This window comes from Magallana gigas, chromosome 5, assembly GCF_963853765.1.
Source record: "Magallana gigas chromosome 5, xbMagGiga1.1, whole genome shotgun sequence".
In the NCBI taxonomy this organism is placed as follows: domain Eukaryota; kingdom Metazoa; phylum Mollusca; class Bivalvia; order Ostreida; family Ostreidae; genus Magallana; species Magallana gigas.
Genome location: NC_088857.1, coordinates 12,512,364 through 12,584,452, shown reverse-complemented (window position 1 = coordinate 12,584,452; position 72,089 = coordinate 12,512,364). Strand labels below are relative to the sequence as shown.

At 32.7% G+C, this 72,089-nt stretch overlaps 5 protein-coding genes and 1 long non-coding RNA gene across 6 annotated transcripts; 4 read left to right on the top strand and 2 right to left on the bottom strand.

The window, feature by feature from the left end:
* Window positions 1-6,318: 6,318 nt before the first annotated feature.
* On the top strand, window positions 6,319-11,425 carry LOC105343438 (D-beta-hydroxybutyrate dehydrogenase, mitochondrial-like). The gene is made up of 6 exons (XM_011450818.4): window positions 6,319-6,565; window positions 8,438-8,644; window positions 8,973-9,125; window positions 9,580-9,773; window positions 9,869-10,105; window positions 11,209-11,425. The coding sequence occupies exons 1-6, from the start codon at window positions 6,436-6,438 to the stop codon at window positions 11,305-11,307; spliced, it is 1,020 nt and encodes a 339-aa protein (XP_011449120.3). The 5' UTR covers window positions 6,319-6,435; the 3' UTR covers window positions 11,308-11,425.
* Window positions 11,426-15,748: 4,323 nt separating this feature from the next.
* LOC105343445 (D-beta-hydroxybutyrate dehydrogenase, mitochondrial) lies at window positions 15,749-24,007 on the top strand. The gene is made up of 6 exons (XM_034453887.2): window positions 15,749-16,025; window positions 21,336-21,542; window positions 21,871-22,023; window positions 22,376-22,569; window positions 22,665-22,901; window positions 23,805-24,007. The coding sequence occupies exons 1-6, from the start codon at window positions 15,896-15,898 to the stop codon at window positions 23,901-23,903; spliced, it is 1,020 nt and encodes a 339-aa protein (XP_034309778.2). The 5' UTR covers window positions 15,749-15,895; the 3' UTR covers window positions 23,904-24,007.
* On the bottom strand, window positions 17,332-18,956 carry LOC109620611 (uncharacterized). Its single transcript, XR_004598029.2, has 4 exons — window positions 18,523-18,956; window positions 18,243-18,382; window positions 17,864-17,929; window positions 17,332-17,656 (listed from the first exon to the last, which is right to left on the bottom strand). It is a non-coding gene; the product is annotated as an uncharacterized lncRNA (long non-coding RNA).
* A 4,997-nt stretch (window positions 24,008-29,004) lies between the features above and the next one.
* LOC105343440 (uncharacterized) lies at window positions 29,005-40,691 on the top strand. Its single transcript, XM_011450820.4, has 10 exons — window positions 29,005-29,271; window positions 30,451-30,777; window positions 30,909-31,015; window positions 31,190-31,373; window positions 31,456-31,555; window positions 38,797-38,966; window positions 39,462-39,788; window positions 39,907-40,013; window positions 40,192-40,387; window positions 40,495-40,691. The coding sequence occupies exons 1-10, from the start codon at window positions 29,103-29,105 to the stop codon at window positions 40,602-40,604; spliced, it is 1,797 nt and encodes a 598-aa protein (XP_011449122.3). The 5' UTR covers window positions 29,005-29,102; the 3' UTR covers window positions 40,605-40,691.
* Window positions 40,692-44,667: 3,976 nt separating this feature from the next.
* LOC105343446 (sulfotransferase 1C2) lies at window positions 44,668-46,803 on the top strand. Its single transcript, XM_034451147.2, has 5 exons — window positions 44,668-44,915; window positions 45,595-45,921; window positions 46,079-46,185; window positions 46,347-46,542; window positions 46,666-46,803. The coding sequence occupies exons 1-5, from the start codon at window positions 44,789-44,791 to the stop codon at window positions 46,773-46,775; spliced, it is 867 nt and encodes a 288-aa protein (XP_034307038.2). The 5' UTR covers window positions 44,668-44,788; the 3' UTR covers window positions 46,776-46,803.
* A 678-nt stretch (window positions 46,804-47,481) lies between these two features.
* Window positions 47,482-54,950, bottom strand: LOC105343441 (uncharacterized). The gene is made up of 5 exons (XM_011450821.4): window positions 54,364-54,950; window positions 53,860-54,015; window positions 53,216-53,357; window positions 51,642-51,824; window positions 47,482-47,847 (listed from the first exon to the last, which is right to left on the bottom strand). Exons 1-5 carry the CDS (start codon window positions 54,837-54,839, stop codon window positions 47,644-47,646), a joined length of 1,161 nt encoding a protein of 386 aa, XP_011449123.4. The 5' UTR covers window positions 54,840-54,950; the 3' UTR covers window positions 47,482-47,643.
* Window positions 54,951-72,089: the final 17,139 nt, after the last annotated feature.

Below are 72,089 nucleotides of genomic sequence, written 5' to 3'. Positions count from 1 at the left end.
TGTAGAGTTTTCCCGTTGAATCAAGCACTGCTAAATAAATACATTGTCACCATGACCGAGCCTCTGATCAGTAACAACAACAATACAATGTACAATAAGATATTTATATACAAAAATTACAAATATACAAAAAAGTCGGCAATATACGACGCGAGACGGTCCTTAGGCTCTCATCTTTCTGTCTTCGCCCATCACCATAGTACCCTGAATTATTGTCCATTGTGTCCACCAGTTCACCACTTCACCTGCTCCAGGTAATCAACTTCCGGAAACTCTTCCGGTCGTCCACCATAGGCCGTCAGTCACCATCACCTAAAAAAATTGGCCAAAAGGCTGATGATTCCCATAGCGCAACTACTAATGTTCCATATCCTTTGCATTCATTCAAATTCTCCAAAACTCTTGGAATAAGATAAAATGGCGAATTTTGTACGACCCATGCATTCTAACCCGTCCAATTAAAAGTAAATGCATCAAATGCATACGTAAAATGATTCCAATACCTGGAACAAAATTTATCTACTTTTGCATTGAAATCACAAGCAAAGAAATCAATATTATACGGACCCCATTCCCGTGATAGGTCATCAAAAACAGTTTTCACGATACCCAAATTATCAAAGTCGACAATTATGCTCAAATAATTTGCTTGCTCATTGAGTTCTCTTGGTATCCATTCAATTTCAATGCCTATCTTATATTCTAAACAAATTTAAAAAATGTTCATTGCAAGATCTTGTAAGATATTTTTCATACTCCCTTTTTAAACAATGGAAACAACATTTGCGTTATCTGTAAACCCTTTTATACAGATATACCTTTGAGAAATTGTACAAATGACCGATGAAGTCTATCAACCGCGGCCAATTCTCTCCATGTGGAACTCATAATTCTCTCAGGTTCTTCCCATAAACCATGAGAAACAGTTTTACCTGTTCGTACGCAATATCCCCAATAACCAGTATCACTTGCATCTGTGTACACTACCTAGAACTTGGTTTAACTTTCTTATCCCTTCTATTCAACATATCTAAAGACGATTTCCAGAAGCTTATCTGTTTTTTGCTTTCCTCAGAAATTAAAATCATGCTGTTACACGTTGGAGCAGATACAATGTCAATACTATGACATTTAGTAATAAACTGAGCTAGACTTCCGATAACAACAGGCATAGATATAATTTGTCCAACTAAACTTGCTCGGCGTCTTACCTTAACTCCGCGATTCTGGTTCATATAATGCTCAATTTTGAAAATTATTTTTTGAATCCTAAATACACGCTTTTCAGGAATGGCAATTTTCCCCATGTTACAATTCAAAACAACACCAGGATAACCGATAACTTGACAAGGGATCCACATGGACAATTCTACTTTAGGCACAAACCCTGAACAAACTAAATCATACTGTACTTCTTTCGATATTTTGCATGCTTCGTCATACTTACTATGACAGGCAAACCCATCATCTAAATACATAAGTACAGTTTTACATTCTCTACGCTATTTTTTAACTAAGGGCCGTGTGAGTTTAGTAAAAATATATGGCGCAGATGTGAGCCCAAATGGCAAAAGATTAAAACAGAAACATCGATCTTGAACTACAAATTTCCATGAAAATCTTAGACATTTTCTAAGGTCAGGACAAATATCTGTATGGTAATGTGAAATTGTGATGTCAATTTTAAAACACCAACTATTTTATTTGTATACATCGTCATATTACACAGACTGTTTCCAAGCATGCTTATTAACTTCCCTTAAATCTAATATGTCTTCTTTCCCACTGGAGTTCACTGAAACAGCGAGAGGACTATTAACCAAAAACTATGTGTTTTGTTCGGAAATCAAACCATTTTCTAATAGCTCCATTATTGCTCCCTGTACGAAAACATCTTTTTATCAAGCAAATTTTCCATACAAAAAATACATAAGCATTTCCAAGAGAAACACTTAATTAATTTTGCCCAACTTTGAGCTTTGTTGCTACAAGTAATTTACCAAATACAAGTAACTGAATCAAAAACCTTCCAAGGAGTCAAAGTTCATTTGCAATGAATTAGAACAACAGATTGTGTTAAAGGTCGTTCATTCAATGAACCAAATTTGAATTGTTTAAATTGAAAACAATAAATTAAACAAAAAAACTCATTGAATAAAATTAATGACAGATTAATTTGCAAAGGTGGTGTTAAAAAACGTCAACTCACAATACTTCAAATACTCGAATGAAAGTTAGAACAAAATTTCACTATGATATAATGTGCGTGCATATGTAAAGGGTGTAGGTGGGTGGGTAAAACAAAGTTCATGGAAAAATTAACGTCCAGCAGCAAAATCATAGAAAATACAAAATACATGTAAGAATGAGAGAATTACATCTGCCAGGTTCTGATAAGACATTAATTTATTACCAAAAATGATTGGATGCTGGAACTGTGAATTAACCTATTATGTTTAACAATCTTGAAACCTACCCCCCCCCCCCCCCCCCCCAAAGGTGCACAAATGCAAATTACAATCTGTAACATGACAAAGTATTTTGACCATGGTCGTTAATGAGTATCCCCTTTACATGCACACAAACATTATTTTACAAGCTTGACTTACAAAGCGATACTAATAAAACACACACAAGTATATTATTACAAAATTTGTTGCCAAAAATGATTTTATTTACAATAAAAATAGTTTTTATCAACCAATTTTTTCCATATATATAATATATAGGCATTTCCAATTACAATCGTTGGTCTGGTTAGTATAGTTTAAGTTTCGATGATACAGTTATTCGGGTTCAATTTGCGGCCTTTGGTGGGGAAACACTACGCCCGGGTCCAAAATCCATCATAGTTCAAATTTCCCTGACCCACGTCTACATACTGGGCTGGACGGTGCCCCTCTTCTTCTATATATGGAATACTGAGAGGCGTGTATAGCAACGAAAGGTGTCTTTGATAATACATTCAGTTCTTTAGCGATATTATTGCAATGACTTCATGCGCAGCTTATGGTCTAAAATGCTTTCTACCTTTGTACCGCATTAACAACCAAAGAAAGCATTTCATTGTTTACACAGTACCTCTGTGATTGATATGTTACATGTATATTATCTATAAGTACTCTTGTATTTTATAAAAGTAAAATGTACAAAGGTACTGCAAAGCGGACCATCTCTTTGCGTCATAAAATATTGTGGAAAATAGAAACATACAGGTAAATAAATTCTGTTCTAAATTTTGCAGTAGTTCCACTAGTATATATGAATTTCCATGTCATCGATTTGAACTGTACTTCTTTCACAGGTATGTGTATTTTTATTAAAATCATCAATAAGTGATGGAAGCAATAACTTGGTACAGACTATACACATATTTCGATTTTCTTCGGACTTGAAAATGTTAATGTGGTGCAGCTCGTGGGCTGATTTGATTGACAGACGTTAACTCTTAAGTCTTATAAAGACAAAGTCAAAAAACTTTAAGGTAGTCCTATACTCGGCACTAAATGGGCTCAATCATTTAAAACTTAGCTTTAAATTAAAGATGTATGTTCTAGCTATACATATACAGAAGAAAATATGTCTGTTTACATGCTGATTTTTTTGTTATCACTTCTCAGACGAGTGCACCCCCACTGCAAAAATTAATGACAATGAAAAATTTGCTAGACGTCCGTTTTTCCTAAATATAATTACCAATTTTTTGGGGAATTAGAACTGGGCATACAAAAGAGAATATAAACATTTATTTAAACTATATCTCATAAAAATTTTGCGCGAATTGTCGTAAGTAAGTACGCTTTATGGACTTGATATATCAAACAAGAATACAAAATATACGAGACTTGTACCGTGTTTGGTCATTATTTAAAAATTTGTTTATGGACTCAAACTTAAATTCATGGTGTTTATTTTATAAAATGACATCTTAGAAAAAAGATTTGGTAAAATAAATCACATGTTGATGAATTACTTTTCACGCTATTAGCTATAAACCAAGTAGACCCTGATGAAAAATGCCGTAAAAATAATATTTCTTTACAGTGTTTTGTTTAGATCTGTCAACAATGTCGGATATCATTTAAACATTAATTAATGGACGATTAAATACATTCAACGGAACTTCTGTCTCTAAATTCTAACCGGATTTAGTAAAAGAAAAAGAAAAATTCTGGTGGGGGATGTCAATGCAAAGAAGATGTATTAAGAATACCCAAGATCCTGGTTAATTTGGTTTTTCATTTTAATTTAACAGAATCGAGTTTCGCAACATTAAAAATTTCTTTCTCTTATAGAATACATATATTACCGTTCTAATTGTTTGTTCTAGCCATTAATATATTGTTTACAACAGCGACGTAGAGCAAAATCAACACCAGGTAAAAGTCGAACCAATATTGTAAAATCGATATGATGACGTTGTGCGATACTCGGACTACTTTAAGACAAGATCAAGAGAGAAACTTAATCTACCGATCCACTGATTCTACGCGTATAAAAATGAATATACTCAGTACTACATGCACAGTGTAGGAACGGATGTGTACGGTTTTGGGTAGCGCTGTTTTCGAGGCGAAAAAACATATAGAAAATGTAGCTCTGCGACCAGTCAAAGATTTTAATCAAATGAATTGAAAAATGAATGTAGAGTTAACAAAACTTCCTTAACAATTCAATATGTTATGGTAATAAACTGGCACATGCATAAAAAGTTGTATTCCTTTTTTCATTTGCAACATGATTTTCAATGAACGTTTTGACAATCTATATCAAAAGTCACATTCCAAAATTGAAATGATTATTATGAACGCAATACTTTGTCATTTCCAAATTTAATCCATGTTTTGATTTAAATTTTACCAAAACGAAAAAAAAAATGAATGATGATAACTAAAAACATTTATAGCGTTCAGCTGCGTACATTGACACTTAAATGGTTTATATGGTTAGTTTGTGAATTATCAAGAATAAATATTGATACCTATGGCATGTCAAACGTAGCAATATTCAATATCTTCCATTTGTATTAAATAAATATTCATTTGTATTGTATAATTTTCTATTTGTATTGTATAATTTTCCATTTGTATTCTATAATTTTCCATTTGAATTGTATAATTTTCCATTTGTTTTGTATAATTTTCTATTTGTATTGCATAATTTTCCCTTTGTATTGTATAAATTTCATTTGTATTGCATAATTTTCTATTTGTATTGTATAATTTTCTATTTGTATTGTATAATTTTCCATTTGTATTGTATAAATTTCATTTGTATTGTATAATTTTCCATTTGTATTGTATAATTTTCCATTTGTATTCTATAATTTTCCATTTGTATTCTATAATTTTCAATTTGTATTGTATCCGAGGGATTGTTTATTTGCTTTGTTACGGAGGTTATCATTGGTTAAAGTTTTATACTGTATTGTGGGGAAACCAGTGAGATGTTCCGGATGCTGAACGCAAACTGGTCCCCTTAACATGTCTAGTTTAAACACGTGGTGATCTAATTTAGCGACAGCGACGCTAGTGTGAGGCTCGCCGTATTGAAAAACATGGGACTGTTCTGGTTTTTTAAGGTAAACAGATAGGGCCATTGTGATAAAAGAAATATCAAGGCATTATACACATGAAGCTGGTTAACCAAACCAGAATTTTCAAATCTGGTATAGACCAGTAGAGACATACAATCATGTATATACATGTACGTCTCAAGACCTATTGTCAATTAAAGGACAGGGGCCTCGTTCATCAGGTTGGGACCAATCGCCCAAATGGGATACAATAGCCCGTTTGGGTTATAATAGCCCAAATGGGATAAAATTTTAAGTGCAAAAAAAAATTTGATTTAGAATTTTTTTTATATAAATCCACATTAGAATAGATTAATGCAACAACTTTTGATAAATAACTTTTTCTGGAACCGTATTGTTACGGAGATTGATCCCTCAGTATATCCAAAACTTCTTGGGGATCAACCTTACAACCCATAGATAAATAGAAAAACCTCTTAACCAAAAATTGTTGCATTTGGTACATATTAATGCGGATTTATATCAAAAATTTTAAAATCAATTTTATTTATTTTTTGCACTTAAAGTTTATATCCCATTTAGGCTATTATAACCCAAACGGGCTATTATATCCCATTAGATGATGAAGGGGAGGGTGTGGGGATCATGCATGCAAATACTTCATTGCTAGGAGATAAAACCTTAGTGACTGTGTTGCCATGGTAAAATCTGACATAAAAGACCCATTCATTTGACACAAAACTTAAACTGATAAGCTGATAAATTGATAAGTCAAACGACAATCACGCATTGAGTGCATCATGCATGGATAACATGTACAGGTTTATGAAGAAATCTGATGGATCCGATATGATTGTGTTATAAGACATTCTTGTAACATTCAGGTATTCTCTCTAAGTATGTGGATGATAGTTGTGATATTGAGCGTTCTGCTTGGAGTTTGTTTCTATGTTTACAAATCCAGGAGATCCAATCTACGAAGAATTCACGGTGAAGGGCAAGGGATTTTTATAACAGGATGCGACACTGGTAAATAATTCACCGTCAACAGAGAGAGAGAGAGAGAGAGAGAGAGAGAGAGAGAGAGAGAGAGAGAGAGAGAGAGAGAAATGTATTTAAAAAATGGACCGACGGAGAAATATTAATGCCGATGGACTTGATCGTAATTATACATTTTTGAATTACTGACATTGATTTGAATAACTTTTTGCAAGGTCATTAAAGCATGCAATAGTCCGGTTTCCATCTATAAGAAATGAGAAAAGTGAAAAGTAATGAGCATTTGTTGATACTAAACGCTTTAACCACTTAGTGTTTTTAAAAACACATTTTTGTATTCAAATGCTTCACTAATGACACAACGATTATTATGTCAAAAACTATAGTTGGTCTCTGTTGGTCGCATCAAGTATCCGTATTTTCCTAACGTATTTAAAAACATCTTTATATCAATATCGTGAGAAAAACATCTCATAGAAAAGTCGATGTAATTACTTTATTTGAAGAATTGGATGACTGTGCACAATTTAGTTGCATAACTAATGGAATGCTAGTTCATAGATATTGTATGGTCAAAACAAAGCCCCGTTTTTGAGATTCGATATTATGATAAACATACAATGTCAAGCTAGTGATTTTATTATTAGACATGTTATCATTTTTAACGTTATATTCTACCTTCTTTGGGTAAATCTAAAAGGGCTGTAATTTTTTTAAATGCTACCACAAATATTTAAGATCCTCTGCCATCTGTCACATACGATGTAGGCCACCGTGGCCTATAATCACCATTGTACCTTAAAGTTTGCCAGCACGAAGAGGGCACCAGTCTGACAGGAAATCATAAAAGATGCATTTTGTTTTTGTACCAAAGTTAAAATTGACGGTCAAAAGCTCAATTCATATGAATGGCACCAGCTCATCGCAGGTTAACCACCAGCATGGGTCGGCACCTATTAAAGATGGATTGATTGAGACAATGTAAATAAAATGCCATATTGAAGTGCACAACACACGACATCAAATGCGGTTTAAACCAGCGACCCTTCGCTTAACGTTCAAACGTCTATGACCACAAAGCCATGTGCTTCATCAATGGAATTGAATGTTGTTTCTTTTTTCCTCCACACATTTACGACATTTAAAGCAACATAATTCTAAAAACATTGATCAGATTTGTAAATGAATTGATCATGGTAGCAAAAAATGTACTAGGTCGTTACCACACATTTTCAGCATAGTTTTTCTTTACATATGATTTGAAAAAAAAAAGTTTCTTCAATTGAGTTAATTGTAACTTAAAAGCAGTGCCCTTAGATTAAGTTCCTCTTGTGATAAAACACATGAACCTTTTGCATATTTTACAAGTACATTGCAGTTTAAAATCGTGATTTTATCAATTTTTATTTTCATTGCTTGTAATGAATCAGTAATGCATTTCTACTGATCAATTAAAATTTGAATGTCAGTCAGAGAGTGATAAGCAAGATACATGGACAGAACTCACAATTCTTTGTTATGAACATACGGCTCGTGCCATATTCTTGTTTACATTGGCTCAATATATCGGTATACCTAAAATTTTCTGTTCAACTACAAAACATGACCTGATCGGAGCAAAGAATTGTTAGATCTGTATCTTGCTTATAAACCAACGACTGACACTTAATTTTGGTCGACTATTGGTGATGTCTTACTGAATTGTTGTAAAGATAAAAAAACGAAAATTAATTTTTTTTTACGAAAATCTTCACTATGCCCCTTTAATCTTTTTGAAAAGAAAAACTCTCTAATCACCCTCTGCCTCTCTTTTATAAAAAAAAAAGACTCTTTAAGATTGTGGAAAATTCATCAATTCATTTGTTTATTGAAACTTAACGAATATTTTGATTGTCTGAACAGGATTTGGCTATGATCTTGCGAAGCGACTTGATGGTTTAGGGTTTCGCGTGTTTGCTGGGTGTTTGAATAGTAATGGCAAAGAGGCTGGAGAACTTGCGAGATCTTGCTCGAAACTTCTTTCTGTAGTCCAACTAGATGTCACCAAAGAGGACCAAATAACATCCGCAAAAGCCTACGTAGAAACCGTTCATAGGAATACCGGATGTGGTATATTTTTCGAAACACATGACTGTATTTATATCAAATGGCGCGAAATTTAAATGAAAGCATATCAAAATTGGTATCAGGTTATTTACAAAATATTGATTACTTTACAAAATGTTTTATTCAACTTCAACATCATGCAATAATTTGAACCAATAAACTTCCTGTTAAAAACCAAAATTAAAATTTCATCTTAAATCAGAATTTTTGTATACTTTACAAAAAAAATTACTATAAATTTAACTCAAATTTGTTATCAAAACGCAATTATTTATAACAAAAGCTATAGGAAACGCTTTGTGCTTTACATATGTAACTTGCACAATTGCAGGTCTTTGGGCCCTTGTTAACAATGCTGGGATCGACTGTTATGGCGACATCGAGTTTTCTCCTATGGAGTTTTACAGACGTGTGGCCGATGTCAACCTCTTTGGGATGGTGCACGTGACGAAAACCTTTCTCCCAATGATTCGAAAATCAAAGGGTAAACGGTCAATTTGATTAGTTTGTCTGTAATCTGCATATTCTTTATAGAATTGATACTCTGAGCACAGGCTCATGTAAGATCTAGATCTGAGGCTTTCTCTTAATGACCCGAAATCAAAGGATATATTTTTCGTTGTATCTAATTCAATTGAAATTAATATTCAGATATCCACATAGGTATGATACGTTTTTGATATACAATAAATTGTGCATTTGTATTCGTAAAATTGTGTATGGTGTTATTTTTACAAATTATATGATTTAACAAAAATATGAAGAAAATAATTAATAATATTACATAACATTTCTTTGCTTTTTGACAGGCTGCATTATAACTAACGTGGGATAATTGATCAACATGTACAACCATGACAAAAAACGGGATGTATACATGCACACACTTCGAATTCACACATAATGTTATTGTTTTTTATTGATCTTCATTTATTAAGGTCGAGTAATAAACAATACCAGTGTCAAAGGTCGCCTGTCTCTCCCAAGGATATCTGTATACGAAATAACGAAGTACGGGGGTGAAAATTTCTCAGACTGTCTCAGACTGGAAATGAGGAAATTCGGAGTGAAGGTGGTCATAGTCGAACCGGGAAATTTCGGGGGAGTGACCGGCATTTTGAGCGGCAGTAATGTATATCTTATAAAGTTATTTCAGAGAGACATAAACTCGCTTAAAATGTATAAAACCTGTATCCATATGTACACATAATTATGTTTAATTCACAGTTAAATAGATTAAAAGATGACAAAGAAACCATGTGGAACAGAGCTGACCCGGAAGTGAAACAGGTGTACGGCCGGAAATACTTAGAATCTCAGTTTTCCGAACTAGAGAGAGCAGCAGACACTTCGTGCCGTACGACGACTCCTGTAATCGACGCGTTTGAAGACGCTGTGACTCTAAAAAATCCCAGAACCCGATACCTGGTCCACGGCGGCAGGGGGCTGTTTGATAAGTGTTGTGTAGGGTTTCTTTTTTCTTTCTTTCCTGTACAGATAAAAGTGATGCACAGTTTATATTAAAATTTCAAATTGTTGTTAATTTTCTATCTATTAGAAATATTAATATCTATACTTCTGTCTATTAACTCATTCAAACTACAAACTAATGACTACGGAGGTCCTTGAACAAAATATGTAGAATGTTTCGCTCTTTGTCGTGATTATCAACTTTAAAGAAATTCTAAATCAAGATATTATACGGTTATTTTATCGATAACAGTGCTAAGTTTTGTTTAATGTTCGTGTATTCCGATTATAAATCAAGTATCTGTAATGTCAAAACACACCGTCGAGGCGGCGCATTGCAAAGGTTTCTATGTCTAAATAATTCCTTTTATTTCGATATGTAAATACAATGAAACAAGGCTTAACCAATCAACTACATCTCCCCTCCCCTTCCAAGTTAACGTCTGAACTCTAATGGGATTTTCAATGGTATCGCTAGTTTTTCAATGCGTAAGTCAACTTTTACAATTAAAACTTTGGGAAAAATTCTTCCGACTCGGGGTTTACTTTATATAATCGTTTCCGAACAGTTTGTCGTGAAAGAGAAACGCAAATGTAACTTAAAATTTCTTTCTATTTTAAATTAACGCCAGCTGATAGAGAGTGTATAAAACCAAGTTTCGACATGCGCTGCAACACTATTTTCACAGTTTTTAAAATCAATTTTTCTTTTTTAAGATTGAATTATGTTTCATTTCATTTTTTGTTATTAATTCATAATGTCTTCCAGATTTTGATATGAGGTTAATTAAGAAAAGCTATGGCAGTAATGGTGTTTTCCATATATAACTCTTCATGTATTTGACGACCCCCATTCACACAATCTGATTAAAATCAGACCCTCGATCCGCTCCTTTTTTATTACAATAAAAAAGGAGCGGATTAAGGATTTAATTTTAATCAGATTGCTCATTCACACACATTGCATGCTACCTATTTGTAAAAAGGAGGACCAGTCTATGTTTGCATCGTTTTTCGAATATTCAGCTTAATTTTTATTTCAGAAAAATATAACATGTATGTACACGTACTTTGATATATTTCTCCCTTTTTTTTAGGTTAATGCCACGCTGAATAGCTACTTACCAACTGCATGGATGGATCTCTTAGTAGATCGATGGTTCAACTCTTCTGGAGTAGCAGAAATAGGAATATGAATTATGTTCAAATTTAAGAGCTGTGTACATTAAACTTTTTAGCAAGTGTAACTGATCAGTTTGGATTATTGATTTTTAATTGACACAAAAATGAATAAATAAATATTCAATATCATGATTGTGCAAGTGAACTTTCTCCAAAAGTTGCTCAACAACCATTTACAATTACATATTCTATCTTTTATACATGTATATAAAGCACAAAAAAATGGCTAACGAAACGAACCATTCAAATTGTCAACTTTTCAGTAGTCAGCCATTCCCTTCTTCAGATATAAAGGAAAAAGTTTTATAATTATCATGAAAAAAAATAAAAGGAGAAGTGTTAAGGAAACTAAAAGTTAAAACAAGCGGAGTTGAGGTATTTTTTCTTTTTCCCGACGTTTTCTTAATAACGTTTCAGTCGATTTTGATAAAACTTTGAGATCTTACTCTGGCCGTCGCTTCCAATCCCGAGATATATCAGAGTATACGTTTTTGCTTGTCGGCGATTTTTCTTTCAGGTATCAAATGTAGAACTTTCAAATTTTTAGCTATCATATAGGGTTTATAGCCACAGTGGCCTTTGCATACATAAACGTTCGCCGTAACGTCACCAGAAAGAAACAATTCCTATTGTTTTTTCAACTTTGTTTTTGTTTTCAAATATTTTTCTAGTTATAGTTAGAGAGGTGAATTAGTTCCCAGGCGACCCATGTTCAATCCCTGAATGCCAATTTTTTTGTATAAAACGGATTTTACTATTTTTCATTTTTAATTTTGAATAAAAAAGCCACAATAAAAGTGCCCTTTAGTAGTATAAATATATGTCTGTTTATAAAAGAACCTGTATCCCGATATCGTATAACAACAAAGGTTAATTCAAACGGAAGACCTCCCGTTGCTCGCATTGATATCGAGTCTTGTTTTTGTAATTTTCATTAGTTGTTAAAACGTGCTAAAATTCAAATTTTAATAGAGGCAAAATAACGCTTGACCCTTTTTTGGTTAACAAACTTTGTGTATCATTTTCTAATTGGAACACCGTTGTTTCATCAATATTCGTTTAATACTAATTTTCGTGGATTTTTTTTGGTAAGTTGATCCATGAAATTGAATGTTCATTGAAGTGCAATTTCTACAAACAATTTGTATTGATAGGGTCATTAGCCATGAATTTAGGTATATTTTAAACAGTGATATTCACTTTATCCACGAAAATGATACCCTTGAATATTAATGAAATTTATGCACTTTTTTACACGTACTAAATAAAACCGGCGTAATAAAAAGCACATACAATTTAATTTAAAATTGAACAAAACAGTTTTATGAATGGAAATAAATCCACTGATGATAATGAAAATCCTAGTTATATATAAGGAATAAGGAATCATTAGTTGAGTATTATGAGGTGATAATTTCAGTCGGGGCGTGATCAAATCCAAAAAAGCCCGAAGGGCTTTATGATAGATTTGATCACGCCCCGATCGAAAATATCACCTCATAATATTCAAAGAATGATTCCTTATTACTTATATTTATATAATTTTAAGCCATCGTACGATTAAATTTAAATATGGCGTCATTTGTATTATGGGTTTTATTGTACAAAATCGATACGCAGTGTTATCACAGGCAAAGACACTGGAAAATGAAAATATAAACTCTTTATTGCAGTGATTTTTCCGCTTACAAAAAACTAGGTAAATAGCCTTCTTTTTTAGTTCATGGTCTTTGAATATTTTTTGAATAGTTATATAATCCCCGAAAATTTTACCATAGGAATAAAATTTACGAAAATATTAAAAGTGAATGTATAAACTCTTTGAAAAAAAAATACATCTTAAGAATGACAATGTAGCTAAATGTAATTTAAAGTAAAAAAAAAAAAAAAACCCAAAAAACCCAACTTATCAAAATTAATGTTTCAGTCCAGATTTCCTATTATATCATTTCTAAATTCTTTCCATGCTTTGATTAAAATTTTACCCAAAAAAAAAATAATAATGATAACACAACATTTATAGCGTTTAAATGCGTACAATGACACTTTTATGGTTAATTTGTGAATTATTAAGAAAAAAAATTGATACCACGACAGGGTTTATATTTCTTATTTTTATAAATGTTTTATGAATACAGTACAGTTACATCAGTTTTTACTCTGTTGATTTCTCGTACTTTCAGAATTTTAAAAAGGAGGTAAAATCTAAAGCAACAAAATCATTGTGAAAAAACTCTCAAACACTGGATTAAAATGAGTGTCCATATCAGTAATCATTTCATAAGTCATAGTCCAACAAGTATATTATAGCACTCCTTACTTATGTAGCAATATACCTTCATCACCTGCATATGGTGTTTTTGTCTTTCAGTTGATTCGATACGCAAGGGCATGCTCTGTTAGAACGCACTTTGAAAAATAACGCACTTTGAAAGAATGTTTCGAAGTGCGTTAATTTTTGGACCAAGTCAACGCACTTTGAATTTTTTTTTTTCATCAAAGTGCGTTGATATCGACGATATTAACGCACTTGAAAAAAAATCAGGGTTTAGTCAAAATAATTAATACTTTTATATACAACAAATGATTGTTTAACCCTTGTGTAGCTTAATTAAAAAAAACCCCATTGCATTCTCAGGTAACTTGATATACAGTATCTAGATGAGAATTTTTTTTTCAATATCGACAATATCGTCAATTTACACACAAAGAACAATTTGGGAGATTTGACTTATCCAAATATGGCATAAACTTCATCGCTTAACAACTGCATTTTCCTATTTTGAGTATGCAGCAAATTTTCTTCTTATCAGGTATATCAGGTATATTGAGCTATGCAAGAACGAATAAGATTTGTATATATTGATAATGGAGATCGATGTATATGTGTAACATATTTCAACTGGCTTATTGCATGTGCTTGTAAACAAACATAATGTGATACATGTAAAAGGATACGTTAGTTATTTTTATCAAAAACAATATGATCTTTTAGAAGATCAGTGCGAGAAAAAAAAACAACCACATCCCAATGCTCATTTTAAGTTTACAATAATTTAATGTTTGTTAATGTAATTTCTTTTCATTTTGAAGTGATTTATTTGATTAGAAAATAAAAACAGAATGTTATATATAGATTCTTTAACATACCAATGGAGAAATTGTTTGGCAAGCTCGTTTTTTCAATATCACTCCATGTACGTAATTTACAACAGAGCATATTTCTTTTTCCGCTCTTAAGCGATTAAGATTTGTGATTTATACATATTTTTTTATAGTGCGTTAAGAGTGTCCATACTAAAAAATGTTGATGTACCATCTTAACGCATTTTGAAAAAATTTGTCAAAGTGGGTTAACTTGGTCTCAAATTTAACGCACTTTGAAAAAAATTTTCAAAGTGCGTTGATTTTGTCCTAAATTTAACGCACTTTGAAAACATTTTTCAAAGTGCGTAATTTTTTCAAAGTGCGTTGCCACAATGCTCTTCGTATGAACAGTTTCTAAGATGAAGCAAGCTACTGACAAACAAGTTGATAAAACAGGACTATCAACAGTCGTCTTTTCGTAAGTGCTATGGTCGATACAACGACCTTGTCAGCAAATACAATCTTCCACTAGGTCGCTTGCTGACTGACGTTTTTCATACAAATTGTTAAACCATAATTAATCACCTAATTGTCAACGGACTTTGCCGATTATTTTTCCCGATTACGACAAAGAGCACACGGCGGGTGTGACCGGTCAGCAGAGGATGCTCACTCCTCCTAGGCACCTGATCCTACCTCAGTCTATTTGGAAGTCCGTGTTGCTCTGCTTTGAATTTGTATTTCGTTTAATTTATTTTTGAGATGGTTCACGGTTTGTTATTGCCCTTTTTTTCATACATATTTTCTGTACGCCAAGTCTGCTTAAAGAAATATGAGCTGCAATTTTCATGAATTTTTTTTTACAAAATGTAATTTCTACTAGAATGACAAAAATATAATGGTTTTTAAATTTCTATTAGCCAAATTTTTGTGGAAAAAACCCCGTTAAGAAGCCTTAATTGGTGCAAAATTGAGTTATTGTCGTCCTGTGCAAAAATTGATTTGCTTTGTTTTCCTTAAAAGAGAAATCTTTCCTCTGCCAAAAATTAATGATTATTTCAAACCTTATTTATCATAAAAGTTTTATTTGTATGCAGACTCATCATACTAGCAGGTTTTTGCAGCAAAAAAAATAAAAATTAAAAATACAGCTCATATTGCTTTAAATAAAAAAAAGTGTATATGTGACGTACTAGTAAATTGGTTCTTTTTATGAAAATTTATCAATATTCCTTGACTTCATGCGGGGATCTAGATGATAAAGGGGAGGAACGGGGGATCATGTACACAAGTACTTCATTGCTAGGAGATAACACTAGAGTGACTATGTTGCCATGGTACAATCTGACATAGAAGATCCATTTATTTGACACAAAGCTTAAATTGATAAGGGTCAAACGACAATTATATCGAGTTGTTAGTGGATAACGTGTACAGGTTTATTAAGAAGTCTGATGGACCTGATATGATTGTGTTTTAAGACATTCTTGTAACATTAAGGTTTTTTATCTAAGTATGTGGATGATATTTGTGATTTTGAGCGTTCCTCTTGGAGTTTATTTCTATGTTTACAAATCCAGGAGATCCAATCTACGAAGAATTCACGGCAAAGGACAAGGAGTTTTTATAACAGGATGCGACACTGGTAAATAATTCAGCGGAGAGAGAGAGAGAGAGAGAGAGAGAGAGAGAGAGAGAGAGAGAGAGAGAGAGAGAGAGAGAGAGAGGTGTCCGAGGGAACGATATTAATGCCCATTGTTTTTATCGTAATCATACATTTTTGAATTATTGATATTGATTTGAATTACTTTTTGCAGGGTCATTAAAAGTTGCAACAGACTAGATTTTTCTATAGAAAATAATTAGCATTTGCTAATACCAAACGCTTTAACCACTTATTTTATTTTTACTCACATCATTGTTTTAAATGATTCACAAATGACACAACTTATATTATTGTCTAAAACTTAAAGAGAATCTTGTATCGCATCAAGCATCCATATTTTTCCAAGCTTACCCCAAATACATGTACACCCTTATATTAATATCGTATGCAAGCCAACTCAGAGACAAGTTAACACTCTTACTTTATTTGATGATTTGGATGTGCATAATCTAGTTGTGTTTCTGTACGAAATGCCAGTGTCATATACACGACTGGTCAAAACAAAACGTTTTTGTTTTTGAAAAAAATTCAATATTAGGATAAATATACAATGTTGAAGGACCGATCTCGATAGTAATTAGACATGTTACCATTTAATTTGTATTGTTATATTCTACCTTTTTTGGGAAGTTCAAAATAGTTAAAATTCTTTTTACGCTATCACAAAACTTGACACACTTTAAGATCATCTGCCATCTGTCTCATACGATGTAGGTTACCCTTGCTGATAATCAGCACTGAGACTTATCTAAATACAAACAGGGCACCAGTCTGACAGGCAATCATGAAACTCGCATTTCGTTGATATAATTTGTTTAGAAGAATAATAATACATATAATTTTCATTAAAACATGGCATTTGTGATTGAAATAAGTAAAGTTAAAGCTGCATGGTCTGATTTTTTTTTCGCTATCACTTTCCATATAGACAAATTACTTTTGAAAGGTATAGACTTTCGCCAAGTTACATCAGCAGAATCGATCTCCTTTTAAAGTTGAAAATATATATGGGCCAAAAAAAACCCCAAAACAACAACAAAACAACCCCCCTCCCAAAAAAAAATAACCCCAAAAAACTAAACAAAAAAACCAAAACAAACTGCATCATGGGAATTTTTAGAAAAGGGAACCGTTTGGTTTCCCCAAAATGATTAGGTTTATTCAACCCGCATAAGGAAAATGTCAATCGGGTGGCTACAACCCACAACCACACCCCCCCCCCCCCGCCCAAAACACCCCCCCCCTAAAAAAAAAACCAAAACTGTTTATTTTTCAAACCGTTTTATATACAAGTAACAAATGCGTCTAAAACATTGAACAGATACATTTCTTCATATTATGGGGACATTTTTCACTAATAAAGGCTGAACATCCTAGCAGGGGGGAACAAATCACATGAATTTGTGAAGTAATTGGGTCTATATGGACCGTGGATATCGACCCGAGCTCCTGACTAGAGTTGCAGGGGTCCCAGGTTTGATTCCCAGTCCAGCTTTATATTCTCATTGTATCTATATGCTCATGTCTCCTTTCCTACTACACATGCATTATCCATGTATTTGATTTTCCTCTTCCTCTACCACATCTAAGTCACAACAAAAATGACATATCTGCAAAAAAATAAGTCCAATTTAATAATGCCTTATCTAAAACAGCAACAGCTAGTTTATACCGAAACACTATATATATGAAGACACAAATTTATTTTAATTTGAAATAGAAACGGAGAAAAGACTTATTTATAATTTACAATTAATGATTCAATATCTATGCAATCACAGAGAGTGCATCTAAATGAATATATATACATGAATTACTTGAATACATCAGGTTTAACAGAGATGTCCACGCTGCAGTATTTATATTCCCCTGCTATTGTGCGGCTATGAAACGGAAAGGGAAAATCAATATTTATTTGTTTGCCCAATGCTTAATTCTAAATTTCTCTTTTATTTTAAATTTGATTTATTTACTTTTGAAAACCGAAATTTTTCAAAAGTTCATCTTTGTATATGATATAAAAAATATTAGGATATTGTGTTAAAATTTGATATTTGATAAATCATAGGTTTATATGTCACCATGTCCTCTTATTAGGACTATGCATATCACAGAAATTATTTATGTAACAACTTTGCATATCACAGAAATTTTTAAACGGGTTCAAGGTAATCACTAGCCTTTATGTCAGTTTACCTGCATTCAAATATCATTTGGTCAGTCAGTCCTGTTCAGAGGTTGTCCTGTTTTTAGTTTGCAACTTTTTGTTTTTACAGTAAACAGCTTGAACGATTCTAATCCAGGTCTCCCATCCATCAATTTAAAATCTGATAGATCTATAATGCATCATGATTGCATATTAATAACAGATGTAAACATAGTAAACTTTCTCTGACACAATTAATTTTGAATTTTGAAATACAGTTGAAATTTGCTTTTTTAAAATAAGGGAGCACGATATAAAATTGGAACTAACCTTTAATTATTGTCAAAACTGTAGTGACTGTCAACAACTTCGTGCTGTGCCCATGGTGCCAAAAGCCCAAAGTAAAGACACGTGTGTGTCAGATGTGTATGTGTAAGCCCAAAGTAAAGACACGTGTGTACCAGCACCGGATTCATACTCCTCCACCACATTTCTTTGAACTGTTCTATATTTACCATTCTCACTGAAACATTTAAAAATTATGTCCTGAAAAAACACGGTTCACTGTTCCCAGACTATGGCAGACAAACTAATCTCATTCGATAAGATGATTGAAATCATATTCAAGCTGAAAATCCCTGTTAAAGTCGTTTACATGATTTTGATCAACAATATGTAAAATTCAAACCAAGAACGGACATTTAAGGATTTCCGACTAAAAAATATGGTCGGCGGTAATAAAACGAGGGTTGAATAGGTTCGCTCCTTAGCCATTTTGGTCACCTCTAGTCTGAAAATTCTGCATCACATATTAATTCTAAAAGTATCCTTGTATTTTACAATGCCAAATAAACTTTATTGAATAAAATTGTTTTAATAAAATTACATTTTTACAGAGTTTAGAAAGGGACTATATATGGTGGCGGAAGGTTTTCAAGAAGGAAATGAACAATTTTCATAACTCAGTAGTTTTAGAGTACTGTTGGCTTAGCTTCCTAATTTGCAGCGCAGACCAAACTTCTATAGCTACATAGTTGTGTATTACGATACATTCATGATATTCTAAAAAACATATTTAAACAATATTTTGATATTTCTATCGATATATTTTGGCATATTAAGCGTATATATCATAGAAGTTAAGAAAAATTTGACTCCAATTTGGGCCTAAAAATAGCTTATTACATGCTATTTCTCAAATTTGTAAAATGTGACTTCTACTTTTTTAATTTTTAAATGATAAATTAAATGTATGTCTACTTGTATGCAAAGTTTTGGAAAGATGACATTACTATTATTTTTTTTATTTGCGTCATTAATTGATTACTCCAAAATTTTGTAACATCTGTTGTTGAGGTCATTGTGTACTGGCATTTGAAGTAACCAGCTGTAAAACAAGATTTTTTTTTAAACTTTGACTTAGCTATTACTTTTATAATCACTACATGTGTTCAATTTCATATTATATTAAAACCATAATCGAATGATAGTTCAAACTATAAATATTTGTTTGATTTTTTTTTCAAATAATCAATTTTCATGCAAATTTTAGCAAAACATTCAGGACAATTATCATTTCTGTTTGAGGCCCTATATTTCCAAAAATGGCACGTGCCATGGGTCACAAATAACCATATGAACATTTAGGACCATATCTTTATATCCAAGTGGTTTTGGGATGTTTGACATTACTAGTATTTCAAGTGCCAACCTCCTTTAATGAAATTTTATTTTTTTCCAATATTGCAAAAAATAGGGTCGGCGGATGCGTAAAACAACTAATAAAAAAAAATGACAGAAAGACGGTGCTTTACCCAGTACTCTGTGGTTTTAGGCATATGACAATCATTGACTGCCCCTGGATGGGGCAACAGTCCATCGCAGGTCAACTCCCCGCATATACCGGTACCCAATTTCAGATAGATGGACTAAGATAATGTAAATAAAGTGCGTTAACTAAGTGCACAACTCGCAACATCAAGTGACCACAGCGGGATTTGAACCAGAGACCTTTCAGTTACTGGCTTTACTCGCATGAACACTAAGCCATGTGTATCATCAATGGGATTGAAAGTTGATTATTTATTTTACACACATTTTCCATAAAAACATCAGAAGTACACAAGCATCGATCAAAATTGTAAGAAGATTGATCATGGTAGCAAAAATTGTATTAGGTCCTTACAACACAATTTCTGCAAAGTTTTTCTTTGTATATGATTTGAAAAACTTTTCTTCAGTTGAGTTAATTAAGGAATAAGGAATCATTCCTTAGTATTATGGGTTTCGGTCCGGGCGTGGTCAAATTCAATAAAACCCGAAAGGATTTATGATATGACCACGCTCCGACCAAAATGATCATTTCATGAACTTCAAATAATAATTGCTTATGACTTATATTTATATTATTTTCAATCAGTACACTTTAAAACAACATTTTAAAACCACTATTTTTAAATGTTACTTATGCTATGTATTATTACGCTGTGCAGCCAGTACCGTTTTTCAGTTTTGCTATAAAACACGAATATTTTGTGTAAACCAATCTTTTATGAAGCTGTAGGCTTCAAAATTAATTCGTAATGTTATCACATACAAAGACAGTTGAAAATGTAAATATTTTTAATTTAAAAGTTTTGCCCTTCAGATGAAGTTTTTGTTGTTATAAAACACAGAATAGTTTGCTTGTTGTACATGCACATTGCAGTTAAACGGATGTTCACGATTTTGGTATAATTTTTTTTTATTTTCATTACTTATACTGATCTAGTATTGCATTTTTTAATTAAAATTAAAAAGTCAGTCTTTGAGTGATAAGCAACATACGGATATCACAATTCATTGTTATGAACATACTGCCTGTGCCATATTCTTGTTTACACTGGCTCAATATATCGGTAACTTAAAATTTTCTTTCCAACTCCAAAACATGACCTTAAATCGACGACTGGTTTTTGGTTGACTATTGGAGATGGTTTACTGAAATGTTGTAAAGATAAAAAAAACCCGGAAAAATAATTAATGTTTATTGAAATCGTCAGTAGGCCCCTCTAATCTCTGCCTCTCAGTTTTTAAAATTTCTCGGTAAATTCATTAATTATTTGTTTATTGAAACTTAACTAATATATTGATTGTTTGAACAGGATTTGGCTATGATCTTGCGAAGCGACTTGATGGTTTAGGGTTTCGTGTGTTTGCTGGGTGTTTGAATAGTAATGGCAAAGAGGCTGGAGAACTTGCGAGATCTTGCTCGAACCTTCTCCATGTAGTCCAACTAGATGTCACCAAAGAGGACCAGATAACAGCTGCAAAAGCCTATGTAGAAACAGTTCATAAGAATACCGGATGTGGTACATTTTTCAAAACACATTACTGTATTAATATGAAATGGCGCGAGATTCAAATGAAAGCATACCAAAATTGGTATCAGGTTATTAACAAAATGTTGATAACTCTACTTAAATTTAAAGTCAGCTTCAAAATAATGCAAAAAAATTGAACCAATAATCTCGCTGTTCAAAACCAAAATTGAAATTTTATTCTGATTCTTTATTTTCGTTTCACAAACACTGTAACCGAATTTATTATAAAAAATAACTTGAAGTTGTTATCAAAACGCAGTAAAGACAGTTATGGTAAACGCTTTGTGCTTTACATATGTAACTTGCACGATTGCAGGTCTTTGGGCCCTTGTGAACAATGCTGGGATCGACTGTTTTGGTGACATTGAGTTTTGTCCTATGGAGATTTACAGACGTGTGGCCGATGTCAACCTCTTTGGGATGGTGCACGTGACGAAAACTTTTCTCCCAATGATCCGAAAATCAAAGGGTAAACGGTCAACTTGAAAATTTTCTCTGTAATCTGTATTTTCTATGAAGAATTGATTATTCTGAGCCCAGTCTCTTGAAAGATTTGAGGCTTTCTCCCAATGACCCGAAATCAAAGGGTACATTTTTCTTTGTATCTAAATCAAGTTACATTAATATTCAGATATCCACTTATGTATGCTACGTTTTTGATATACAGTACATTGTGCATTTGCATTCATAGAATGGTCTATGATGTCATTTTTACAAAATGTATGATTAAACAAAAAATTGGAAGAAAAAAATTAAATAATGTTACATGCTATTACATGTACAAAGTGTTATTTTTTTATAATTTATCTTTATTAATACAGGTCGAGTGATTAACAATACCAGTGTCAAAGGTCGCCTGTCTCTCCCAAGGATATCTGTATACGGAATAACGAAGTACGGGGGTGAAAATTTCTCAGACTGTCTCAGACTGGAAATGAGGAAATTTGGAGTGAAGGTGGTCATAGTCGAGCCGGGGGAGTTCGGGGGAGTGACCGGCATTTTGAACGGCAGTAATGTATAATTATCTTTAAAATTATTACAATGAGACATGAACACGCTAAAACAAGTATAACGTTCATCCATCCAAATGCACATAAGTTTTATTCACAGTTAAAGAGATTAAAAGATGACAAAGAAACCATGTGGAAAAAAGCCGACCCGGAAGTGAAACAGGTGTACGGCCAGAAATACTTAGAATCTCAGTTTTCCGGACTAGAAAGAGCAGCAGACACTTCGTACCGTACGACGACTCCTGTAATCGACGCGTTTGAAGACGCTGTTACCCTGGAAAATCCAAGAACCCGATATCTGGTCGATGGCGGCCGAGGGCTGTTTGATAAGTATTGTGTAGGTTTTTTTCTTTCTTTCCTGCACAGGTTATATTAAAAAAAAAATAAAATTATAGGTATTTAATATCTATCTATTAAAAATATTTATCTCTCATTAAAACTACAACCTAATGCCTTCGGAGTTCGTTAAACAAAATATGTAGAAAATCTCGGTCTTTGTCATTATTATCAATTTTAAAGAAATTCAAAATTTTTATTTCATTTTTGTGTTTTTTGTTTTTGTGTTTTTCCGACTCTAAATTAGGTATCTGTAATGTCAACAACAAAACGTCGAGGCGGTGCATTTATGTGGAAGTAACTCCTTCTAATTCAAAATTTATACTCATCCCAATCCTTACCAATCAAACCCCTCGTCCTATTTAACGTATGTGCTCTAATGGAGATTTTCATCGTTTTCGTTAGGTTTACTCCTTGTATGTCACTGACAGCTTTTACAAATAAAACTTTACAAAGAAATCGTTCGACTTGGGTTTTACTGTATATAATCTTTTCTAAACCGTTTATCGTAAAATAAAAACGAAAATGCATAATTATTCAAATTTAATTTCATCTTAAATTAACGCCACATCATTGAGATTGAATAAAACCAAGTTTCGACATGCGCCGCAACCCTATTTTCACAGGGTTTTTTTTACTCATAATTCCTGTTTTAAGTTTAAAACAATGATTTTTTTGTTATTTATTTATAATATTATCTTCAGGATTTTGATATGAAATTAATTTAAATTATTTTAATTTTTTTTAAAAATCAGATTGCTCATACACACACCTTGCATGCTACCTGTTTGTAGAAGGAGAGTCAGTGTATGTGTGTATTGTTTTAAATATTAAAATATATATTTAGGTTCATTTACTTCAGAAAAATATTAAATACGTGTAGTCTTATTTCTCCCTTTTTTAGCTTTATGCCAGGCTGAATAGCTACTTGCCTACTGCATGGATGGATTTCTTAGTAGATCGATGGTTCAACTCTTTGGGAATAGCAGAATTAGGAACATGAATGATGTTCATCTTAAGGAGCTGTGTACTATGGACTTTCTTGCGATTGTGAATTTGGATACTTGATTTTTTATTGACACAAAAACAAATGAATGTTATATATCATGATTGTTCAAGGTTAAATTTCTCCAAAGGTTGCTCAACAACCATTAACAAATATATATCCTATCCAATATACACGTATATAAAGCACTAAAAATGGCTACCGACACGAACAATTAATATTGTCAACTTTTCAGGACAGCCTGTTCTGTCTTCAAATGTAAAGGAAAAAGGGGAAAAGTTTAATAATAATTATGAAAAAGGGAAAAATGAATAGGAAATTAAAAGTTGACACAGAGTCGACAGCTTTGTTAAAATTACAGGATGGGTAGCAGGTGACAAGGCTATGAGAGATGCCATCAGGTTTGAACCATCCAGAAATTTCCTTGCTTTTTCTCTCCGCGTCTGTCCAATGCTGGTTATGAGCAATAACCACTACTGTAATGTCTTCCCATTTGTGACCACTGAAATTGAAATGTTCCCCGACGGGCTCTTTGAATCGTTTGGTCTTTCTGGTAGAATCTTCTGCGGAGGTCACCTGTCTACCCAACGTATCGCCCAGACCTAACGTCGCAACTTATGATATAGATGCAGTTGTCTGTGTGACAAGACGTTTTGCCCAATATTTTGTACGCATGACCCGTAATGTGGCTACTAAAACCGTGTTAGTGCTGTGCTTGTACAAAGGTAGCTGGTGCCTGAACAAGTTTTACAGCCACCATTGAGCAATGGGTTGTCTCATCTCGCTATTACTACCATGTGCGTAAAGTTCCTTGGGCGTTTAAATGCAGCCCTTTATGAATCCATGGAAAGGTAAGCCGTCTGGCAGATATAAGTGTATCGGGCTGGCACGGGATTGGGAAAAAGGATAGGCATTATTCTCTATAACATACTAATAATCTTACAAAGGTTATACACTTTCGCCTGTTTACAGCAGCAGAATAGGTCTTCTTTCAATGCTAGAAATATTTATAGTTAACCCAGCCATTTGTGTCAAACCAAACTTTTTTAAATATGAACAGTTTAAACAACTGATTGACTTATCAAAAATGCCAAAATAGTTATACCGATGCACTTTTATTTTCCTACAGCGAGATTTAGCTCACTTTGTGTAAAAAGTTCAATAGCCACATTTTAATACAATGAAACATGATCTCATAATCAAATTATGCACTAAAATACATCATGTTAAAATATAATTGAAGAAAATGTATTGATAGTCATTAAATTAAAAAAAATATTGATTTTTTTCAAAAGATATAAAAAGTACATTTAAATGTATTCTTCGCACGACCGTTCAACACTTTTTAAAAAATGCATATTTTCGAAATTTCTAAAACATTTTTCTGTTTACAAACCATTTTATTAAACATTCATTAAGAGTTACATATTTTGTTAGCAAAAAAAATAGTTTATCGAAATTGACCAACTATCTTTTCTCGATTTTTATTTCTTGAACATTAATACCCCCATTTTGTGGATATACATGTAACTTTAAAAGCAGTTTTTTTGCCAACATTGAAAAATCAAAATGTACTAAAAAGACACAATCAAATGATCAATTAAATTATTAATCAATCAAATTGTATTCCTATTAAAATTTTGGTCCTAGCAAAACGGCAAAACCGTAGGAACGAGTGCAAGTGCTTAAAGCTGCTTGGTCCGATTTTTTTGTAATTACAGTATCAAAATTTTTTACATACAAATCATTTACCTTAGAAAGTTATGGACTTTCTCCTTTTTACACCAGCAGAATCAGTCTCCTTTCAAAGTTAAAAATATTCAAAGTAAATAAAAATAATTTCTCTTTGGGCAAACGAAAAAACAAACCAAAATGCATCTCGGGAATGTTTAGAAAGGGAAACCGCTTGGTTTCGTCCCCCGAATGATTGGAGTTATTAAACCCGCATGCTATGCATCGATTGTAAAGAAAGCAGACTTTGGAAATATTAGCGAACAAAACGTACACATGTTTATTTGTAATTTGTCTAATCATTTCCACCTTTATTTAAAGCCATGTCAAAGTCGTAATACAACCATACCCGTCTCGTCGTCAGGGTTGAAATTTAACATGAGGCGAAATAACGCGGTACCTTTTAATGTCGTTTGTTTTGTTAGCAAATTTTGTACGTATTTTTCTTCATTGAAATTTGGCATAATTGATGGGTATAACTACTGCAATGTCTATTATTATACATATACTGAGCATAGCCATTGTTTAAAAGCGTGCATAAAATTTGATATAAAATCGGACCAAGCAGCTTTAAAGTGTATTGCCAGAATGCATTATGAAATAATTTTTTTTTTAAAGAAAAAAATATTCAAAATTGGTTTTGATTGATAAACACAGAATTGTACATTATGAAAATGATATTTTGTGCGACTTTTTTCGTTGAAATCATCATCCTCATCCTTCATCGATTGTGGTTTAGTTTGATTAATTTTCACGGACTTATACATTTTCATTTTAAAATTGTTATTTCATATAGATGTTTACAGACAATTAGTGTCTGTAATCAAACGTAGCTGTGCTATTTAGTCAACTCTTACTTTGCCCGACATTTTATTTATCTTTCAGTTGATGGATAACACAGGCTCATCATTTCATCATGACTTGAATTTTAATAACATTTAACATAATTACATCAACCAAGACGAATCGAAAAAGAATTGATGACAATCATAGATCTAACAATTTATTTTGAAATTTTAATATTATATTGACTTAAGTTTCCAAAAAATAAGAATACATTCCCCGATTCATATTTATAACATTTTGCAATATTACAGTAAATATAAACTAACGCGGTATCCTTTCATGTCAAGTTTGTTTTGTAAAAAAATATGTAGGCCTGCATCATTTTGTAATTGAAATATGGCTTAATTGGCCGGGAAAACTAATGCTATTTCTATCATTATACATATTCTTAGCATGACTATCGTTTAAAAGCGTACACAAAAAATTATATTAAATCGGAGTTTTAAATCAATTGTATGATTTTTGCTTATTTAACAATAAATTTTAAATATCTTTTTTAAAACGTGCTTACATTGGTATCTATAAAATTCTTATATTCCGAGAATGAAAGTAAAAATACTTTTCACCATTTATCCTTATATAAAAATTCGACACCACCTTACCATTGGGGATCGTGATTTGAACAAACCTGAATCTACACTATTTGATGATGCCTCACATAATTTCAGCCGTTTTCTGGTCAAATGGTTTTTGAAAAGAATTTTTAAAATGTTCACTATATTTATTTCAATGTACCCCCCCCCCCCCCATTCCCCATTGCGGCAAGTTTACTCCCGAAAATCATGAATTAAACAAACTTGAATCTACACTAGGAGGGTCTTTCTCAAAAGTTTCAGTTTTTTAAGTGAAATAGTCTTTCCAAATGAAGATTTAAAAAAAAAAATGTCGCTATCTATTCCTATTATAACAGATAATTTTATAAATAAAACCGCCATTGTGGTTCACCCTACCACGAGGATCCTGATTTGAACAAACTTACATGTACATTAACTCTACACAAGTTTTAGCCTTCCTGGCCAAATAGCTTGAGACAAGGATTTTTAAAAATTACTAACATAGTTTCGACAATTTTTAATATCCTCTTGAAAGAGGGCAGGAACTTTCTTTTTTTAAACAAACTGAAATTCCCTTTACCTCCGTACGCTTTGTGCCAAGTCTGGCTAAAAAATTGGCCCATTTGTTTTGAAGAATGTACAATAATACATGTAGATCCTGTATAAATAAAATCCATTTCCCCCCTGGATATTCTTATTTTTATAATCATCAGTCCCTTTTCTAACAGGATGATTTTATAGTCATATCACATGTTGAGTATTGCAGTTCTCAAAAAGATCCTTAACAATTGTATATATATATGGGTTATAAACCTACATCAAACTCTGAACCTTCTTGTGAGGCCGAAGAATTGTCCTGGGGCCAAAGTCTTAACAATTATAAAGAATCATCTGGCTGATTAGTTTCTGAGAAGAAGATTTTTAAAGTTTTACTCTATATATTCCTTTGTTAAACATTGACCCCCCCATTGTGGCCCCACCCGACCCCTGGGGATCAGGATTTTCACAACTTTGAATCTACACTACCTGAGGATGCTTCCATACCAGTTTCAGCTTTCCTGGCTGATTTGTTTCTGAGAACAAGATTTTTAAAGATTTACTCCATATATTCCAATGTTAATCTTTGACCCGCCATTGTAGCCCCACCCTACCCTCGGGGATCATGATTTTCACAACTTTGAATCTACACTACCTGAGGATACTTCCACACAAGTTCAGCTTTCCTGATCTTATGGTTCGTGAGAAGAAGATTTTTGAAAATTTCTCGAAAATTTTCATAAATTCCTAATTATCTCCCTTTGCAAAAAGGTGTGGTCCTTAATTTTCACAACTTTGAATCCCCTTAGGCTAAGGATGCTTTGTGCCAAGTTTGGTTGAAATTGGCCCAGTGGTTCTTGAGAAGATGTTAAGATGTGAAAAGTTTACAGACAGACAGACAGACGGACAGACGGACGGACAGACGGACAGACAGACGGACGACAGACAAAATGTGATCAGAATAGCTCACTTGAGCTTTCAGCTCAGGTGAGCTAAAGAGTGGGAAAAGTTTACAGAGACAACAATGAGATCGACGCTAACGACAAGGATCGACAAAGACAGACAATGGAAAAATAATGTTTGCATTTATTGATTGTGTGTTCCTGTTAGATTTAATATCGTTTTGAAAAGTGGACACTGTAATATTTAAGATACAAGGTTTTCAGCAAAAGGCCCTCACGCTTTTCTAAAAAACCGATGTTAATGTCTTTTATTAATTAACAGTTTTTAATTGTCAATGATTCCATGATCAATTATGATTAGTCATGGACTCAATGACAATTAAAAATTGTTAATTACTAAAGAACACTAGCATAAGAATGCCAGAACAACAAACGAAATATTGACATCAACAATACTCAAGATAACTCCTTGCTTCCTTCAGTGGTGCATTCCGATAATGCATGTCTTATTCATCGAGCGCAAGCGTACACGTAAAGCGTGGGGTCAAAAACTAGAATTATATCATTCTATTTATAGTATAGCGTTTTCAGTTGTTCAGGGTTTTAATTGGAACAACGAGACCAGGATGGAAGAGAAAGATTCTAGGCCAAGAGAGTCTGGACCTGTTATTTTTGATGGAATGGTCTTGCCCCCTTTCCCTCCTTTACTACAAGATGCAAAGAAACGATTTGAAGAAATAAGGAATATGGAATACAGGAAGGACGATATCATATTAGCCATTTATCCTAAATCAGGTAGGACTATTTTTTTTTAACATGGAGCTGTACGTTTACAAACGCTGGGTGGTCAACAAGTCATCCATCAGATTTAACTTATATATTTATATATGATTAAATCAGCTCTAAAGCAATATTTAGTCTAGAAAAACTCGATAAATTGGATTTAGTATTATCCTATATCTGTACTCAGATCTTCTTCAAAAAGATATAAAAACTGTCTAAAAATGACCACGGCCACCCAACTCTTTTAATGCCTGTTATATCTGTCCTATAGAAGGTAAATGTTATGCATGCCCAATGCATATAAAAGTATAATACGTGTATTCTTAAGATAAAATCAGTTACATAATTTCCTATTAACACAAGCACTGTGTCTGCGGTTACCTGGTTTGTTTTAAAGACAATCTAATCAGTTACCTATAGATGTGCATTCTTAAATACTATGGACAGAGAAAGTTCTCATTTTATATATGTTCTGTAGTTAACTAAATGAACGGTGAAAAAATTAATTATACTCGTAGTTTAGTTAGTAGACAGCTGCTGTTGAGAATTACAGATTAACGCAATAATCAAGTATTATACTTTTCCATCTTTTAGAATAATATTTCGGACTTTTTCATACTAACTAGTTCCCAAAAATAAATTGAAACACACTTTACTGACACTATTTTTAGTATTTTTTTTTTTTACTTATTCAGAAGATAAAGAAATTCTTACATCATCCAAACATTTCCCTAGCTTCTTTAAAAAAAATTAATAATATTAAATCCTGACCCCCAAACTACTTCACATTGGGAAAATTCCTGCATATTAACCTGTTCCTAATTTCTTTGTTTTGCTTTGATTAAATAATCTTTTAAAATGATACAGTTATTTATCGTTTAGAACATTTCTATGGTGATTCATATTACTATTATATAACTATTGCCATAGATTATAATGTAACCCTTACATAAATGCATTTATTTATTACATGGGATTCATTTTACATAACATGGGTTTTATTTTACATTGGTTTTTAGGAACACAATGGGTGGTTTTTTTTCAACAAGTTAACTTTTTAATCAAATCTCATTTTATTGATATTTTCATTATTCAAACGGTATGTGTATATATTCTTTTTCATTAACACATTGATACATTGAAATAAGAAAATAATTGATATTTTGTATGTATCAATCGTTTCCCTTTTAGGAACACATTGGGTATGGGAGATAGTCTCCATGTTACTGAAACAAAAGGCAGAATATTCAAAGATTCCAAAAGAGTTATTCTTTCTGGAAGCCATGCCAGATTTGAGCATGGTAGAAAGTATGGAGTCACCTCGAGCTGTAAATACCCACCTTCCTTACAGATGGCTTCCAAAACAACACATTGAGAATGGCGGGAAAATTGTTCATGTGGTCAGAAATCCAAAGGACGTTTGTGTATCGCTGTATCACCACATGAAAAGTTCAAAGGAAATCGGCGAAATCAAAGACTTTAAAACTGTTTACGGAATGATGTTCTTAAACCAAAAAGGTAGGAGAGAGAGAGAGAGAGAGAGAGAGAGAGAGAGAGAGAGAGAGAGAGAGAGAGAGAGAGAGAGATGTTTGATAAATTTTTCATAGATATTTTCAATAGATACCAATTATTTTTCACCGTTTTTATAGAAAAATTAACGGACGGATGGTTCAAGTACGAAAAGGATTTCGAGGAAGCAGAAAAAAATGACACGAGAGGAGCTATATTCACGGTACATTACGAGAGCTTAAAAAAGGTATGATTCTCGTACATGTTACAAAATTTTTGCAATTTTAGTTTAGATCAATAAGTATTACTTTTATATAGCCTGGTAATGACATTTAGAATAATATTTGTTCAAAGATATTAAAATGCTCCTTTAAGCATTTCATGAATATCACTGTTATAATTATTTTGTTTTTATCCCCAGAATCCAATACCAGAAATCAGTCGACTTGCCAACTTTCTGAATATCAACGTAAAGGCCGAAGAGATAGCTGATATAGCAGATAAATGTAGCTTTAAAAAATTGAAGCTGGCAGATGAAACCATTAAAGACCATTCAGTACTAGGGGATTTTGTTGACAGAGATAAAAAGTTTTTGTATAGAAAAGGTCAGATAGCTTATAAAATGTACCAGTTTTACTTTGAGTAAGTAATAAAACATATTATAATAATATTTTTAACTTGTTTTAGGAGAAATTGGTGATTGGAAAAACCATTTTACCGTTGCAATGAATGAACAGTTTGATGCAATTTACAAAGAAGAAATGAAAGACTCTGACATTCAAACTCAGTTTGAGTGATGACGTAAGAAGCATGGATAACGGATCTTGCTGCAATATCGACACACATTATACGATTACCTCCAATATCCTCCGAATTGATCATGTATATAATTATAGAGAAAAATCAAAGAAAAGAACATTCTATGGAGCTCAGAAAATCCAATATAAGACGGTCGTTTATATTGAGTCTGGTCTGCAATCGGAATAAAGTTGGTTAAATTTTTTGGCATAACGTTGGCTATCGTATAGATCAATAATGCAATAACAAACAAGTAAATCCATCTTTGATATTTGTAAGATTCAGCTTAGTTTATTACTAGTTCATTCGTAAATATATGAGGTAATGTGCATGTCATCTTTCGAAAAATAACCCATAACTGAAAGGTGTTGATTACTAGAACATGTTTTAAACAAAATATTAAAAAAAACAAAGAAAAAAGAATAATTACAAATATAGTATCGGTATACATTTATATATTGATAATTTATATATAGAAACTTTTTTTGTATAAAAATAGATTTTGACATTCACAGGTAACTTTAGTTTGCATCAAAACGGAGATAAAAGCATATGATATATCAAAATATTTACAACGTTATTTAGAATATATTCTTAATACATGAGAACAATGACACAGTAAAATATAAACTACAATTATATCATAGAGTCGATATTTTGTGATTACAATATTTTTCCGTAAGTGGTTTTTAAAGTATATTTGATCATACATGTATAAAAGAAACCATACATTAAGGCGTCACGATTGAAAATACTATTATATAACAGAGACGTATTTAAAAGCATTTGCGAAAATTGGCTCTATACATTACACACTGACATTCGAATAACTGTACATGCAATATTTAAAATGAAATTTTAGCCTAAACACATAATCATATAGTCTTTTTTTTTTACAAAGATCTTTAGCTCAAATTGTTGAGACCAAACATCATTTCTTATAGAGGTTGTAGGTAACAAATTTAAAATATATTTTGAACGAGTTACAATAGATACATTATCATAATAGCCCTTGTCTTAAACCAGCAGAGTTTTTAACAGTTCATCGAATCACACATAAGTTGCAAAGAACGCGAAAGACAATAGACATTACAGTTTATGTTCAGTGGTGCTACTGCGTCTGTCGCGAGAGGAATTCCGGGAAGACAAATTAAAAAAGACACGGACAAAGGCGATTTATTTAAGATCCGCTTTGTGAACGTTGAGTGTTTCTATGAAACTAAGTTTCAACGGTACTGTTGTTGTTTTTTTTTGTGTTTGTATGATTTGAAATTATTTCTAAAGAAACAGCTTGCCACCCAGCGTATGATTTTTCCCTGGCTTGGCATATTACCCAGAGTCCAAACCGCTGGACCAACAATACTACGCAAATGGAATATACCGCAAAAATCCTCATGCCTCACATTCGGCGTACAAAAAAGCGTCTAGGACTTCCTGACTCACAGAAAGCATTGTGCATTTTTGACGTATTCAGGGCGCAGATGGGAGAAGATTTTATAAATGATTTAAAGAAAAAGATTATATATATTGTGTTCGTCCCCCCAAGTTGTACTGACCGACTACAGCCGATGGATTTGACCGTGCAAAAAATCGTCAAAGACAAATTAAAAGAACGCTTTCAAAAATCGTACGCCAATCAAATATCAAAACAGCTAGAGAACGGTAACACTGACCAAACTTTGACACCCGTTGATCTGAGACTTTCATTTCTAAAGCCATTGTCGACAGAGTGGCTTGTCCAAGTTCATGCTGATATCAAATCCGACAAAATACTAATCTACAAAGGGTTTGAGAAAAGCGGGATCGCTGAGGCCGTCGGCTACAAGTTTTCATCATGTGAACAGTGATCTACATGTATAGTGTCCGTTGATTATAGTTATATTGTGCATAAAACTGATCTCCTTTTAAATGGAGTTATCTACTGAAGTATTTGTATCTTGTCATTTTAATAGTTATAAAAGAAATTTGCATGCTTGTATGAATACTAATATTTTACGAGTATTTTGTATTAATACGGAAATAAAAACGCTACAATAGTGTAAGTTTGGTTCTCTAGTTTACGTTCACTAAGGCAAATCGGTAAACATATGTATTTTTTTTTTGCGGTCTAATGTAACCGCAGAAATTGAAAACGCAGAATATAATTTGATACTTTTTAGGGGTTAAACCGCAAAAATTTCAAGCCGCAGAAAATACCCATTATACGGTATACATAAAGATGCCAAAGATAAATTCCCTATTTTATATTATTTAATTTCATGTACTGCAGTTTTCCTTCCTTTATTTTTACATATCTACAACGAGTCATTGCTTATTACACACGGAGTGCTGTTATTTTCACAAATATTCAACTTTTATCTAGAAAGTAATAAATAAAATGAGGGGAGAAACAATGTTTTACAAGAATGTATAACACAAGGACAGGCATTACAAGAGAACTAGAAGTCTCACCGGTAATTACACCTAACGACAGCAACATACCAATGTTAGTTCCATGTCAGATCAAATCAAAGTACTTAGAGTACTGAGAGAAGGAGGCATCATTGCGGAGGAGATTAATCTACTATTAATTTAATTCCAAGTATTGAAGTACCGACGGGAGTTGATTTCATCGATTGATATTTATCTTAAAATCAACGATATGTAATTTCGCATGCCAAGTAGTTTCTTATCCGTAATTGAATAACGCATATTTTCATAATATGAATTTTTGGGCTTTTCCGACAATTTCAAGAATTATAGGAAAACATCATATGAATCATGTTGCGTAATATTTTAAGATATAATTATTTCCATCAAACTATGTATCAGTAATGTAAATATTTCTGGAAAATTATATGGATCCGAGCAATGTTTAACTATAATAATATTTAATGCTTCAGAATGCATTACATCGAATTTATCGATTACTTTCGAGAACAAGGTCTTGTCAGTCAGCGGCGATGATCTGTGGTTAGGTCCAAACATAGTTTCACTTCCGGTTTGCCAGAGTAACTGTATAGGAGAGTTGATAAAAATCAAATCCCAAAAATAATAATGGTTTTTTCTTCTTCAAATTTTAAGGTATAGAAGGTTTAAAGTATCAATTAAGAGTTTGCAATACTTAATACTAAAGGACAGAAACTACTTTGCTAACATATTCAGGCTCTTTTATGGAATATGCAAAAACAAATTACATGTACAAACAAAAAAATATTTTGTTAGTTAGTACTATACCTAATGATTCACAATATATACTAAAATTTATGATATATAATCAATAAAAACTGTTGAACAGTGAACTTTTTTCATATGAAAAAAATCGTTCATGCTTAAAAACCCCTAGTGTTACATGTAGGTAATACATGCATGATCTCAATCTCGCATAGTTGTTCTTTTTCTTTTGCAGAATGTACGATTCGATTGTAGAGAGTGATCAAATATATTTCTAAGCGGATGAAATATTTATATATAAGAGACGCTACAGTTCATTTTGCTCAAAATTACCGTTGATTTAATCATTTCAGGCGGTCCAAAAAGTAAATATTGCTAGCTCAGCCTTTTAATCAACAGCTTAGCGAATCAACTGTAAACATTTCATCGTGACTTTCTGCATGGGATTAAAATATTTCGAATTTATACAGATTTTACTTGTGGTGTAAACAAAAATTGAGAGATATAAATTTAGAATTTCGGAAAAATATTTAACACGCAATTGCGAGCTTTTTTTGCTGTAAAAAGATTCAATCTGTCAGTATATGCAAACTCCTATTCTTTTATCTAACTATGTTTAAAAACGGAAATATCCAAGATGAAGAGAATTCGCTGTAATACATGTATCTCTTTAAAGCTAAATTTAAAAAAAATATACCGCGGTAGATCTTATAATACCCCGTGCTTCACTTTTAAAAGAAAATATGTACATTCTGTCAAATGTGTTCACACTTTTTTTTACGCGAAATTCTTTTATCAACTTGCAAAAACACACACTGACTTCCCAACTTACTTTGAAATCGACAGCGCTGGCCAGACAATGCAGGATTAATCAAACTTCACAGCACGTGGCCTGGGTACTTTACCTATGCACATACTGAATGTGTGTGTGTGTGTGGGGGGGGGGGGTGCGTTAAAGGGTGTAATCTGGATGTTTAATTTATTTGTTTCACTATCCTTATAGTAGGTTTAGTATGCATGCCAAGTAAAACTAAACAAAAATGTGTCATGCTACGATCACGGTTGTCTGTTCTTAATTGGGAGAATACTCAAGTTCACATAGCAGTGGTTCAACTTGTTGAATAATCATTTTATTGGATCGATGCCGGGGGGTGGGGAGAGTGTAGCGATACATAGAAAGATATATCTCCGCAGAGGATTAATTGATAATGCGCAATTAATATACGATAAAGACTAAGAACCACGCCGTGTTTATCCATTGCAGCTCATAATTATTCAATATTTCGGTCAACACAAGATGGTTCTTGAGGAATCCTCATTATTTGACGTCACGGACAGGAAGCTGTATAAAAAGTATAAATAGCCACTAGACGATTACACACCATTGCTATTCTTAAACTCATGCATATTCATACTTACTTGAATTTAACATATGGACTAAAATTTTCGAGAGAAATTATGTTTATTGATCGCAATATGTATAGTTCTATTTATTGTAAATGCAAATAAGATATTTATTTCAATAGTAATACTGAAATATGAATCCCAAACGAATATTGCAATTTTTGCCGCTAGGTGGTGTCCGTCAAATCCACTATCGACGTCACATGTGAGCTGACCGGTAGCAATAGAGGAGGCTCATAGAGCCTCCGTCTAAAAAGCAAATATCAAAGTCTTGTTCCTTATTTTGAAAATCAAATATGTTCTATCTATCTATCTATCTATCTATCTATCTATCTATCTATCTATCTATCTATCTATCTATCTATCTATCTATCTATCTATCTATCTATCTATCCACAGTCTTTCATTAATCAAAGAAGGGGCAAGGGATTATTCTTGGGTACTATCCCTTCCTTCGTTTATTGCATCTTGACAGCAGCCATATATATTGTTCATTAATGTAAAAAAAATAAAACAGTTTCCGAGATAACATGAACAAGAATATTACTCTGGGAACCCCTGCTTACCTGCTTGTTTAAGCTTTTTACTTTCAGGAGAAACATACGCCTCTGACAACAACCATCCATCTTGTTCTGTTGTGTGCTGCTTTTCCAGTTGGTACCACTTGTGTTAAAACATTCCTCCGCCAGCTGTTCTTTGGTCGGCCCCATGGATTTGGTCTTTTTTCCCTTCTCGTTTCCACTGGAGGGTCTCTCGAAAGATGGAAGGAAATGTATGTTTCCTTAAGGTCCGGCAAATCCATCGCCACATGTTTTGAATTCCACGCCCTACTGGGTGTTGAAGTGTTTTCTACCATAAGCCTTCGTTTTGAATTTTGACATGCTATCGGATGTTAGAAGAATTTGCACCATCATCTGCTGATGAAGACTTGATTTTTTCCTTAAATCTTTGGTTGTTCTTTAGGTTTCTTATCCTAAGAGCATTGCTTCACATATATTGCTGATCAAATTGAAGTGGCATGGGACAATATTAATGTGAATAAAAGTACACATAAATCAAAGTATTTTCACTGGTTTAGAAATTTCAAATTTTACAGTATTTGACCAATAAATATGTTTTAAGATTTTTTTGGGAAAGTTAAAAATTATAAAAGCCCAAGCGGGATTCAAACTCATGACTAAGTCTTACATATTCGTAGTTAACGTTCTAACCCATTACGTTGTTAGGTACTGATTTTTGTAAGTAAAATATTTATAAAAATTACTTGGATTTATTATTTTTTTCTTTTTGAATAACGTCAGAATATGTAGGGCGTTATAATTACTTCCACCGTGTCGTTCTGTTAGATTTTCGGGCTAGGTTGTTGTATGGTGTTTGCTTGGAGCACTTTGGTCTTCTTAAGGTGGAATAACACGTCATCACAAAATAGCTGACCGCTGATCGAAACATCTCGTTTTATTCAAAGGATTTTATCGACTTAAACATGTAGTGCTATTCAATCATAATATATATTCTGAGCCCGGATTCTGACGTGATTCTGTCCTCTACAGCAAGTTTTCCCCGTATCTGTTGATGATTATGTGATGTTTAGGTGATATCATCTGCAAAATCCAGATCAAGTTGTAAGAATAGTCTATTGAATTTCTTGTGCTTATTTATGGTAGCTTGGTTTATAATCAACTACTAAGTGCAACAGCGTTGGTGGGAGTGGGCATCCTTGTCTTGACCTTGTGACAATGACGAATGCTTATGTTAGTGTTCCTTCATTAATCATGCATTCAAGTGTTAGTATTTTTAATGATGTTAATAAATTTGTCGATAATACGACAGTACTTCATTAGATTCCACAGTGTTTATCTGTCCAGACTGTCAAATGATTTCTCCAAATCAACAGAGGACATAGAATATTGACTTGAATTCTTTGGATTATTCTCATTTAATTCTCAATATTAAGTCAGCATATGATCTGCTCTCTGTCTCTCTCTCTCTGTCTCTGTCTCTGTGGATAGATAGATCGATAGATAGATCGATAGATAGATAGACAGATAGATAGATAGATAGATAGATAGATAGATAGATAGATAGATAGATAGATAGATAGATAAATTTAACATAAAAAGTATACGATTTCTCCGATGGTCTAATCATAACAGTCCGCGTATCGGTGAAATTACAAGCTATGTACTTATTCCAGCATTACCCCCCCCCCCCTCTTAAAGGGGCTTACATTTGTAACACATGTAGGTGATGAATTATCATCGAATTAATGCTTTTTATTTTTATCAAATAAGAATTGCATATCTATGTTATATCCAGGAATCGTTTAACGTAGTCAAAAGGATATTTAGGATTCTGTTTGGTAGCCTAATCGTGACCCAGCTGTTCAATATCCAATATAAGATACATTTATACTATTCTAAATCTTGAACTATATTCTATTCCTTCTCGTAAAATGTGCGTTCTGATAAGATAAAACAGTAATCACATTTATTGCTGATTCACCGTGCATCTTATCAAGGAAAACAACCTTAGTTTATTGACTATGCCTGTACGTAATCCGTACAAGTTAGACGTACGTGTCACAAAGTAGAACTTCATCTGATTTATTTAAAAGTAGCAAATCTTCGAGTCGTACACACGGACACTGGGTTTTCATTGCAACAGCTAAATCAGGATGGACAAGAACGATTCTAACTTCAGACAGACTCAACCGATTATGTTTGATGGAATGGCCTTACCTCCTATCCCTCCTCTATTAAAGGACGCAAAGAAACGATTTGAGGAAATAAGGAATATGGAATACAGGAAGGGCGACATCATATTAGCCATTTATCTTAAATCAGGTAAATCTCACAAACAAGCAATGAAAAATAAATACCTGATTATTCTTTACATCCTGTGTTATGAAAATAATCATAAAAGAAATTAAATGATTGTTTTATTTAGGTTATGCTATGGAAGGTGTTATATCAAATGTAATTATATAAACCCAAGACATATCAGAATCATACTTGTGCTACATGTATTCTTTATGTATTAAACGCATCCAATGTCCCCAATATCATCAGCTGTAATTTATACAACAAACAAAAGTTATATTCATCTTTATTGTTGTAGGTATGATACAAATATATATCTTTATCACTGTTGCAAGGGGCTTTATCATACAATTGTTTAGGTGAAGGGGGGGGGGGGGGGTAATACAAATATTTATTATACTCTGATTGAAAAAAAGAAATATGAATCGATCTTTTTTTTAATGAATGGTTTATAAATAGACACTAAGTAATAAACAAATATGTTACAAATTCGATGCATTAATTTCATTTCCCTTCTAGGAACACACTGGGTGTGGGAGATAGTCTGTATGTTACTAAAACAAAAGGCAGAATATTCAAAAGAACCAAAAGAATTATTCTTTCTGGAAGCCATGCCAGATTTGAGCATGGTAGAAAATATGGAGTCACCTCGAGCTGTAAATACCCACCTTCCTTACAGATGGCTCCCAAAACAGCACATTGAGAATGGCGGGAAAATTGTTCACGTGGTCAGAAATCCAAAGGACGTTTGTGTATCGCTGTATCACCACATGAAAAGTTCAGAAGAAATCCGCGAAATCAAAGACTTTAAAACATTTTATGAAACCGTGTTCATGAACCCAAATGGTAAGAGAGAGAGAGAGAGAGAGAGATAGAGAGAGAGAGAGAGAGAGAGAGAGAGAGAGAGAGAGAGATGAAAAGAGTGAGAAAAAAACATACTACTGAATTACCCATTGTTTTGTAGCAAAATTAATGGATGGATGGTACAAATACGAGAAAGATTTCGAACAAGCTGAAAAAAATGACACGGGTGGAACTATTTTCACTGTTCATTACGAGAGCTTGAAAACGGTAACTGTTTCTAAGGATTTCTAAGGATTCAAATTGATACAAAAAGGCATTTCCTGAACATATTAGACACTGAAAATTTAAATTGAGATAATGCATATTCATGATTGAATACACTGTACTAGCACGTGAATTGCGATTTTTCTCTACTGGCATCTATATTTTTTTCTTCAACTTCCAGAATCCAATAACAGAAATCAGTCGACTTGCCGAATTTCTGAACATCAACCTAAAGGACCAAGATATAGCCGAGATAGCTGATAAATGTAGCTTTAAAAAACTGAAACTCGCAAATGATACCATAAAAGACCATTCCATACTGGATATAGGTGAAACATCTATTGGTGAAAAAATTAAAGAATTTATGTATAGAAAAGGTAAGGCAGCTCTAATACTAAAGTAGTGAAATTAAAGTTCATATATAAGATATCAAATAGTTTCAGTGCTCAAAATTAAAAAAAAATATAAACCTGTTGTTTTTTAGGGGAAATTGGTGATTGGAAAAATCATTTTACCGTTGCAATGAATGAACATTTCGATGCAGTTTACAAGGAAGAAATGAAAGACTCCAACATTAAAATTCAGTTTGAGTGATGACTTATGAAACATGCGTGACGGATCTTAACGCAATATTGATACACAGAATAGCATTCATTTTCGCCAATAAAATTTATAGTTCAACATGCTTTTTCCTTGAGAGACACTAGTACATGTGTTCCAGAATTTTGAAAATTACAAAGCCAATGTTATTACGTTCACGTGCTAAGTTTTATCTATATTCCGACAAGTCAGTTTACTCTTTTAATGTTATAGCATTACGAGAGTCAAAAATGGATTATGTAAATACGTCAATCAAGGTCAATAAATACCGGTGTGCAAAATCATAAGCTATTCCTTGGGTATGGCAAACTGTCCCAAACATAATAAAAACGAAATATAATAATTATTGCGTTTGATTCTATTTGATTATTATTGTTAAATAGTCATTTTTGTTCCAATCATTAGAAACGTAGGAAACGTTTCAGGAAAGTTATTATCAGTGTTTTGAACTCACACTACACGTTACAGTTCATGTCTTCCCGCGAAAAATACTCATTGATAAAGAAGTCATTATAAACTCATCAACAGAAATTGACGTACAAATGAAGAAGTTGCTTGCAAATAATGTTTGTTCACATACATGCATACGTATCATATGAATAATGGGTTGGTGCGGAGATAAAATTTTGACATGCATAGAGGATTCCAGCCTATATGTGTTTTGCATCAAAAGGCAAATAACTGCATAGGTACATTGCACATGTACCTAGTACGATGTAAATGTATTTCTAAATGCATGGAAACAATATTATTAAGGCGGCATGGGACACTTATCAATATTAATAACTCTGCGCACTATGCAGTTAAGTAACGTTGTTTTGAAAGAAACAAGTTATACAAATATCCTTCATTTTATTATTTCGATAGGAGCTACGTCACAATATGGAGTGTTCTGTATCACCTGAAAAGAACTGCAATTTTTCTCATTAGTTAGTGTTTTGTGAGCACGTTAGAATATATTTGTTTCTATTAAAAATGTATTTACAGTATTTGTTTACAAGCTAGCGTATTCAATCACTTTTTGAAAGAATCTTTTTTTAATTAATTTAATGTATCCATATGAAAAGAACAAAAACAATATTGCTAAACGATTTAATGCTATAACAGACGCAAATATAAAACATTTGCAACACTTTGGCTTCATACATCATACAAGAATAATCAATATACTGCACATAAAATATTCGGTCAAACTATCACTCCAAACACATAATCAAATAATTTGAGACACTAACATCTTTAAATCGTTGAAATAAAAGAAGTACAGTGTATTTCCTGAAGAAAACAACTTCAAAATGCCTTAATTTTAATTCACAATTTTCATAAGCACAAACACCGCAATAACTCTCTAATTGACATATACCTTCCAATAGTGAATGATATAGATATACATAAAGCACAGAGAAATTCACCTTTTTGTAGCTCAACCTCCGCCCCGGTCAGGGTTTGAACTCACGACCTCTGGAACCTATTCTCCTAGCAGTGAACGGCCACGTGGACCGCACTAACCACTCGGCCATCTAGGCAAAACAAAAGAAATCTTGCTTTCGATGACGAACGGAACCTAGCGCACTGGTTGTTCACTACACAGTCGTTTGAGATACAGGTGGAATACAGTTAAAAGACAATTAGAGAGTATCGGGACGATACACATTGCATAGATATATACATACAATAAGCATTGCAATAACTCTCAAATTGACACATACCTGCCCATAGTGATGATATGGATATGTTTAAAATAATCCGAACGATAAGCGATTCAACTTTATTTTAGAAAGTAAAGAATAGATTGTAAGGAGAAACAATGTTTTACTAGTATTTATAACATAAGAAAAGGCACTACAAGAGAGTTGCAGACTTATCTACAGAAAAGAAAATTAGAAGTTTCACCGGTAATTAGACCTAATAAAAGCTACATACCTATGTAAGGTCCATGTTAGATCAATAAAGCAAATATCAAAGTCTTAATTTTGTAACATTTTGAAAAGCAAATATGTTATATCTATCTATCTGTCTGTCTGTCTGTCTATCTATCTATCTATCTATCTATCTATCTATCTATCTATCTATCTATCTATCTATCTATCTATCTATCTATCTATCTATCTATCTATCTATCTATCTATCTATCTATCTATCTATCTATCTATCTATCTATCCGGAAAAGGTATTTTAAAATTTACTTAAAGAAGAGGCAATATCTGATTCAAAGTTACTATGATCCCTAATTTTATTTAATGCATCTTGACTCACAAGAAACCATATATTTTATTTTGTAGTGTCGATAAAACAGTTTCTGAATATAATTAGTCATATAATATAATTACTCTGGAAACACATGCTTATTTGCTTGTCTAAGCTTTTTACTCCAGAAAGAAATATATGACACTGTCAACTATCCGCTCCATCTTTTTCCGTCTTGTGCTAGCTTTTCCAGTCAGTACCTCTTGTACCGTCTCTGTTAAAGCATCCCTCCAGCCTTAAGATTGCCCCCCCCCCCCCCTCCGTGTAGGTTTCACTAGAGTGCCTGTCGGGTGTTGGAAGTTACTGTTTGCTTCCTTAATGTCTGGCAAATCCATCGCAACCTCTATTTTGAATTTCAAGCTCTATTATGTGTTAATATGTTCACTACCATACCATAAGCCTTCGTTTTGTATTTTGACATTTGATGTTAGAATTCACCCCAAGCATTTGTTGATGAAGACTTGTTTTTTCCTTTGAAGCCATTAGGTGTTCTCCAGGTTTCTAATCCCTAGAGCAAAAAATGTCTCATTTAATAGAATTGGTGTTATTTTATATCTTTGCATGGTGCTGTTCGCTTTCTATATATTACTCATCATATTAAACGTTGTTCTTGCTTTTCTTAATATGATTTTGACGTCCATGTCAAATTATCCGGTACTGTCTACTTCACTGCCAATGTTGAACATGTTAATGATGTTACTTCCTTCGTGTCGTGCTGATAAAATTACGATTATGGTTGTTGCATGGTGTTTGTTGGTGTACCTTGGTCTTCCTAATGCTTATTCAGGGCCCGGTTTCTGATGCAAGTCTGTCCTCCTCAGCAAATTTTCCCGCATCTGCTGATGATATTGTATGTTAAGGCGATATCATCTGCAAAATCCAGATCATCTTAAAAGCTGTGAGAATAGTGTCCACTGGACTTCTTGCGCCTATCTATGATAGATTAGATCATAATCAAGTACTAAGTGGAACAGCGCTGGTGAAAGTGGGTATCCTTGTCTTAGCTCTGTGAAAATGGCCAAGGATTCTGTTGGTTCTCCTTCATGAATTATGCGAATTTGCATTCCTGTGTTAGTATTTCTATGGATGTTAAAATTTTTAATTTGTTTGGAATACAACAGTGTTTCAATGAATGTCACAGCGTTTCGAATTCTCCGTCCAATTTATCAAATGGTTTTAAATTCTCGAAATCAACAGAGACGAGATAGAGTAGTAATTTAAATTCTTAGAAACGTTCTAATATAATTTTCGACATTCTTATTTGGTCAGCACATGATCGTTTTGTCTAAACCCTGCATGAAGTAGATAAAGTATTAAATATCTCTGATGGTCTAAATATTACAGTCCACACAGCGGTGAAATCAAAATAAAAGGTATAGTTATTCCAGTATAACCCCCCCCCCCCCCAAAAAAAAAAGGCTAAGAAAAAACCCTAAACAATCAACAAACAAACAAGCAAGCAGAGAAGATTGATTAAATATCAATGATTTAAATGCTTCTATTTGTTTGAAAATCAGAATTACATGTTTATGTTATATCCAAAAGTTGGTTTACGTAGTCAAAGTGGATATTTGAGATTTTGGTAGCCCCCACTCCTCGTTAAAAAACGTCTTACTAATATTCTAAATCTTGAACTATATTCTATTTACTCTCATTACATGTAAATGTGCATTACGATAAGGAAACAAAACCAGTCAACACATTTATTGCAGAATCATAGTGCATTTTTGAGGAGAAATACCTTAGTTTATGAACTATGCGTTACCGTAATCCGTGCACGTAACGCATAGGTCAAAAAGTAGAACTTCATTTGATTTATTTAAAAGAAGTGAATTCTGCAGTCGCACACATATACTGGTCTTGATTTGAACAACTAAATCAGGATGGACATTAACATGGACGAATCTAACTTCTGACAGACTCAACCGATTATGTTTGATGGAATGGCCTTACCTCCTTTCCTTCCTCTATTACAAGACGCAAAGAAACGATTTGAGGAAATAAGAAATATGGAGTACAGGATGGACGATATCATATTAGCCATTTATCCTAAATCAGGTAAATCTCACAAACAAGCCATGCAAAATGTTACAAGATTGTTCTATACATTCTGTGATATGAACGGAATCATTAATGTTAACACGTAGGTCCAAGATATACCAAAAATTACATGAACATATGTACCATCTCTCTCTCTCTCTCTCCTCTCTCTCTCTCTCTCTCTCTCTCTCTCTATATATATATATATATAAACCAGCCATAAGGCCTTTGGCTAGGTAGTTCACGTTGAACTCTGTTGTATAGATTGGATAGTGAAACATTGATATGAGCATGTATATTTCAAAGAAAAGTTATATTTATCTTTTTTTGGGAATATGGTATGATACGTTGAGAAAATATTTCTTCAGTATTTCAATTTTCATCATGCAGTTTTTTAAGGGGGTATTCGAAAATATTTTAAAGATTTGTTAAAATGTGAAAAAGTTAAAGACAAATTGATGCTAATAATTCAATAATTCACGAGTTAGCGTTAAAAAAAAACCCAGATCTCCTTTTTATCTAAATCGTTATACTATTTCGGAAGATTTAAGTTACTAATATACCAGAAATATTTATTTCACAATGGTTGAAAAACAAATCATTCATCATCCTTTTCTTGAAGAATGGTTTATAATAAATACTTAGTAATAGGAGTCATGTTACAAATTCATTACATTGATTTCATTTTCTCCTCTAGGGACACACTGGGTGTGGGAGATAGTCTGTATGCTACTAAAACAAAAGGCGGAATATTCAAAAGAACCAAAGGAGTTATTCTTTCTGGAAGCCATGGCAGATTTGAGCATGGTAGAAAGTATGGAGTCACCAAGAGCATTGAATACCCATCTTCCTCACAGGCTGCTCCCAAAGCAACACATTGAGAATGGCGGGAAAATTGTTCATGTGGTGAGAAATCCAAAGGACGTTTGTGTATCGATGTATCACCACATGAAAAGTTCAGAAGAAATCGGCGAAATCAAAGACTTCGAAACTTTTTATCATACTGTGTTCATGAATCCAAATGGTAAGAGAGAGAGAGAGAGAGAGAGAGAGAGAGAGAGAGAGAGAGAGAGAGAGAGAGAGAGAGAGAGAGAGAGAGAGAGAGGGTACACCATAAACTTTGCTATTCAGAATGAGGTTGGGATAAAAAAAATTCTAATTTATTATCCATTGTTTTGTAGCAAAATTAATGGATGGATGGTTCAAGTACGAGAAAGATTTTGAACAAGCTGAAAAAAATAACACGGGTGGAACTATTTTATCTGTTCATTACGAGAGCTTGAAAAAGGTAACTGTTTCTAAAGAATTAAAATATTATCAAAAGCTATTGCCTAAAAATATAAGACACTGAAAATTTAAATTAAGACAATACATGTACATGATTGGATACTAACACGTAAATTGCGATTTTTCTCTACTGGCATTTATTTTTTTTTCTTCTACTTCCAGAATCCAATAACAGAAATCAGTCGACTTGCCGAATTTCTGAACATCAACCTAAAGGAGGAAGATATAGCCGAGATAGCTGATAAATGTAGCTTTAAAAAACTAAAACTGGCAAATGATACCATGAAAGACCATTCCATACTGGATATAGGTGAAAAGTATCCTGGTGAAAAAATTAAAGAGTTTATGTTTAGAAAAGGTATTGCAGTTCTAGTGTTAGAATCAAACAACTTGTATAAGATACATGTATCAAATATACCGTAATTCAAGTATCTATAAAATTAAGAAAAAAACTAAACTTATAAACGTGTTTTTTTTTCAGGGGTTATTGGTGATTGGAAAAATCATTTTACCGTTGCTATAAATGAACATTTTGATGCAGTTTTCAAGAAAGAAATGAAAGACTCCAACATCCGAATTCAGTTTGAGTGATGACAGGCATTACCGGTTTTTGTCTGATAGAGCGTTTATTACATTTCAACATACATGGTAAATTACATGCCATCTTACGAAACATACATGAATCCCATGATAAAAAAGTATTTATATACAGATCAACAAAAATCGACAGATAAATAAGAAGTTGATTGCAAAAATGGTATTTACAAATATGTAAACAGTGTATATTGTACTAATCATGTGAATAATAATTTTGGGCGCAAATAAAATACTTGACATGCACGGTATATTTCAGTCTACATGTAATATGCATCAAAAGGCAAATCACCGCATATGAACAGTATAATGCATGGGAACAATGTCATTCATTAGTTGAATAAATGATTTATGAGCACATGATAATATAATTGTTTTAATTAGAGGTACCAAATGTATTTACAGTACCAGGTCACAAGCTACCGTATTTGATCTTTATTTATTTATTGGATCATATGAAAGGAAGAAAAAATTATTAAAGCACAATTCAATACTATATCAAAAGCATATCTAGAGCATTCACAACACTTTGGCTTCATATATTACTCAAGGATGTTCAATTGACTCTACATACAATATTCAATCCATTTATGGGCTCAAAAACATAGCTATATAAATTGTGACACTAAAATCTTCCACTCGAAATCATTCAAATCAAAAGTCATTTCTTGTTGACTTTATAGAGAACCAGGTCAAAATTTAATTTATTTCATTCCACACTTTTCATTGAAAAAAAAAATAGAAATAAACCTATAGAATTTTAAGAGATATATTTACCCGAGTACAATGCATCGAATGACCACATTCATGAAATACAGTATGTTACAAAGATGGCAAACACTTTATTGACAAAAAATATCAAACACTACTCATTAAAAAAGTGTAGACTTTTAAGCCTGCATAACAAACCAAGATGAAACAAAATTTCCAAGATTTCCTCTCTATCTTTACGAACCAAAATGTTGTATGGCTGTGAGTAATGAATGTAACTTTTCTCATTGTGAACCGGAGATCCCTCTTGGAGGCTTGACAGATGCTCCGTATCCATATCCAAACACGTAAAAATGATCTGTAATTAATATCAAATACATATACATGTATGTAAAATATGAAATATGGTTAACAGATTGCAAAATGAGTCTAGTACGCTTTATAATGTAAGTTATTTTCGTATGCAGTTATTTTTTTAAGCTTAAAAAATTTCTCCACCATTTTATTTGGTATTTGTTTTCTTTTCTTTTTTCAAGCCGAATAACTTCAAATCAAAATCCAAGAAAAACAAGAAATATGTGAGCCAATGCTCACTAGTGATACCCCCGCTGTGATGTGAATATGCAAAATAAGCAAAGTCGACATTTAACAGGAAGCTGGCATCCGATTGGTACAGAAATATATCCCACAATATGGCATGCCTAAACAAACAGTGTATTAACATTTCAAGCATCTGCGATAAATAGCTGCTGAGAACTCTTTGAGGAAAATTTGTTTGAAAATGTTGGCTAAAATAAACAAAGTACTCATTTAACAGGAAGATGACGTCCGATTGGTACAAAAATATATCCCACAATATGGCATGCCAAAACAAACACTGTGTAAAAATTTCAAGCATCTGCGATAAATAGCTGCTGAGAAATCTTTGACGAAAATTTGTTTGAAAATTTTGGCAAAAAATAAACACAGTCATTATTTAACAGGAAGTTGACGTCCGATTGATACAAAAATATATCCCACAATATGGCATGCCAAAACAAATAGTGTGTTAAAATTTCAAGCATCTGCGATAAATAGCTGCTGAGAAATCTTTGACGAAAATTTGTTTGAAAATGTTGGCTAAAAATAAACAAAGTCGTCATTTAACAGGAAGTTGACGTCCGATTGGTACAGAAATACATCCCACGATATGGCATGCCTATACAAATACTGTGTAAAAATTTCAAGCATCTGCAATAAATAGTTGCTGAGAATTCTTTGACGGAAATTTGTTTGAAAATTTTGGTTAAAAAATAAACAAAGTCGTCATTTAACAGGAAGTTGACGTCTGATTGGTACAAAAATATATCCCACGATATGGCATGCCTATACAAATACTGTGTAAAAATTTCAAGTATCTGCAATAAACAGTTGCTGAGAAATCTTTGACGAAAATTTGTTTGAAAATTTTGGTTAAATTATAAGCAAAGTCGTCATTTAACAGGAAGTTGACGTCCGTCTGATTGGTACAAAAATATATCCCACGATATGGCATGCCTTAACAAACACTGTGTAAAAATTTCAAGCATCTGCAATAAACAGTTGCTGAGAAATCTTTGACGAAAATTTGTTTGAAAATTTTGGTTAAAAAATAAGCAAAGTCGTCATTTAACAGGAAGTTGACGTCTGATTGGTACAAAAATATATCCCACGATATGGCATGCCTTAACAAACACTGTGTAAAAATTTCAAGCATCTGCAATAAACAGTTGCTGGGAAATCTTTGACGAAAATTTGTTTGAAAATTTTGGTTAAAAAATAAGCAAAGTCGTCATTTAACAGGAAGTTGACGTTCGATTGGTACAAAAATATATCCCACGATATGGCATGCCTTAATAAACACTGTGTTAAAATTTCAAGCATCTGCAATAAACAGTTGCTGAGAAATCTTTGACGAATTTTGGTTAAAAAATAAGCAAAGTCGTCATTTAACAGGAAGTTGACGTTCGATTGGTACAAAAATATATCCCACGATATGGCATGCCTTAATAAACACTGTGTTAAAATTTCAAGCATCTGCGATAAATAGTTGCTGAGATAAATGCGACAGAAATTTTTGTTACGGACGGACAGACAGACGGACGGACGGACAGACACACAAGGGTAAAACAGTATACCCCCTCTCCTTCGGAGCGGAGGTATAAAAATATATCCCACGATATGGCATGCCTATACAAATACCGTGTTAAAATTTCAAGCATCTGCGATAGACAGTTGCTGAGAAATCTTTTACGAAAATTTGTTTGAAATTTTTGGTTAAAAAATAAGCACAGTCGTCATTTAACAGGAAATTGACGTCCGATTGGTACAAAAATATATCCCACAATATGGCATGCCTATACAAATACTGTGTAAAAATTTCAAGCATCTGCAATAAACAGTTGCTGAGAAATCTTTGACGAAAATTTGTTTGAAAATTTTGGTTAAAAAATAAGCAAAGTCGTCATTTAACAGGAAGATGACGTCCGATTGGTACAAAAATATATCCCACAATATGGCATGCCTTAACAAACGCTGTGTTAAAATTTCAAGCATCTGCGATAAATAGTTGCTGAGATAAATGCGACAGAAATTTTTGTTACGGATGGACAGACAGACAGACAGACGGACAGACGGACACACAAGGGTAAAACAGTATACCCCCTCTCCTTCAGAGCGGGGGTATAAAAAGAAAGAGCCAACAGGCCTTGGCATTCCAAAGATCATGAATTTCACAATTTCGGTTAAGGGCTTGATGGACATCGAAGCCATGCATTCAGTTTTTTCCCAATATGTGTAAAAGTAGAGGAGTTTTTTATTATTTTGGCAATTTTTTGCAATTTTGGCTCCGCCCATGAGGCTCAAGGGAAGATCAGATAATAAATTTCACAATTCCTCTTATCCTAAGCTTTTACCCAAAATTCATATCAAAACAATTTGCCATGTATGTACTTTTATAAAGTTAAATACATGTATGTAAAATTCTTAAAGGACGACCGAAGTCTTGCGATGATGGACGAAGACCCACAGCAAAAATCAACTGAGTAACTTTAGCATGAATGAGTTGTGATTACATGTTGCCCTATCCAAAATCTTTAAACATCAATTGTTGATTGGAACAGTTTACACATCATATACATAGTAAATTTGATGTAATTGATTTTTAATTTTAAACTATTCAACCAATCAAAATTTCTTGAAATTAGGAACAGATGAATTTAAAATCAGATAATTGATCTATCAAAAAGTTAGTAAAATGATTTTTAATGACATTATAATTTGCTAAATTTGATGAAATATAATTCTTTGAAATACCCTAAAATGGTACAGTAGTTAATTGGTGTGTTAGGTGTTGGTCATATTGGTCATAATGCATGCTAATTTAAAGTAGTATAAGTAACCTGTAAGCTTTGGAATTCTACAGCTTCAGTCTCAATAACCATGGCAACAAACACCCCTAGCATCAACTGTATGATGTTTTGCTACCTTTTATATTAATAAGTATCAATGCACAATGCCAATGCAGTATTTTATCTATCATCAAAACCCCAGGGCCAATTGATTGTTTTATTCTAGTTTAGGCTTTCTCACTTACCACAGTTGTGCATTTGCCTGCATGTCTATTTACTCTTGGATCAAAAGATTCTGTTTTCTATAATCCCAGACCTTTTGGTCATTAATTTTACAATTTTACTCCTGTGAATTTGCATTATTTATGAGCTTTCAATAAAAGAACACAAAAATAACCATGTAAATGGAATTAAGACATCCCATTTTCTGTAATTTTTTTTTCATAAATTCTGCAAATAGCTAGCATAATTCAGATTCAACTTCACAAAAGTGTAGTTTAATGTTTCCCACTAAAGAAAAAATCCAACCACTTGGCACCAATAATCTTTTGAAGCATTTATTAGCAGCAAAATTCAAAAAAAAAATAATAAAGGCATATTCACATAAGATTGTTTCGAGAAATGGCAAGTGTCCAAGAAAATTTCACATATGCCATGTAACAAGATGTATGTGATAGCTAGGCCAGCTGCAATTGAATTGAACTGCTTAACACTTTAAACATGATAAATATAGGTCAATGTATTATCAATAGGAATGTCTGTTAACAGGACTGCTGTAACTTACTAAGGTCTTTATACAGATGATACCAAGGTTTGTGCTCTGTAAGGCAGACTTTGTAGACTCCACCAGCAGCTCTCCCCCATGCTGTCCTATCAAGCTGTCAACTGACTGACCCTTTAACTTTAGGTTTCTGATATCAAATTCAAATTCAGTGTTTTCTTCCTTTGCTAGTGACCACATTTTTACCTGAGTGAAATAAAAATACTTTATTTGATTTTATTTAAGGAAGAAGTCTTATCTGGTTTTCGACTTGTCAAAAAGTAAAATTGATTAAAAGTTCATTAAATGAAGATGAAAGGAAATTAAGAAATCAAATTTTTCTTTCTTTTTTACTAATATACAACTTGGCATAGAAATAGTAATCAAAGTTTAGAATCTAATGTAGCAGTCTCATATTTTATGATTTAATTACAAGTACATGTATATTACATATGCATCATTTCATTTTGATATTTTCATGATTTTTTGAATGCATATGTATTGGATTCTATAATTATTTTATTGATCTTGAAATACATTAGTGTGCATTCATTCATGACAACTTAATTTGTAGAAAGGTCCAGAGTTGCCTTTAGGGCAGTAATTATATTTTGGTCAAAGTTAAGTTGTGTCTTTTAATCTCATTGGTGTTTTAGTTTGTTTCTTGTTTGTCTATTGGTTGGTCGATTTCCCTCCAAAAGTTCTTTGGGTTTTAGTTTAATCTTTGTCAAGAGTTTGAAGAGAGTGGACTGTAATAAAGGTGTACAGACGTTTTTGACAAATTACATCTCTTCTTGGGTCAAATCAAATCTATATATATAACTGGTGTAATAAAAGCCCGTTAATCGAACCCTAACAGGAGTGTTGATTTCTTCTTTACTTCAATGGATAAACCTGTTACACTAACAAGGACTTTATTTTTGGCGGAACATTGGCACAGGAAAATATCACATTTTTCAATTCAGAATTGGTGTAGATTCATGAGTTTATTTAGCATTTTTACAACAATAACATTAATGTTTGATTTTTAAAAATATTTCTGATTTTATGAGTGACTTAGAACTTTAACTGAGTCACATTCCTGTGACTTTAACTTTGACACTTAATACCTGTAATGTACTAAACCAAACTTAATTCTTTTGCTGTTTTGCAGTGTGATTTCATAGTGTAAGAATAATGGTAAAAATGCATCAGTATAACATGCAAAATCTATATATATACATGTAATTATGATATCATGCACACAATATTTTTCATTGAAAACCTTAATTTGCCTTAGAAGTAACGTTCAAACATTTTACCAGAATTTATCATACTGGTATTAATTAAAAAATTGAAAATAATCTATATTTGTAAGCATTTAAGAATTATGAATACATTTAAGGGCCAATTCTAAAAACCTGTAATAGCTACTAATCCAAGTTCTTTTGACAAAATCAATTCTTCCATCAACTTTATTAGTTAAGGTTTTCAAGTGTAAGTCTTTTCACATTTACTGTAAAACAGAGGAATTATACATAGTAAAAACAAAACAAACCAACCAAAAAAACCCCAATCAGCTTAAGATATTTTAAAACAAGCACTGCTTTTCTTCATACCTCACCAATTGTTGCTGTGATTACAGAGACACCTCTTTCTTCAACCGAGCACTTCCTCTGCAAGCTGAATCTTAGACCAGGTACACTAGATGTCTCTACTCCATACAGGTCAAAATGCATCTTTCCTGTTGCATCTCCCCTTCTGATGAATTTGAATACATTAATTACAGTACCAGTGTAGGTAGATACATTTGATTTTACTAAATTCTTACATGGGAAACAATATGCCACCTAATGTAGAGTTGCGCAACTGTACAGCAGCTTCCTATTAACTTCATAAACTTATGTCAAACAAAAAAATAGATATTGAACTGAATCCAGATACTTTCATGTTTTGAGAATACAAAACTACAGAAAATATTAGACAGAGCAATGTCATATTTATGCTACTAATAAATTAAGCAATACATATAGTCATATGCAGAAACAGATGCTTTAATAGTAACTTATCAGTCCTACGAGTAAAATACGCTGCAAATGAATGAATTTAATATGGAAATGGCAACATTTGTTTACATAATCTCTCTCTCTCTTCAGATAAGTTTTTTAATTTATTTCATTTATCTAAAACTTTCATGTTTTTGTCATTATAAATGTTGTTCTTGAATGAAATAAATAAATTCATTTAAAAAAAATATTCTTACACGGGACTCAGTAGAAAAATCCTGGTAAAATATGTAAGAAGCTGACAGAATTCTCCCTCCACTCCAAGCCTCCTGTCAAAGCTAAGGTCTTTTATCATTTGTGAATAATACTGAACATATTCCACTATCCCAGCATGCCAAATGCTAAAAATATGCCTGTAAATACATGTATATAAGATGCATATGTGTAGTATATGTATAAACAATTGATATTTGATTTGATGCATTTTATCTGAGACTTTAGAAAAACCGATTGTTCTGTACATGACCATGATGATAATAAATTATAAAGTACTGTGGTTTCATCAATATTCGTTGAATACCAATTTTCGTGGATTTCGATGTTAAGCTGATCTGCGAAATTAAATGTTCATTGAAGTTCAATTTCAACTATCAATTTGTATTGATTGGATCATTGGCCACGAAATTACGTATCCTTGAAACTGTGGTTTTCAGAAAATCCACGAAAATTGATACCAACGAAAATTAATGAAACCACAGTACCTGGAAATAATATCTTCTGATTTCATTGTCAATGCAATTTCCTCTTTGATTTTTGTCATTGCATCTAAGCATTTTTCTGTTTCCTTTTCTAATGCCATGCACTTTATCATGTTCATTTTAGAAAATTCCTCATCAACATCAAGGCTCTGCAAACATCTCTTTGTCGATTCTACTAGGGTTTCCTTTATTTTAAGTAATTTAGTCCATAAAACATCATGTTCTTTAAGTCCTTTCACTGCTACAGAGTTCAGATCTCTAAAAGCTGAATTGAACAGTTCGGAAAGTTCTGTTGCTTTTACATCGTAGAGTATTCCATAAGACTCCAACAGTAAATTATCCCACTTTGAAACATGGTCTCCACAGCGCACATACTTAATACTGGTATCATTCTCGTCATTTGTCGATGATCTTCTTTTCCTTGTTCGAGAAGAAAGAGGAGAATCTGATGAAGACACTGAGTCATACAAAGAATCCATTTTTATAATATTTAATTCAATATCTGTTTGTTTTTTATCATTTTTTACTCAGTCAACGTATTTGTTTATTTTCCCTGGTATACGTGATGGTATTTCATGCAGCCCGAACCCGATGCAATATGAAGCGACTACCATTACGATGTATACTGACGTATATACTACGTTATACATGTATCTGTCTCTGGGTAGGAGACCTATCTCAAGTGTAAAATGATTATATTAATCGAAATATAGTGATAAACATAGACAACGCATTCTTTCAAGAGATCATCTCCGTAAAAAAACCTTACAGAGATATGGGGGTGGGTGGGATGGGGGATTTGTTGTATTTGATGCGGCCCGTTGAAAAGCAGTGCGTACATGTTACATGTATAAAAGAAAATAATAATACCAAAAAAAAAAAATTAAAAATTGATTTATAGTGATAGTGATAGTGTAGATGAAATTACAACTCATCCTGACTCATCCTGATTATCATAAAAACCTTTAAGATTTTTTAAAAATTGATTTTAATCAGAGGGACGATAAACTTTGGTAAAGATCTGTTACTTATCTCGAGTGTTTTCTGACATAGGTTCTTTAGGACAGGACCCATGCAGCCCCCCCCCCCCCCCCCCCCCCCCCCGATTTAGACCTCTGGGGTAGTTGACGCTTTTTGGGAGTTGATTTTAATCAACTCTCCTATGCACTTACTTGGGCAAAACGAAAGTGAAACAGTGTTTGGACCTAAGCACAAATCAATACCGCTGACAACAATTAGTTCTTGAAAATAATCGATAAATTCGATGCTATGTATTTTGAAGCATTGTGTTTCAGGAAAACTTATTTATTAAAATACCATGAAAATAATAAGATTTTAAATTGTACAAACAGTTCAGATATTTTTTAAAGCCGTATGTATTCCTACGCTAGAGTTCAATGTAGTCTCGTTCAACCAGACGCTTGGCTGTCTCCGTTAATATCCGACAAAACAAAGTCGCTCTTGCTTGTCGGAGATAAACGGAGACAGCCGAGCGTTTGGTTGAACAAGACAAGAGTTCAATCTTGCCTGGACCCATACGATTTCTCAGAAATATTTCGATTACTGATACTACTTGCCATGCAAAATCACATATCGTCGATTTTAAATAAATGATAATCGATAAAATCAACTCCCGTCAGTATTTCAGTACTTCGATTTGATAGAAGTTCCTTGAAAGTCATGAACACTACAACTACCCTCGGGGTATTAATCGGGGGGGGGGGGGGGGGGGGGGGGGGGTCCTGTCCTCAAGCACCTGACAGGTGTTTTCCGATCAGTTATTTTCACTTAATTGTTACTTAGAAACCACAAACTCTCGATCGGGGTTAAAAATATCATTGGAGAATATACCCAAAGAAACACAAAATCTGTTTTAAATCGGAATTCATATCGAACTGCATCATCTGCTCTGTCTGAACAAACGAGCCGAGGGAATGCTATTTAATAACATAAACACAAAGTACATGTATAAGGTCGAGGCTTGTTGTGGACCGTAAGGTTACATGGAAGGCAAAGAACTGATGTGCTGTATTTCTACTCAATCAAAATGCTAAGGAAATAAAACAAAGGAATGAGGGATTCCGTATTTATTGGATAAGTCTCAATGATGCTTTCAATTTTAATGAATAGGACATTCAAAATAAAATTGAAGTTTGATCTGTCATTAAATGTCAGGTCATGTGTTTAATAGTTTCACAGAAAATAAACGTACTTGCAGAAAATATAGGCTAGAGGCTATTATATGACGTGTAAAACGACAGAAGACAATGAGTGAAATACTTTAAAGGTACATGTACATGTATATGTGGCGTATTTTTTCATGCTAAGAAATATTTGAATGATTTATTTATTTCAATATGTTACTTAAAGATAGATCTTCACAATAAATTACGCAGTTTTTATCAATCGGGTCAAAAAGATATAAAAATTGATAAATAATTTTTATTATAAATACAGCATTTGAATAAACCCCGCCTTAAATCGGTCACGTGATACCACGCTCAGTCTATCACAACGACACTGGCGACGACCGGAAAGATAGGTATACCGTTAAGTTTGACAGATTTGGCAAAGAAAGAAAAAAGAGACTGACTGAAAAGGATAGGAACAAAGGGAAGATTGTCATCGGATACCAGCATGATGTAGATTGATGCCGGAAGAGGAATTAAAGCCGAATTAAACTTAAGTTATTATCATGAAGTTGTAGGGGTTTTAATTGCTGGTCAGGCTCGTACATGCTCCATGCCATGTGTTCCATGTCTTTACTTTATGAGTTATAAACCACAAGTGGATTTTCATTTAGAGGAATTTTTGAGTAAAGAATAAATACACACTCTCAGCACATGCATCCCTCAGGGAGAGGGGGTATTCACTCATTTTACCGTGTCGTTGATGCTAAAATCGTGTTTCATCTTTATTACACATACATTGTAATGAGCAATTCATATCGCTCTACATCAGGGACGTATATACATTAATGAATAACGGAATAATAATGCTTCGGGTATCATCTGATAAAAGAATTATTTAATTTAAGACATAAAAAACGTGATTCTAATTTGTAAACAAACTGTTTTTCCATCGTGTTTTTAAAACTAGGTTTTTCCGCACTCATGCACAGTGGCGTTGCAAATGGTGGATCACATAAATATTCATCAGACGTTTTAGGGTGTAGCAAGGTTTAAAGACAAACAACTAAAGAAAGAACATGTTTTACGGGCCTAGAGTTTGTGAAACGTCTAATTATTAGAAGCATGATGTACATATTTTTACTCAAACTCATAAATTTTACTCCAAATACATGTACACGCCACATATATACCTTTGAATTAACGTCAGAATCAGAGCAAGAATTCAACGATTATTCATTTTCAATATTTCAATTGTCCGACAGATATCGTTTCTGGGTTTTTTTTCTGTTTTTTTTTTTAAAACCCATAAACACACTTGCTGGGTACCTTTATCTGTTATGAAAAAAAATGTTTTGTAGTCACCGCATCGTCACTTTTGTCTGGACGGATTTTCTTAATTTTTTATTAATATAAAAGGGCTGCCATTTTATTTTTCTAAGTTCCATTTTTGTTTAACGATTATAATTCGTGGTTATTTCATCCAAAGAAGGATTGTCTCATTTACCACAAATGATAAGCAATATTTAGTTCTTGCCTTTATTTTTATATATTCTCCGTAAATTTGTTTTTAGTTGTGTTTTTAAATATCATATATATAGATATATATTTACATCTACCAAGCATAATTTCCTCTATTTCTTACGGAAACTTATAGTTAATCCATAGCTCTGTAGAAACAGCCAGACTGAAATCTACACGCCCTATTTATCGATTGGTCGAAATCTACAGCGGCTGAAAGTGACAGGACTGAAATTGACACGCCCTGTTTATCGATTGGTCTGAACCTACAGCGACCTTAGTAAAATCCCGGAGTGCACAAAATAATCATGAAGATACCAGACTCTCAGTCTCACAGGAGACGATTTGGCTGTTTCTTTTAGCTAACGTAGCGATCATTGCAGGAAACATTAACATAACCCGCTAACGCGGGTTATGTATTTTTCCTGCAATGTCGCTACCTTCGTATCCCGAATAAATCACCAAAAAAGCATTTTATTGTTTAAATAGATCTAGTCTTAAAATTTCAGGCTCTTTTTATGCTGGTAGGTTAAAGCTTGTATTACTGTTTGGTTAAATGGTATTTTTCTTTTAAGTTTCATGCGCGAATCCAGTATTTTTTCAGTGAGAGAGAGGGTCTGACGGATATATATGCTCGGCAGTGGGGGGGGTCCGAGGCCTTTTTTGGTAATTGTACTGTTTTATAAAATTTGTAATTTCCCTACCCCCTCGAGATCGATGTATAGTTTAATTTACAGACAGGCATACTTCAGATTCTTTCTTTCATATGTTTTCTGGTAAATTCAAAAGTTTTTGTTCAAAATGCGGATTTTGAAGTCTTGCTCTGCACACACCCTCAGACTGGTTTGCTGAGTATCATTCTGGAAAAAGTACTGAAACTTTTGATCAGAAATTAAGTTGTCTGCCTTTTGATTTGATTTGCCACCTCTTAAGAATATTTTCTTGTGATTTTTGTAGGTGTATGATTTTATACACATTGTTTTTCACGAACTCTTGGATGATTCTGTAGTTTGCTCTCCTAAGCATTCTTTTGTAACAGATCATCATACGACCATGCAACTTTTACTTATGAAATTAAAATATTTCATTGTGTTAGCTAAATCTAAATGTTAAATTGATGTGAATTAAAGAGGCATGGTCACGATTTTGGTCAAATTTCATTTTTATCTTTTTAGTGTTTATAATGCTTAAATAATGCATTTCTAATGATATCCCAACATTTGAGGGTCAGTTGTAGACTTATAAGCCAGATACAGAAATCACAGTAGTATTATTCTTTGTCATGTAAGGCCCGTGTCCTGTGAACGTTTTTGTTTACAGTGGTTTAATATACCGGTAAAAGTGCTTTCTCAAGCCGATTTCTTTCTGTTCTAATACGTTTTAAGCATGACTAAATAGTTCCTAGCGTTTATCACATTTACTTTGGGTGTAAAACTGAAATTTTTACTTCAACATTCAAACCGTAAACAAAGTTTTGTTTACATGACAAAGAATTTTGAGCTCTGTTTCTCGCTTATAAACGAAGACTGATACTCATATTTTGGTTGACAGTTAGAAATGCCTTACTAAAGCACTGTAAACATTAAAAACGGAAAAATAATTTTTGACCAAATCGAGACCATGCTTTTATAACATTAAATATCATTATAAATGTAAAATTTTTAATAAGGTAAAACTTACGTAAAGTTTTGGCTTAAACAAATATTTTTAGAATTATAAATAACATATTCTTGTAATTTTTTCTCTTGAAAAAGTTTTAAACACACTTAACACGTACCTTAATGGCTTTAGTTTTGATCATGTTTAAATCCTACTAAAAAACCATCATCATACATAAAAAAAAGAAAGAAAATAAATCTTGGATAGTTTGCAAATTTTACTTGTCTATATTACTCAGTTAAAGCCGGTGTCATAGTTATTGCCAACAACTCTATCTGTTAGTCCGCCCACGACGTTGTTATTGTATAAACTGCTTGATCCTCTTCTCAGTCCCATCTCGTTGCGATCGTTATATTGGTTGGTTAGTCCAAGCCCTCCGACGCTACGACCAGTGAGAGATCCAGTCAATCCTCCAATGGCATCTGTTGGGTCAGTCAAGACATGATTGGTTGTTTGTGTTTGTGTCTCTGTCCTGGTAACTGTAGACACGCCTCCTGAATGTCGACCCAACGGACGTCTGCCGAGCAAACCATTGTTAAGTGGAAGATAATCATCGTTGTACAATCTAGAGTGGACGCTGACAAAAAGAACCACAACGATGAAGCAAACGGGCAATCGAAGACAATGCATTCTGATCGTGTTATTGAAGCGTCTTGGCACAAAGAATTCCAAGTATTGTAACTAACCTGTGATAATTTCGCTTTATATAGATAAACTGAAAATGCTCTGAACTTTCTGCGTCGTTCAACATTCAAATTGATTAATCAAACAGTGGAAAAAGTAATTATCATAGATCAAATTTAATGACCGTTTTAATTGTTAATATGGTCAAATAAGTTTTTGACGTTTTTTGTACGTTTCATAAGGTTTGATGGATAAATAAAATGAAGGTTAAAGCAGCATACATCAATTTTGAATATCAAGAGAATTTTCAAGAGACTGTAACATACATCCTACTTTATATGTATCTAAAAGAGACGCACATGTTAATAAACTGGACAATTTTCAAATAATAATAAAACCTTTATTTTGTTCATTAAAATTGATTGAAATCATAAGAAGATACTTTATAAATGATAAATATTATTTTTTATTCTGATTTATTTATCTATTTCCATATTGATGAAAAAGGTTGCAACTGCAACCCTATAAATATAAACCACTACAAGTGCGATGCAATTACATGTATTTGTTGAGGTGGGTATATGTAATTCCAATAACTTTTGTAATAATTGTGTCCTAAGCCTGTTAAATCTACCTATATTTGTCAACAATAATATCATCATAAAGAATCCAGAAAAAAACATATATTAGTACGTATTTAATTAGTAATAAAAACTGTACCCGATGATCATTTGTTTTTTAAGAAACACATGTAACCACGCTATCTTATGAAATAAAAACCATTGACTTTTTTGATGATCATGTTGATGAAAGAGTGAATCGATTTTAATTAAGCAGTCAATGTCGTTTATAATTATATAAATTGATAGTATGCCATAATTGACCGTATTCTTAAAAGAAATGTTGTGCGTCTCATTTTAAACTGCGATGGTTTGACTTCGCAAAACGTGAAAACAGAACCATCTGTTGCCGTTATGTCTTTATAAATTAACCAGCATTGTTAACATCCATACAGGCCTAGAAAACTTGTTGCAGTATCAACTTCTGATATCCATAAGTTTGTCGACATGTTTAGCCTACGATTGTCTGTTGTTTTGATCGCAACACTTCTCTTTGCCATAACACAGGCAAGACTCTACGACAACAACAACTATCAAGGAGGACGAAGTTCACTGAACAGAAACTACGAGGGGAGACTAGATTCACTGAATGATGGACGAAGAGGAAGTTTGCTGAACAACAACTATGGAGATAGACGAGGTGGCGTATCGTCAACGACCAGGAGAGAAACCCAGACCACCAGACATGTTGTGCGAGATAACGACGGCCTAGGACTGAACTATCGCACCGGAATGGACAGCCTACGCGATACAAACAACGGGTATGATTACAACAACAACCTTGGAGTTAACACACGACGAGGAGTTGTTGGCAGCGGATATGCTCGAGTTTAGATTTTCTACAGTTCATATCTGTCTGTAAATTGTGCTTCGAAAATAAAAGTTGTACGCTTTAGTTCTGTTGTAAGGCATATTCATTGAAACAGAAAAGTTATTCCCAAAGTTGTCTCTTTCTTTTTTCCAAAACAAGAAGTTAACCCTCTTAAAATGTGTTTACTTGCATAAAACATATCAATACAGTTGCCTGACAATATGCTGAACATCAAACTTTGATGGACTCGCTCATATTGTTATTTGAGAGGTGAAATATTGAACTGAAATATGACTATTAATGTCCTTTTTCTGACTTCATGAAGTTTTGTCAAAGTTAAATAATACAGAGGTCATTTTTATTGTTTGAATAATTATGTATATGCAAGTTGAAGCAAAAAAAAAAATGAAAATTGGTGAATATACAAAAGTTTAATTTTTTAACAATTTCATTTACATATTTAAAAAAGGTGATTTCGCCTGTTGAAATTAATTAGTCAACGTAAGATATTTTAAGTATAGTTAAAAACTGCCCCAATAATCAGTCTATTTTTTAAAAGTCGATACGCACTTTTTTTATTATTCATAATTTAAAAAAAAAATACAAAAAGGGTTAAATTACTAGTCTTTATTAAGGCTTACCAAAAAATTGCTTTTTATTTAACAAATTTAACATAAGAGAAAAAGATATCTCATCATATGTAAAGATGTAGTTTTAAGCTAGTTTTTAAATGTGTAGCATTGAAACTTACAATAGTGTAGTTTCACCGGATAAAACTATGTTTTCACAAATATTAACATTTTTAACCGTCTTTGGCTGTGATAAGATTGCGCATCAATTTTGAACCCTAAAACCCAATGACTTCATAAAACATGAGTGACACAAAATGGGCTTGTCTTAGTTATAGCATTACCGAAAACCCCTATTGGCTGCTCCACGTAGTATTACATAACATATGCTACATGAAATAGTGGTTTTAAAATAATGTTTTTTAAAAGTGTACAAATTGAAAATAATATAAATATAAGTAATAAGGAATCATTTTTTAAATATTATGAGGTGAAAATTTCTCTCGGGGCGTGGTCAAATTTACCGTAAAGCCCTTCGGGCTTTCTTAGATTTGACCACGCCCCGACCGAAAATATCACTTCATAATACTTAAAGAATAATTCCTTATTCCTTAAGTATATTTATTTACACCTGATTTATTTAATACTATTTAGTATCACAAATTAAACTTCTCTTTGCACTAGTGCCAATGTGAATAATAATTCTGAGCTGAGAAACAAGGTGCCAAATAAGCTATTCTCAAAGCACATGTTTGTATGTTTACATGGATAAGTGTGATAATATATACATAATGACCAAAATGCATTGTTACAATGCACTTTGAAAAATTACAGCCAAAAAAATTCAAAGTGCGTTAGCTTTGAAAAAAAAATAAAAGTGCATTGATATGGTTGATTTTAAGGCATTAAAAATATCACATGAACTTCAACAACTAGCCGTCGGCCTCCCTTCAACCTTTTTATGAAATAAAGCTTGAATTAATCGACAATTAAAGCAATATGAGCTGCAAATTTTATATTGAATTTTCTTAACGAAAATGTAATTTCTACTGAAATGACGAAAATATCATGGTTTTTGAATTTCTGTAAGCCATATTTTTGTGGAAAAGGCCTTTAGGCGGCCTTATTTGGAACAAAATAGAATTTTTTGTCGTCCTTTACAAAACTTGATCTGCTATATATTCCTTAAAGGAGAAATCTTTCCTCTAACAGAACTTAATGATTTTTTTCAAATATAGATCATCATAAAAATTTAAGTAACATGAAGACTTATCATACTAGCAGGTTTTTGATGCAAAATAATATTCTAGAAAATACAGCTCATATTACTTTGAGTTGTTTGCCAGTGGGTTTGGTTTGCTACATCTTAATAGTTTCAGGCAACTTTCGTACCTGTATTACAAAGTTATTTTTTAGAATTTGTTTGCTGGAACTCTGTAGAAAGAATTTATTTGAAATCCGTGTTCGATAACTTCCAGTATGACAGAGTTTTCTTTCATATGTATTCGAGGTTATTTACTTAAGAATATATAATGAATAATGCAAACAACTTACACTTAAGATATTATTTACCATTTTGTTAAGCTAAATCAAAGGTTGGGTTGATGTGAATTAACATATATATCTTTAAAAAGTAAACAGAATCCTGGAGGAGTAGCTATGTCTTAACCAAGAATTATTAACTATTTTTTGAAATGTTCATCTGACATTTTTGTGCCTATTTTTCAAAAGGTTTTAAACACGTAACAATTTAATACAACTCATTACAATACAGAGCTTTTGATAATCATTAATATACACAACAACCAAAATTCATTTTTGATGGTTTTCAAATGTTTCTTGTTTAACATTTAAGGCAGGCCATAGTTATTTTATACAACCTCATCGGTCTGTCTCCCACGGCGTTATTATTGTATATCGTGTTAAATCCTCCTAGAATTCCAAGTTTTGTATTCATCAGTTGACATTCTTGCTTTTTATAAATAAACTAAAAATGTTTTAGGCTTTCTGTGTCGTTCAACATTCAAATTGATTTATCAAATATATATCATATCGTTGAAAATCTAATTATCATAAATCAAATTCTGTGACCATTTTGATTATAAATATTGATCAAATATGTTTTTGACGTATTTTGTATATTTGATAAGGATTGATGGATAAAAAACAAAAAGATTAAAGCAGCATACATCAATTTTGAATACCAAGAGACTGTAACATTCATTTTTTTTGTTTTCAATATTTTATTTGAAATCAGGATAAAAGATAATTTTTTTTATTTTCTCATGCTGATTACTATACAAATGTATTTCCAAAGAGATTTAAAAGATTGCGATTGCATCCCTGTATAAAACCACTGCATAAATATATATTGAGGAGTGTATATATCATTCTAACAACTTTTGCAATGATTTGTTTTGTGTCTCTAGCCTCTCAAAACGACTTACATTTTCCGATAACAATAATAAAGCGCTTGGGAATAGAAACTTTGGAACAGTGTATTTTCTTTTTGATTATTTTTACTGTGTGAAATCACCTTTCATTCTTTTTGGATTATATATAGTTTGATGTGTATTATCTAAAAAAAATCTTGAGTTGATCGACAATTAGGTTGTTTGCCAATTGGTTATGTTTGCTACATCCATCTTAATAGTTTCAGGCTATTTGTGTTCCTGTTTTGCCGAGATATTTTTTAAAGACTTTGTTTGCGCGAACTCTGTAGTAAGAATTGTATTTGAAATCCGTGTTTGACATTTCCAGTTTGACAGAGTTGTTGTCCGATGCTATTTCCTTTGAAATCTTTAATGAATCATACAAACATATTTTACTTATGAAATAATTTAAATGTATTGTAAATGGATTGGTCGATTACTTTAAAGCTAGATAAAAAGGTTAAGTTTCTGTAAATTCACATAAATATATAGGTCCCTCGTTACTGAACGAAAATTAGGACCGGAGCTATGAACCCTAACGTTAACATTACCGCCTATGGCAAATGCATTAGTGGACTATATCCATTTTTAATATGTTAAGCAAGCAATGTCGTTTATAATTATATAAATTGATATTATGCCATGTTTGACCTTTTTTTGATAAATGTTATGCGACTCATTTTAAATTGCGCTTATTTGACTTTGCAAAAGCGTAGAATCAGAATCATCTGTTGCTTTCATGTTCTTATAAATAAACCAGCATTGTTAACATCCATACAGACCTAGAAAACTTGTTACAATATCAGCTTCTGATATCCATAAGTTTGTCAACATGTCTAGCCTACGATTGTCTGTTGTTTTGATCGCAACTCTTCTCTTTGCCATAACACAAGCAAGACTATATGACAACTACAACAACAACTATCAAGGAGGACGAAGGTCTCTGACCAGCAACTACGAGGGGAGATTAGGTTCACGGAACAACTATGAAGGAGGAAGTTTGCTGAACAACAACTATGGAGATAGACGAGGTTCCCTGGGTGGCGTATCGTCAACGACCAGGAGAGAAACCCAGACCACCAGACATGTTGTGCGAGATAACGACGGCCTAGGACTGAACTATCGCACCGGAATGGACAGCCTACGCGATACGAACAACGGGTATGATTACAACAACAACCTTGGAGTTAACACACGACGAGGAGTTGTTGGCAGCGGATTTGAGCGAGTTTAGATTTTCTACAGTTAATATCTGTCTGTAAATTGTATTTCGAAAATAAAAGTTGTACGCTTTATTTTTGTTGTAAGGTATATTCATTGAAACAGAAAAATTATTCCAAAAGTAGATTCATTTTTCTTTCAAAAACAAGAAGTTAACCCTCTTTTAAATGTGTTTACTTGCATAAAAACATAATCATACAGTTGCCCGACAATACCGGTATGCTGAACATCCAACTTTGATGGACTCGCTCATATTGATACTCTAAGGGAGTGAAATATTGAAATGTAATACGCTTGTTCCTTTTCTGGCCTAGTCGAGTTTTGTCCAAGTTAAAAAATATGAAAGTCAATTATTTCGCTAAAGGGAAAGAAAAGTCAAAATCATATTTTATTGATATTAATAACGTGGATTTAATTATCACATGTGGTCATGCTGTTATAAAATAAACAACATAATTAAATTTTTGCACGTTTGAAGTTCGAGAAATCGTATTTAATGGATACGGACATGCTGTACAAATCTTCTTCTTTTTTTTTTTATTAAAAACCAAAAAATAAAAAAAAAAATTTTTTTTGACGTCACACCATCTACTCAGGTTTGTTTTACACATTTATAGTGCACAGTGCTCAGAATAAAACGTTGGCTCATGCGTTCTGTTACTAAAGTTATCCACTGAACAAAATTGATAATGTTTGGGTTCACAAGTCAATCTAAAGAATAAATACATGTATGCATAGATATATGCATATTTATTAAATAAATGACAGCTGTTAATCTGCTTTAATTCAAATGACCATGAGTTAATTTTTATTTCAATTCAAGTTCTTCGCTAACTACAGACCCTGAAACGTACTACAACACATAAAAAGCGTGCGACTTTCGTGCGAGAAACGTTTCGTGTAAACCGGTTAGCGTTTCGTATAAACCGGTTAGGGTTTCGTGTGAATCGTGAAGCGTTTTGTGTAAACCGTTTAGCGTTTCGGACAAAGCGTGCAGCGTTTCGGGCAAAGCGTGTAAATCGTTTCGAGCAAAGCGTGCGAGAACCGTGTGAAACGTTCATCAGATTTCATTCGGAACTCTCTGACAATTTACATGTAATTGTTTCAAAATAGCGCTCGTGTTAAACATTACTTTAAACTGATTGGCAAAACTCGTTTGAGATATTCTCGTGAAAAAAATCTATAAGAAATAATATACTTATCTTTTTACAAAATTGAATTAATTTTTAACAAACAAAAGAAAAGTACGCGTATTGAAAGAAGACTAGTTACTGAGACTATTAGGCTGTGTACAACCAGTACACATAACCTCGGGCATCGGGTAAGACCTGCACCTGGCTGAACCTGTCAATCAAACTCTGTGTATTCGATTTCATTGGATGGTCACGCGTCTCTTTTTTTGTCAATAGCCAATAGAAATTTAATGACTTCAAGGTAGTCGGAACCAGTATTTGATGATGCACACAATTTCAATGATAGATTATTTAACATTAATTTGAACAAAATTAAATGTAAACATAGAAAGAAAATATACTGTTCATTTCTATGAAATGCGGGGAGTAAATTCTTCTGATCCCGATTAAAAATATTTTTACAAGTTATTATTTAAATTATTTAAACACTGATAACGGAAAACAACAAGTAATTAACACACTGAAATTTTCCTAAAATGTACACATGCAATTAATTATTATGAGAATCTATATGCATGGTACTTAATTCAAATAGATTATGATAGATATATTGTACGCCGTTATGCAGGGCGCCGGTTATGTATACGAATATTGAGACAAAAATCTAAATCATTTTTTTATTTTTTGTTCTTTCCGAAATCCAAAATAGTAATGACAACTTTCTTTATTGTTTAATCCATTGATTTTTCTCTGTGATATTATTTACGGAACATTTATTTACGCGAATGATTCGACATAAAAAAAAAATTAGTTGGTTGTTTTATAGCATTTTTCTAACTTATGTGACTAATTTTATTTTACATAACTTTCAAAATTATCAATGTAAATAATTACAGGTTTATTTACAATTAGTATTTTTACATCGTATTCTCTAAAACCTATAAGAATATTAATGTGAGAAGAAAAAACAAATCCCGCCGAATACTGAAAAACCAAATTATCAATGTAAATAATTACAGGTTTATTTACAGTTAGTATTTTTACATCGTATTCTCTGAAACCAAGAAAAATATTAATGTGAGAAGAAAAACAAATCCCGCCGAATACTGAAAAACCGATTTCAGTTTGTAATCATACGGGTTTTATTTTTGGTATTGAATATTGTGTTACGGTAACTTTTTTCTCTGGAATTTTTATTATTTACGGGACTAATAAGAATCATGGATATTTCTTTTGAGCAATAAATATATTTATAGAAGTAATATTTTTTACTAGTTCTGTGAATAATTTTTTGCTTTAAATATAAGTACCAAATTAATTTAATTAATCAATTCAATAGTATTACTTATGTACATATATGTTTCTAATAACAGTATTCCTATTATTTCGTGTTTTCTTAAAATTAATTCTTACTAACAAAGTAAGGGTAAAAATCCGAGAGGACCCGAATCGATCAGGATAAAAGCGTGTCCAAAGCGTGTGAAAAGCGAGCAAATCGTTTCGTGCAAGAATCGTTTCGTGTAAACCGTTCAGCGTTTCGTGTAAATGGTTAAGCGTTTCGGGCAAAGCGTGCAGCGTTTCGTGTAAACCGTTCAGCGTTTCGTGTGAACCGTTTAGCGAGCGTGTAGCGAGCGTGCAGCGAGCGTGTGGTGTAGTAGTACATGTACGTTTCAGGGTCTGTAATAAGTATGTAATAATTGTAATCGGGATGTATAAATTACATCCTCTAAAGTTGTAATTACCGTGTCGCAATAACGAAGGCAGACATTTTTTACGATACTTGGCATCTGTTGACAATTTCCACAATTACGCGGAGATTCCTTTAACACTATCCTCCACTTTTAGATGTTAACAAACATGCTCCGTTTGACGTTGGTTTGTAGTTCAATGGAAAGTCAAATGTAAAAGACGGTCTCCAATCGATATTGTTCATATTTTCCAGGGTTGATATTAACGCATCAAAATATAACATGAACTGCACCCTCACCCTCCTTTCAATTTTTTTTAATCATTTTACTTTGTGAATATTTATTCTTTAAAGAAAGAGGAATGATTATTTTTAATGGAAAACATGGCTGACCTATTAAGACGTTTATAAGTTTATGAACAAACACGAGGACTAGATATACAATACTAATATGTATTTTTCGAAAACTTATGCAAAACAATCGAAACTGAAATGCGTATTTTTAAGTTGATATTTTTTAACGGCTGTACCTGTAATTTTCTTACTTTATATATAGATATTATTTATTAACATGAATTTCATAAGTGTATTCATGCTTAGAAACTTGCAGATATATAAGTTGTTGGAATTGACATCATGTTTGGGAAGAAAATATGCAGGTACACATTCCTTACGTTATATATATATTTCAGTGGAAAATACACTGTATCCGTAGTTGTCACCTCCCCGTTCCCAAATGATGCTAAACTATGAAAAACGGTGTTTATATAAAAAAAAATTCCAAATGGTTAGAAAAATTTCCTTCCTACCCCTTTGGTGATCGAAGTAAGCACTAGGTGTTTGGAATGTCAATGCTTAATTACTGTAATTATAAGTACTGTTTATTACTACGTTGTGTAATGGTATAGTAATTTTAAAATCTTTACCAACAAACCTTACTTTAACAATTTCTTTAGCACAATACCTGCTAGAAAAAGCAGTTTTAAGTAACCTGAACACTTTTTAATGGTTTGAAGTTTCACACACACAAATTTGATACGTATTATCTTAAAAAATACTTGAATTGATCGACTTAGATTGTTTGCCAATTTGTTATGTTTGCTATGTCTAAATAGTTTCAGGCTATTTTCGTTCCTGTATTGCCGAGTTATTTTTTAAAGACTTTGCGCGAACTCTGTAGTAAGAATTGTATTTGAAATCCGTGTTTGACATTTTCCAGTTTGACAGAGTTGTTATCCGATGCTATTTCCTTTGGAATCTTTCATTAATCATACAAACATATTTTACTTATGAAATAAGTCGATACTTTTAAAGCTAGATAAAAAAGGTTACGTTGCTGTTAATTCACATAAATATATAGATAAACTTAAACAAAATTGGTAAAATAAGGTACAGTTTTGACTTAAACAAGAATTATTGAACATTCGTTCAAATGTTCACCGCACATTTTTTAACCTGTTTCTCTTGGATAGATTTGAAACATACAGCACAAGTTAACAGTTTTAAAACATGAATCATTATAAAAAAGATTTTGATAATCATTTATATAAACATGTAAAACAAAAAGAATAAAAATTGATGGTTTGCAAATTTTACATGTAAATTTTTTAGATATTTTGAGCAAGCCATAGTTATTGTATACAACTTTATCGGTCTGTCCGCTCACGGCGTTATTATTGTATATCGTGTCAGATCCTCCTAGAATTCCAAGTTTTGTATCCAACAGTTGACTTCTTGCTTTTTATGGATAAACTGAAAATGTTTAAGCTTTCTGCGCTGTGCAACATTCAAATTGATTTATGATATTGTGGAAAATGTATTAATAACCATTTATCAAATTAAATAACCATTTTGATAATTGACATGGTCAATTATGATTTTTACTTTTTTGTATCATAAGGTTTGATGGATATAATAAACATAAAAGGTTAAAGAAGCACCCAGAACATCAATTTTGAATATTAAGAGAATGTTTAAGAGACTTAAACAAATTTAATACTTCATATTTATGTAATACAGACGTACATGTTAATGAACTTGATAATTATCACATACTTATAAACCATTTGTTTTGTTTTCTTAACTTAAAATGAAATCAGAATTAAAGACACTTCATAAATTTATTTTTAATTTCACATGTTGATTATTTTATTTTCAAATAGATTTGAAAGGTGGCGATCACATCCCTGAATATAAACCACGACATTGTATGTAAATGTTGAGGCAGGTATATGTAATTCTAACACTGATTTGTTTTGGGTCTCAAGCCTTTTAAAACTACTTAAATTTGTCATTAACAAAATTATCACACTGAATGAGGCTGGAGTTACATATTGTTACAAAATTAACCCAAAAAACTGTACCTGATGCTTAGGCTTTATTGAAATAATAAAAAAAGTAGACAGCCGTATAATTTATTAAAGAGTAAATCGATTCTATTTTTGATATGTTAAGCAATCAATGTCGTTTATAATTATATAAAATGATAGTATGCCGTGTTTGACCGTATTCTTTGATAAATGTTTTGCGACTCATTTTAAACTGCGATTATTTGACTTTGCAAAAACGTAGAATCAGAATCATCTGTTGCTTTCATGTTCTTATAAATAAACCTGTATTGTTAACATCCATACAGACCTAGAAAACTTGTTACAATATCAGCTTCTGATATCCATAAGTTTGTCAACATGTCTAGCCTACAATTGTCTGTTGTTTTGATCGCAACTCTTCTCTTTGCCATAACACAGGCAAGACTCTACGACAACTACAACAACAACTATCAAGGAGGACGAAGTTCTCTGACCAGCAACTACGAGGGGAGACTAGATTCACTGAATGATGGACGAAGAGGAAGTTTGCTGAACAACAACTATGGAGATAGACGAGGTGGCGTATCGTCAACGACCAGGAGAGAAACCCAGACCACCAGACATGTTGTGCGAGATAACGACGGCCTAGGACTGAACTATCGCACCGGAATGGACAGCCTACGCGATACGAACAACGGGTATGATTACAACAACAACCTTGGAGTTAACACACGACGAGGAGTTGTCGGCAGCGGATATGACAGAGTTTAGATGTAATGCAATTCATATTTTATTTCAGAAATAAAATTTGTAGAAGTTTTATCTGTTTTAAGGTTTAATAACTAAATGATTGAAAATAATAAAACGTCATTTTCATCTTTGTATTTTCCATGTTAAAAAAAATCGAAACCATTGAACGATAAAGGTAATGAATTTTGCAATCTATAATTACAAACGTTTAATTTTGCAATGAGGATAAGTCATAATTAGAAATAAAGAGTATGGATGCATTTT

Bases quoted from the DNA above. Each gene is read 5' to 3' on its own strand.
- LOC105343438 (XM_011450818.4), top strand. From the start codon at position 6,436: ATGTGGATGATAGTTGTGATATTGAGCGTTCTGCTTGGAGTTTGTTTC. The intron at 8,645-8,972 runs GTATATTTTTCG...GCACAATTGCAG, and splicing joins TCATAGGAATACCGGATGTG to GTCTTTGGGCCCTTGTTAAC. The intron at 9,774-9,868 runs GTATATCTTATA...TTTAATTCACAG, and splicing joins GCATTTTGAGCGGCAGTAAT to TTAAATAGATTAAAAGATGA.
- LOC105343445 (XM_034453887.2), top strand. From the start codon at position 15,896: ATGTGGATGATATTTGTGATTTTGAGCGTTCCTCTTGGAGTTTATTTC. The intron at 16,026-21,335 runs GTAAATAATTCA...TTGTTTGAACAG, and splicing joins TATAACAGGATGCGACACTG to GATTTGGCTATGATCTTGCG. The intron at 22,570-22,664 runs GTATAATTATCT...TTTTATTCACAG, and splicing joins GCATTTTGAACGGCAGTAAT to TTAAAGAGATTAAAAGATGA.
- LOC105343440 (XM_011450820.4), top strand. From the start codon at position 29,103: ATGGAAGAGAAAGATTCTAGGCCAAGAGAGTCTGGACCTGTTATTTTT. The intron at 29,272-30,450 runs GTAGGACTATTT...TTTCCCTTTTAG, and splicing joins AGCCATTTATCCTAAATCAG to GAACACATTGGGTATGGGAG. The intron at 39,789-39,906 runs GTAAGAGAGAGA...ATTGTTTTGTAG, and splicing joins CGTGTTCATGAACCCAAATG to CAAAATTAATGGATGGATGG.
- LOC105343446 (XM_034451147.2), top strand. From the start codon at position 44,789: ATGTTTGATGGAATGGCCTTACCTCCTTTCCTTCCTCTATTACAAGAC. The intron at 46,186-46,346 runs GTAACTGTTTCT...TTCTACTTCCAG, and splicing joins ATTACGAGAGCTTGAAAAAG to AATCCAATAACAGAAATCAG. The intron at 46,543-46,665 runs GTATTGCAGTTC...TTTTTTTTTCAG, and splicing joins AGAGTTTATGTTTAGAAAAG to GGGTTATTGGTGATTGGAAA.
- LOC105343441 (XM_011450821.4), bottom strand. From the start codon at position 54,839: ATGGATTCTTTGTATGACTCAGTGTCTTCATCAGATTCTCCTCTTTCT. The intron at 54,016-54,363 runs GTACTGTGGTTT...ATGTATTTACAG, and splicing joins TCAGAAGATATTATTTCCAG to GCATATTTTTAGCATTTGGC. The intron at 51,825-53,215 runs GTATGAAGAAAA...TATTTCACTCAG, and splicing joins TCACAGCAACAATTGGTGAG to GTAAAAATGTGGTCACTAGC.